The sequence below is a fragment of the Papio anubis genome, chromosome 1 (genome assembly GCF_008728515.1).
Source record: "Papio anubis isolate 15944 chromosome 1, Panubis1.0, whole genome shotgun sequence".
Taxonomy (NCBI): Eukaryota; Metazoa; Chordata; class Mammalia; order Primates; family Cercopithecidae; genus Papio; species Papio anubis.
This window is the reverse complement of record NC_044976.1, coordinates 108,447,198-108,517,282: the sequence shown is the minus strand read 5'-3', so window position 1 is coordinate 108,517,282 and position 70,085 is coordinate 108,447,198. Positions and strand designations below refer to the sequence as shown.

Below are 70,085 nucleotides of genomic sequence, written 5' to 3'. Positions count from 1 at the left end.
ATCAGAAGAAGCTGGAGCCAAAAGCAAGAGGGAGAATATTTAAATCCAGCCAATCACTGATTGGATGATTCTACAAGCAGCATGGACTGTATGGAAAAACTGGCCTGATCAGGGGCTGCCTCAAGCTCCATAGTAGACCATCAGAACTACTTCAGTGGAGTCATTCCTGGTATCAAAACCCAAGTGACTACCTGTTGGACCAGCAGCCTCAAATCCTAGCTGATGGCCATCCCAGGGGTCACCAATATAAGCTTCTGCCCTGAAGTGCCTCCTTCACTGCAAGAATATCACAATGGACTACCTTTTGTACATTAAGTATATTACCTAATAAATGCTCCTAGGACCCACAGACAAGTCACCCCATTACTTTCATTAACAGGGACCTGATTTTGAGGTAAGTGTCTTGGAAGGGACAGGACTCACGGTAAGGTGGGGTGTATAGAGCATCTGGCACCAGAATTGGAGGTGGCAAGGGCTGGCAAGAATGTTACATAGGGTCTTTGCCCTGCAGAGAACTACAGAGAGAGAAGAGAGCCAGCTATCAGCCCTGCCTCTCCTTTGGCCTCTCCAAAATACTGCCTCCCTTTGTCTCCCACCCAGCAGAAGCCTGGACCCCAGAATCAGTAACTGCTGGCCTGAAGTTATCTCTGGAATTTGCAATTGGCCTGGACACTAGGTACTCAAAGGAGGCCTGAGAGGCAGTGGGCAGGGGTCAGATGATGGGAAGGCCTGGCTGAAGTGAGGCTGAGGGCCAGTCCCACAGCCCAAGCTCTGGGGGCACCACGTTCCTGGCAGGTGCCCATCAATGCCAGTCTCTGTTGGGAGTGGTACACCTGCAGTGATGTCCCAGAGGCCAGGAAGCAGGGTGGAAGAGTCATGGGGGGTAGCCCTGGCCTCCCTCCCTGCCTCCTGGTAGCCCAGTTGGGAAGGAAGAAGAGACCTCCAACCAGGATGGGGTTGCAGGAAAACAGAAATGAGCACCCAGCCTCTGGGTCCTGACTAAGTTTATGTGCCAGGCATTGGGTCCTCAGCACTGGGACTCTCCAGCCCCTTGGCTGGGCAAAGGCAGATGTCACGGCCAGACTGGATTCTTTACCAGACAGGAAGAAACAGCCCTAAAATGGGATTTGGTAGGAATCACACAGGTTAACAGATAGGGTCTTCTGTCCAAGCTGCTTCAGGGTCTCAGAGAGGTCAAGGCAGGAATCTCCGGAGCTATCCAAAACCACAGTGCACCCCCTCAAGCTCCCACTTACAACCGACCGCTCCCCTACTTCTCTACAAGGGGTGGCATCTGAGTCCGGAATGATCGAGACTTACATTTAGGGAGAAATTTCTGATATAAGGCTGGGGATGTTGCTTCCTGCAAACCAGAATAGGTGACTGGATGGTCCTGCCATAGCCTAGACTGGGGACTCACAGGTTGTAGAGTCGTGGATTGTCAGAGACAACGGTGAGCTGAAAAAGCAACCCCTACCACCCCCATCAAGAAACTGGGGCCCAGAGAGGTGACTTGCTAACTCCATGCCTGCTGGGGAGGGGTTTCCATGCCAGCAGAGCACTGGGGAGAATGCTTTCCAGGAGAGGAGCTGGCCCCCAGCCCAAGGAAGTGAAGCAGGATGGCCGTGGGGAGCCAGGCATGGGGAGTGGTCCCCAAGGCCCCAGCCAAGTTTCTGGGCCCCAGATGAAGAGCGAATCGCTGGTTCTCCCGGGAGGGGAGTAGTCAGTCACCCTGTAAAAGTTTATTTTTATACATGTCTGATCTATTTCACATCCGCTCAGATATTTTGACACATATACAGGAAATGTAACTCTCCCCCATATGGCAGTGTTTGGTTGGCCGGACCTGGGGAAACTCAATAGGGTCACAGAGGAGCAGAGGGGAACTGCAGCATCAAGGAAGAATGCCAGAGGCCTGAGGCCACGATGGGCACCCCTGGCTGGCAGGCTGGAGACGGAGGTCACGGTGAGGCCAGCACAGAAGTCCTCGTGCCTGGGTACAGAGCCCGGGGCCCCAGACTTAGGAGGCCAAGTGTGGCTCTGGTTGCTGCTCCCCAGGAGGGAGGGGAGATCCCCATGAGGATGAAGAAAGTCAGGAAGAGCAGCCAGAGTGGGCCACCAAGGGCATGGGCTGCAGGACAGACAGACACACGCAGGCCTGAGCGGCAAACACTGGGGCGCCTCTGACATCAGCCGGGAGCAGGGATTTTCTCCATGTTCCAGCATCCTGGGAGGAGGAGATCAGGAAACCTACAGCTCAGATGAAATAAAAGGACAGGGAAACAGCTCTGGGCTGGACCGCACCTGGCTGGAACTTTCCCCAGTTACCTAACTTCCTTGAGCCTCAGTTTCCTCATGTACAAATTGGGGTGGATATGACCCAGTAGGAAGGCCAAGAGGATTAAAGGAGAGAATGCACATGCTGCTTCTTGAAGAGGGCTGATAAAGGAGAAGAGGTTGGCAGGTGCCAGCTCTCCCCATCCTGAACTCTAAAACGGGGAGGATACTAGCATCTCCCCGGCAGGGCAGAGGGAGAGTGAAAGGGGGCTGTGTGCAGAAATCCCCCAGCATCACGCCTGGCTCTGGGGACAGCAGTGAACACTGGCACTGAGCTCAGTCTAGGAGAACCCATGGTCTGTAAGTGACACTGTGACAGGCCCAGTAGGGTATAAGCACAGGCTGCTGTGGAACAGCAGGGAGGGGCAGCTTCCTCCCGTGACACTGGACAGGGAGGGTCCTCCTCTCCCAGAAAGAAAGTAAATATGCTGCTCATAACTCCAAGAGGGAGAGTGGGCTGGAATAACACATTGATTGTGTGGAGCTTTTTCCTCTTTTTTTTTGTAACAGAGACAGGGTCTTACTATGTTGTCCAAGCTTATCTCCAATTCCTGGGCTCAAGGGATCCACCAGCCTCAGCCTCCTAAAGTGCTGGGATTACAAGTGTGAGCCACTGTGCCCAGTCTTTTTAAGTTTAAATTCATGGATATCACATTCCTACAAAGTGTCACGAGGAGGCAGGTCGATGGATGGGCATCCCTAACTGACAGAATCAAGATGGGACTGACACTTGGTCACTCCCTGTGATCCCTTGGTGCTAGCACCAGGCACAGGGCATGGGAAAGAGTTGCCATGAAACAGTTGGATTCTCCTAGTCCTGCACCCTTACAACGCATACAGTAGCCTGGCCTCCGCCTGGAGAGCTCTGGCTCTGTCTTGGCGCCTCCTTCCCCCTAGCTGTAGACACTGCTGGCCTAGAATATGTGCTTGCTGCCTTGGTCATCAGTGTGGCCCCAGGGGGCTGGTTCAGGATCTTAAAGCGTCCAGGAGGAGCCTCACAGTCCCTGCTTGGTAAGTGGGGTGTGGTAACCAAGAAGTTACTAAGATATCCCCTTCCTCCCTTCTCCCCTGGAACCCAGACAGTAGCAGCTCCAAAAAGCCCAGGGAGTGAGGTGTATCAGTAGGTAGAGGCTGCACGTGGCCTCACCTTCCCCCATTCCCCAACCCACATCCCTATAAATCCTGGCGACACAACAGGAAGGCCCTTTAACTAGCACATAAAAGTGCTTTGGGCTTTCAAAGACTCTCTCTGTTTACAGGGAGCCCAAGATTTTTATGGGCCATCTCTAGTCCCCTTTCCTCTGACCTGCTGACACATCTTGGTTTCCAGCTGTGGTGTGGGGAACTGTCACAGCCCAAGCCAAGTAGCCATGGGGTGTGGAAGGAGGACGAAAGACCCCTGGAACTTGGGAGGCAAGGATGACCAGTTAGGCTGACGATGCAGCCCCTCTCTGTGGGCCCAGCATATGCTAGGGTCCCTCTGATTTGCCCTCTGTCCTTCTCGTGGGGCAAAAAATAAGTACTCACAAACTTTTATCGTTCGACTGATTTGCAGCCACAGTAGCTGTAGCTCAGCCTTGGAAGGGGCCCAGGAAACACCTCCGAACGGGTGGTGAGGGCCCTGTCCTGAGAGGTACACAGGCCATTCTGGAGGAGGCCAGGCAGGTGAGCTATCAATGCCAGCATTTTTTTTAGCCCTGAAAGATTATGAATTTACAGTTCTATGAACCTACTATAAACCTACTGCCCAAGAGAGATTTTCCCCAGCTGGTCCTCTGATCCTAGCTAGTCCAGGAACCTCTCGCAGGGATCCTGGCTCAAAGTGCAAGGCAGGGGTGGAGGTGGAGGATTGCAGGTGGGCATGAGGCTGTTCCAGGGGATGGGGAAGAAGAAATCTTATGTTCTAGTGGACGGGAAGAAATCCCAGCCCTGCACATTCCCAAGGCAGTCACTGAGGCCCCTCACCAGCAGTCTCCTCTCTTTGGGCCCCTTCCCATCTTTCTCCCACTACCCCCTCCCCTCTTTATCCTCGTATCTAGTTTGCTTTCTTCTCCTTCCCTCCCTCCTTGCTGGCAGTTTTTCCTGTCCCTCCTCACTCTTCCCTTTTCATATTCTGTAGTCTCATTCCTCTTATCCTCCAAATCACTCTATTTCTTTAAATTTTTCTTTTTCTCCTTTTCCCTTTTACCTGCGTTAACTATCTCTTCCCTTCTCTCTTGGACAAAAATGTCTCTTAAGGTTCCAGTTAGCAATGTAATCACACAACTTAAGATCCAATCAACACGTGCCATGCACAGTGTCAGGCACACTCATGTTTGTTATTATATTTTCAGAGGGCACTTTTAGTATAGTCTGCAGTACGATGCCAGATACTATTCTTACTGTCCACGCTGTAGGTCCATACTTCTCCACAATGATCCTATGAGGTAAGTACTAATACCACACCCATTTTACAGATGGTGAAACTGAGGTGCAAAGAGATTAAAGAATTTGCCCACAGTCACACAGCTAGTGTCTTAGAACAAGATTCAAACCCAGTCACATGCTGAGCCTCCAGCCTGTATGCACCATCGCATACCCTCTCCTCCAACTCAGAGGCCTGTGAGCCCTGCCTACAGGATATGAAGGTGTCCATGGCACATATCCAGGTCTGTGTGTCCTGAGGAACCCTAAGGCAAAGTGTTGAGGAGGGATGTCATGGGAAGGGGTCGGCTGAGACAAGAGGATCCTGTCTTTTTCCCAGACAAGAGAGAATAAAGGCCTCTATTGGGAGCCCCTACCCCTGCTGGCTGTTCCCGGAAAGGCCTGTTGCCCCTGCCGCTGGGAAAGCCCTGGAGAACTTCTGACCCTTCTGCTCCCCTCACCGGGGAGCAGCAGCTGAGTCCCGCCCAGGGAAGGGCCCATCTACCTCTGCCCACCAGCACCCCACTTGGACCATGGTCTCCCCAACACTGCGTACTTCCTGGCAGATACCTGGCCCTGCCTCTCCCCTCTGGCATAGTGAGGAATGTGCTTCTGTCATCCTATCCTCCCTCTCCGACCCTAGCCCAGCACAGAATTGGATTAAGAACAAAAATACGAGCTGTGTTTGTTTTAATCAGCTTCAAGACATGGGGGCTTTTAGAGGAAAGGAGAACAGGCCGGAGCTGGCCCCAGGGCAGGCAGGCTGGGCGGTGATGCCATCCTGGGGTCAGGAGCACGCAGAGCAGTAAGTGCATCTGCAGGTCAAATCCTGGGCAGATAAGGCTGGGGGAGAGGACCTGGGGCCAAGGGCAGAGGGAGGATAAAAAGAATGGGGAGGAGGGAGGGAAGACACGGGTTTTCCTGAGAGTCAGAGGGACCAGGGCTGCCCACAATCCCTGTCCTGGAGTGAGGCAGGAGGGGAGGTGACAATGGAAAGCCATGGGATACCCCAGGGACCTAGAGGAGCCAATGGAGAGTAATTTTCCAGAGGAGGAGCTACCTCCTGGCCTTTGGAATGAGGGATGATGGGAAGGAGGTGGGGGGGGGGGTCAACAATGGTCTCCACCACCCAGTGGCAGCTGAGCAATGGCATCTGGACTCAAGCTCTGTGCCTAGATGTTCTGGCACCAAGAGGACACAGCTGAGTAAGCTGAACATGCAGAATCCAGTGGAAAGCGGAAGGTGTCAAGGCCAGGTTGAGGGAACAAAGGCCTGGTAGGGCAAGAGGCTTGCAGAAAAACTACATTCCTGGGCAGATCTCAAGCTGGATGAAGACCTGGAGGCTGTGGGGTGTGGAGAAGCGCTCTGAAGTGGGAGCCAAGAACCTGGGCCCCAGCATCAACTGTATCTGCCTCTAGCAGCGGGTCTCTGTCACTGTTCCTCTCTAGGCCTTGGTCTCTTTACCCGTAAAACAGAGCAGTGGGGTGCAAGCTAAGTGCTGTGGGATACTGGGACATTTAGTCACTTCTTAAAAAGTCCCCATGGCCATACAACTGTACGTTTGCTACATTCGTGGCTAACCTAACATTAGCTCAGTGAGGCAAGGAAAGGGACCCAGAGAGGTTCAGGGACTGGTCCAAGGTCACACAGCCGGTGTGAAAAGCAGCTGGTACAAATGCCCATATCCAGCCAGTGCCCCAACCCCAGGGTGGAACGGCCTTGGGTTAGTGTGCAGGTCAAAGGATCTGGATAGAAACAATGATGTCATACAATTGAGGGCAGAGCTCCTAGAGGCCCTTCCCGGAGCCCTCCATTCCCTTACCAGATAGGAGGAGGAGGGCCTGTATTGGCTCTATCCATGCCCCAACCTGACTCTTATGCTCTGCACAGCCCTTTCCCAGAGGGAACTGTGTGGCGATGGCTGGGGGACCCACCTTAGACCAGAGCATGGGCTCCTTGGGACAGATCTGGGTCTAATTCAGGCCCACAGAAGTGTTTTGGCCCATGATAATGCTTGTACCAGTCTGAGGTGAAGCAGAAAAATAAGTAGTGAATCCTCTGTACAGCTACATTTTATACGTTTTAGTTTAAAATTTTGAAATGATATCATTCCTTCTCTTTTTGGTTGTTGTTGTTTTTGGTTTTTTGTTTTTTTGAGATGGAGTCTCGCTCTGTCGCCCAGGCTGGAGTGCAGTGGTGCGATCTCAGCTCACTGCAACCTCTGCCTCCCAGGTTCAAGTGATTCTCCTGCCTCAGCCTCCCGAGTTGCTGGGATTACAGGTGCCCACCACCACGCCCGGCTAATTTTTGTATGTTTAGTAGAGAAGGGGGTTTCACTGTGTTGGCCAGGGTGGCCTCAAGACAGGATCCCACCACCTAAACTGGAGTGTAGTGGCACAATCACAGCTCACTGCAGCCTTGACCGCCTGGGCTCAGGTGATTCTTCCACAACTACATTGTTTTATTTGAAGACATTCTCACCTAGCATGAGGCACAGTCCAGAGTGCTGCGTGATATAAGTACTTAATAAATGTCAGGACCAGGCTGATGGAATAAAGGCCTGGCGGGGCAAGAGGCTGGGAGAAGAATGACTTTCTCGGGCAACATCATACCTGGGGTCAGCAAGGCCTTGGATTGGGAGCTCTAGAATCTGGAACCTCAAGTGGGCAGGCCTGAGCAAATTACTTTATGTTTAGCCTCAGTTTCCTCTTCTGCAAAAGGAGGAGACAGGACTATAAGGTGACCTCTGAGATGAATCCCAGCAGCAGCATTCCACAGCTGAGCTCATGGAAAACAGGTACCGGACCAGTCTCATGCACTGAGCACAGAGCTGTGCCCCAGGCAGAAGGCTTCTGATGAAGGGAGGCAGGGGATACACTCACTCAGGCAGCCTATGCAAAAGAAGTTCTAATAGCAACAACAACAAAGGGCCTGCCAACCAAGAGAAAAGAGCTAATCTGACATCAGCCAGGACTTGGGACCAGACCCCTTGCCCACTGTCCCAAGCCTCTGGATGCATCTCCTAGCCCCTCCTGGCCGAGACCAGTCTCATTTCTCAGAGTGTCTCCTACAATCATGAGTCATCTCCCCTTTCTGCTTCCACTGTAGGTAAGTCAATCCAATCCAATGCAGCAAACCTTGACTTAGCCCCTACTCTGTGCGAAGGGTGGGGGACACATTCAATATCTAGGAAAAGACTGAATATATTAGGGATACAAAATGTACATTTTGAATCTATGTATTCAATGTATCTATTGCATCCAAACTTGTTAAGAGGCAATTAGACTAAATAAAATATCTCATTTGGGTTATGCTGTTATGTGTACCATTGACAAATCTCCCAAGCTCACATTATTACAGGGTGAATGTTTGGCCCTAAAGCCAGCATTTTCTTCATTACAGCCTTTCTCTCACTCTATTATAAGTTTTCCAGTCTGATTCCCCCACTACATTATGGGTCCTCCAAGAACAGAGATTCTGTCCGTATTTAGCACAGCTCTGGGTACAGAGAGCACCCAGATGCAAAGGGAAAGGAAGCAGGGTACAGATCACACATGAGTGTGATCAGCTTCTATGCTCGAGGACCAGTTCTTAGAAAGTAGCCCTGCTGACCTTAAGGGGGATGGAGAGGAGAGAGGAGACCCAGGCCTCCCCCAGGAGAAGGTGGGTGCCCTGCACACATCTAGCAACTAAGCAAAACCAAAGGCAGAAGATGTGAACTGCGGGTCATCAAAGGAGTCTGAGATGATGACATTTCCCTGAATGCTGGTGCTAGATTAGAATGGGGAGGGGAGGGGAGGGGATGGGGTAAGGCCCTTCTGACTCCACCCCAAAGCAGCATCCTTACATCACTATGGAAAGGGAAGGATGAGCTTGCCCAGAGCAGGACACTGCCCACCCAGGCACTGTCTCCCAGGTGTGGGTGATTCTTTCCAGCCTTGGTCCAGTTATGAGACAGGAAAGAGGTGTCTCTGCCAGGGTCCTTGGGTGCAAGAGGAGTGGGCACAGTGGTCTCCACTAAGTGTGGAAGGGGCAGGGGTTCATGGGGTGGGGGCGGTGGCCGTCCTCCCTGCCCCCTCGAGCTGCTCAGATCTGCACATTCTCAGCCTCATTCCCCAGACACTGAAGGACGCTCGCTGCTGACACCATGGCATTGGGTTTCCCCTGGGCTGGCTCAGGCTCCTGTCACCAGGCCTGGCAGGAAATTGTTGCTGACACCTGGGGAAAGGCCCCAGGAGTAGGGAGGCCAGGGATTGGGAAGTCTGAGCCTGTGAAGTTCTAAGCAAGTGCTAGGTTGGGCTGGAGCAGGGGAGATAGCTATAGGTCTGAGAGGGATTCTCGCCATGCAGGCTGGGTCCCTGAGTCTCTCCATCCTTGTCCTGTCCCTCCTGGGATCGCCCCAGGAGGCTGGGGAACCTTGGAGCTTGTGACCAGCTTGGCCACATGGGGTGAGATGGGCATTGAGGGGAAGGGGCAGCATCATCTGAGGGCCCAGGACTCCTCCACATCCCCAACCCCAAAGTTGTACAAACTTGCTTCTCAGCCTCCTTTAGGGCAAAGCCAGGGCTGTCCCACACTTGCTGGGCCATGTGCACACTCAAAGGTCCCCCAGCAGCTTTAACCTACGGAGCATGGTGTCTTTCCCTGGCCTGTCTCTATGTCCTGGCAGCCTGCTCCATGTCCTCAGCCTGGGTCTGTACTCCAGCCTTTTCTCTCTCACTTCCCCGCTGTCTCTCTTCTGTGCTGTATTTGTCACAATAAAAACATGCCTTGGCTCCCAGGCACCTCTGAGCATTTCAAAGATTTGGAAAGAAACTACAGAGGGGGCTGGGGGTAAATGGCAGATGGTGGGGAGGGATCCTCAGACTGGGAATTCAGGTCACCCAACTGTTACCACCCGCTCCCTGTTCTACACTAGGAAGTGTGTGTGTGCGCGCACGCGCATGCATGTGCACGCATATGTGTGTATGCACGCTAGTGTGTGTGTGTGCACGCACATGGACAGAATGACCGGGGACACAGAGCACTCTGGGGCTTTCAAGTGCAATACTTGTAAGTGGCTGAGCCCAACCCGCTTGCAAAGAAACATCTGTGGATTTCTCTTCCTTCTGAACTACACCCATCCCCCCAGTTGAAAGCCCTCATTCCTAGGCTGTGACATCCCCATAGCTTTGAATCTGGACTGTCCCAAGCAGGAAGACAAGGAAGGTCAGAGGTAGAGGTAGGTCTAGTGGAATGTGGGGAGGGGCCACCGGATGGAGATGGAGTGAGGAAGAGTGATGCGCATCTGAGTGAGAATGGGCTGGTGACAGTGGGAGTCCACCCAGGGACCCCCAGAAAGAAAGGACAGTTCCTGGTACAAGGCTGGCAGGCTGGAGCATCTAACCTCACCATCCCGCAATTTGGTGCCTCCTCCTTAGACAAAAAAAGCTCAATCTCCAGGAACTCCAAGGGCAGCGATGCACCATCTACCACAGGTGGTCAACCCATCAGCAGGTGTTCTAAACACCTGCCACGGGCCCAGCTCTGTGACAAACATGCAGGATTGTCCCCAAACAGCCCACATCTCCCTCAATCTAGGAGACTAAGGACGGTGCTGCTGCGGTAGGCAGGGTGGGGGTGAGGGCTCTAAACTGCTGCTTCCCAAATTTGGTATTAACAGATTGTTGTTGTTGTTGTTGAGACAGGATTTCATTCTGTCACCCAGGCTAGAGTGCAGTGGTGATCAGAGCTCACTGCAGCCTTAAACTTCTGGGCTCAAGCGATCTTTCCATCTCAGCTTCCTAAGTAGCTGGGACTATAGGCAGGTGTCACTACACTCATTTAAAAAAAAAAAAAAAAGCCGGGCGCGGTGGCTCAAGCCTGTAATCCCAGCACTTTGGGAGGCCGAGGCGGGCAGATCACGAGGTCAGGAGATCGAGACCGTCCTGACTAACACGGTGAAACCTCGTCTCTATTAAAAATACAAAAAATTAGCTGGGCGAGGTGGCGGGCACCTGTAGTCCCAGCTACTCGGAGGCTGAGGCAGGAGAATGGCATGAACCCGGGAGGCAGAGCTTGCAGTGAGCTGAGATCGTGCCACTGCACTCCAGCCTGGGCGATAAAGCGAGACTCCGTCTCAAAAAAAAAAAAAAGAAATTGTTGAGACAGTTGCAATACTATGTTGACCAGGCTGGGTTTGAACTCCTAAGCTCAAGTGACCTGCCTGCCTCAGCCTCACAAAGTGCTGGGATTACAGGCATGAGCCACTGCGCCCAGTCCAGTCCATGAAATACTTTAATTTTCTTCTCATTGAATCAAGCAAGAGCATTAAAGAACAAACAAAAGCAAGGTATTTCAGCACTTTTTAAGAAAACAAACAGGATTAGATAAAAGACAGTCTTTCCCAATATCAATCAACAGTGACAGGGGTTAGACTAGGAGTTACTCTCAAGGCAACTGACTGAAGCAATAGCAGGCGGCCTGGGGCACACTGGCCAAGTTCTGGCTCCAGGTCTGGGAGGCAGATACACAGATGTAACACACGCAGATATTTGCTGAACTGCGCACCTGGGATCACTGCACCTTGCTTGCATAAGATGCATCTCAATGAAAAAGTAAACAGAAGCAGAAGTCAGACATTAAGCTCACGGACTCAGGAGCCATATGTCATGGATGCAAATTCTAGCTCTACCTCTTAGTATTTGTGCAACTTTGAATAAGTTACTTAACCTCTCTATGCCTCAGTTTCATCTCCAAAATGAGGATAATAATCATACTTACTTCAAAGAGCTCTTGTGAGGAGTAAATGAGTTAACACATGTGAAAACCATCAAATAACATTTGGCAAGAAGTAGTTACTCAGTAAATGGTTCACCATTATTATTCATATTCCAACCAAGTGTAGCTGATGGGCAGGAACCATGTGAGGATCAGGGGAGAGTGGTCCAGGCAGAGAGAACAGCAGGGCAAAGTCCCTGAGGTGGGATGGAGTGTCAGAGCTGCAGAAAGAAGCCAGCCTGGCTGGCTCATCCTGACTGGCATGTGCTGAGCCAGGACAGAGGTTGTGAGGTCAGGAAGGAAAGGCAGGCAAGAGTCAAAGCATGGAAGGAGACTGGATTTTGCTCTGAGTGTCACAAGAAGCCACTGGAGGATTTTGAGCCAAGTGGTGATAGAATCACATTTAAGTCTTCAAAAGATCACTCTGGCTTTGGTGTGTGGCAAATGGGGAGGAGCAGGGAAACCAGCTGGGAGGAATTTGGGGTAGTCCAGGCAAGAGATGGTGGGGGCACGGACTGGATCAGGAGGGCAGCAGAGGTCTCTGGATTCTGGATATTCTGGGAAGGTGGAGCCAACAGGACATATGATTGAATTAGATCTGGAGTGTGGGGACAAAATAAAAGGACATGTAAGCCTTTTGGGCCTGAGCATCTGGAAACTGGCAGTGCCTTTAACTGAGAAGGGACCTGAGGGAGCAAAAATCAAAGTTGCTGCTTTGTTTGAACAGGTTAAGTTTGAGATGCCCACTAGGCCTGCCAATGGGGAGGACCAATGGACAGCGGGACACTCAAATCTAGAAGGCAGGGGAGTATGTGGAACTGAGAAAATCATTTAACAACTGTCCACAGAGGAAGCGTTGCTTGAATTCTCTGCATGTTCTCATGCTTGGGATTGTCGCACAGTCATTTGGGAAGATTCTCTGTAGCTCCACTGAGGAATGTGGAAACAATCCTTCTGGGGTTGCCTCATTAAATATGGAATATTCTGAGCAATATCAGTACCCCCCATCTCCAGCAACTCCATTCGTTTTCCCTCTGTGGGCTGGCGAATGTGGCTGCAGTGGAGCAGATGTCTGATGGCAGGGTGCTCTGGGGAAAGGACAGTCAGGAACGAGCTGAGAGGGACGCTTTAGGTCAGTGGCCAGGGAAATATTCCTCCTGGAGAGGCCCATGGAACCCCTCAGTAACCCTGGGCAGAACTTGAGATAATCTTAGCTGGCACCCTCAACACAGAGTGAGAAAGTCATTCTTCTCCCGTCCTCTTTCCTGTCTGATTATAATGCGCCCTTTAAATGATAGCTACATCTGGTCACCAAAAATACGGCACATGGGTAGGGAGGAGGCTCAAACAATCCTCCCACCTCAGCCTCCTGAGTGGCTGGGACTACAGGAACACACCACCATGCCTGGCTATGTTTTGTATTTTTTGTAGAGACGGGGTCTCACTTTGTTTCCCAGGCTGGTCTCGAACTCCTGGGCTCAAGCTGTCTGCCTGTGTTGGCCTCCCAGTGCTGGGATAACAGACAGAGCTCATATTTTTGTTTTAGCATCTTTTAGAGCTATGTTTTTCAGACTTTAGTGACTTGAGTAGAACCTTCACGATTTTTGCCACATCTGAGTGCCACTTGTATCATTAACATTTTTCTTTAACTCATTGTACATACACACACACACACACACACATATATATGCTCTGAGCCTCATATTCATATACAAATCTCATAATCACCCAAGCCACCCTAAGACCAAGGATGGGCACATCCCCCTTCCCTTCACGGCCCCCTGCAGGCCACAGGTGGATAACTTCCCCTCTTCCAGGCCGCTTTGGGATTTGCTGTGCAGGGATTTTACCAAAGGGAGAAGTTCTCTGATAAACAGTTCTTACCATCTCAAGGCCACAAAATTGATGTTGTTACCAATGGTATCCCCCTAAATGCTGCAAATGCATGAAATGACTTCTGAATCAGCAAAGATTACTGATTATTCTTTTAAAGAATAACTGCAACTGATCACACTTCTGATGGGAGCAGAAGTTCTGGACAGCAGTGTTCCCAGATGGTGCATTCTGCAAAAATGAGCGGGTTTTGGCACGTTTCAGTGCCTGGCCTAGGGCCGACCCTGAGGGGTCTCTGAGTCTTAGGTGGTCCACACACACAGAACTGCCTGCCAGAGTCAGATGAGTGCACCCGTGTGGGGTCCACAGACACAAGCAGAGACCAAAGCTCCGGAGGAATGAGGTCAGGAGATAATCAGATGTGACTCCTGCGGCCTCTCCAGGACCCTGTAGAAGCCCCCACAGCCCTTCTCAGGAGACCTTTTGGCCCAGCAATGTTATCCCAAAAGTAGGAAGTGTGGGTTCTGGGTTCTCAGCACCTCCAGCTGCAGCTGGGCCGAGGAAGGCACAGCTGTCCTGCCTGAGGCTGTGTCTCTTGTGAAGGAGAAACATCCGGCCAATTCCATCAAGAATGTCAGTCAAAATCCCAGGGAGGGATCAGTCAGTTCAGCCCTCCTATCCAGCCAGCTCTTGTGCCCTGGGAGCAGGCCCTTGGACTGTCCTCAGCCAGGACAGGAGAGGCCCATCTCTCAAGGGCTATGGCCTTGCTGCCCCTCATGCCACACTCCTCTGCCACCTAAAGCCTCGGGCTGGTGGCCTGCAAGTGAGCAGGGGTTGATGCAGTGGTGCACAGGCCCCCGCAGGATATGACCCAGGATGTGAGGACCCGCAGGCTGGAGGAGAGATATGCAGAGGTGAAAGGGCAAACCTGTTTCCAGTCTCCTTATCAGGAGTAGCCGAGTGAAAGGGAAGTGGCAGCCCCGGAGGTCAGGCCGGGGAGGTTGTGGCTGGGGCAAGGCTAGGCTAGGTCTCCTGAGAGGAGACCCGTTGGGCAGGGAAGAGAGAGAAAGGGGTGTGGAGGAAGGGCCAGGGAGGGAAAGGGCTGGGAGCAATGACTGTATGCTCATTCCCAAGGGGAGGAGCAGCAGGGTAACCAGCCACCCAGGCTTGCCCCAGACTGAGGGGCTTCCCAGGACTTGGAACTTCCCATTAAACACTGGGATGGTTGGTCACCCAGGGAGCAGCCCTGGCTCGGGGACTGTCAGAACCCAGCCACCTGCACCCCCTCCAGAGTCCCAGGCTCACCCACCACCTTGTCTCAATGCCTTCTTCTCCCCCTTGGTTATTCATTCCACAAACATTAACAAAATGCCTACTGTGTGTCCGGCCTGCTGCCAGGCTCTGGGAATTCAGCAGTGAAAGGACAGGCATGCCCTCTGTGATCCACAGCTTGGAGATTATCCATCCTTCAAAGCCACATGGGACCCTTACTCCCCTGCTACCTGCCTCACCAGCCCATCCCCTGGGGCGTGTTTCTAGGGAGCCCTCCCTCAACAGTCTTAGGTGGTTCACACACACAACTGTCTGCCAGAGTCAGATGGGAGCACCCGTGGGGGGTCCACAGACACATGTGGGGACGGTATCTAAATCACTGTCCCGCCTGCCATGGTGCCTCGCATAGGGCCCTGTGCAGGGAGGTGCTTAATACATGTCTTTTGGTTGAGGAGCTAAGGTGTTGAGGGCAAGCTGGAGATGGGGGTCCCTCGGTCACCTGTCAATGCTCGCAGCCCCCCACCACCACTGCCAGCACCCACACATATGCACAGGGCACGCCTCATTGTCAAGCAGCATTCTCCCTGCCCCAGCACGGTGGGGCTGACCTGTCCTCTCCTCAGCTGGGGAAAGTAGACAGGCCCGTGGGCAGACCCAAGTCTAGCGTGGAGGTGGGGGTCTCTAGGATGGAGGAGTGAGACAGGAGCTGGCTTGTCTTCCCTGAGCTGAGAGGCCTTGGCCTTGGGCTCCAGCATCCTGTTCCCTCAGAGGTCGCACATGAAGGGAAGCCACAAGAGTTAGTGTGCCCCATGTGTGCCTGGGGGCTTCTTGCGGAGGCAGAGCCAAGCCCAGGCTCCTTTGGCCTCTGTCCTTGCCAGTGGAGAAGCCAGTGGGGACCCTGGGCAGATGCTAAGTAGGTGAAACACACAGAGACTTGCTGTGGGGGCAAGGAAGTGGAGCAGTGCTGGAAGAGACTAGGGGTTCCAGCTACAACTCCAAGACTCCTCTCCCCAGTTAAGGAGTAGGGGATTGTATCATTGAAGCCACTGAGGGACCATCAGCTTTTTGCAGGTGGGGGCCACAGGGCAGTGCTTACAGTAAGCTCTCCACACTTTATGTGGAAAACAAGCCTGGCCCTCAGACAGCAGAGCCCCATGCTTCTGTCCTGCACCCTGGTGGCGTTTTATCATATTGCAACTCATGGGATATTACAGAAGAGGGAGTGTGAGCTCAGCCCAGTGGACGTCCGACCGTCTTTGGAGTCTGGTTTTGAGATATCATTAGGATGGGACTCCTGAGTGTTCTGGGAATAGCTGGAACCCAGCCACTCCGAACCAGCTGGGGCATGGGAGAAAAGAGCAGGACTCAGGAAGACCATGCCAGAGAAAAGGGCAGCATGCGATCTGGTATACTCTCTATCCACAGGCCACAGACACACAGGGAAGGCACAGAACACACCCTGGGACAGGGTAGGGGGAATGTGGGGTGGGGATGGGGGTTAAATGGAAACTTGTGTCCAGAACTGGATTGTGGCCTAGTCATAGTCTTTGGTTACTGACAGGCTCTTGTGCTTTCGTTTAGCTAATTATTCACTTAGGTAGTTTTCATAGTGCACAGGCGCCCGTGAACCAGGGATTATTCACTTAGTTTTCATAATGCACAGGCGCCCGTGGACCAGGGCTTTTCCTTCTTTTGCTCTCTCTGCCACAAAACCATGCTTTTCTTCCAAATGAAGCTCCTCATGGAAACCCAGTATATGAAAAATGAAAAAGTGAAACTGGTCTGGCTGAAGTGGAGGTGGGGCCTGCCCGCCGCCTACCTGGCCTCCTAGTCCACTGCCCCAGCAGCCCTGACTAGCCCCTGGCAGATCTGTGGAATATGACTGACACCATCAGGGGCCAGGAGGGCAGGAACCTATTTCCTCCATTCCTATGCCCCAGTGACCAACACATGCCCAGTTTGGTTCCTCATTTCAACAAATGCTGGGTGAAATGTACTGAATGAGATGAACTTGTTCCAAATACCACTCAGGTCAGATTTGGGGAGGGGGCACTAAAAAGTGTCTCTGCCTCAGGATATCCTCCCCATCAGCCTACTGCAGTGTCTAACATTCCCCATCACCATGCAGCCTAACCCTGCATGTCCTTCAGGACCCAGAGCAAACACTACTTCCTCTACACAGCTTTCTCAGATGTCTCCAGCCAGACTCATCTCATTGCCCTTGAACGCTGTAGCCACTTGTTTACCTCTCTCTCCTGCATCCTTCACACTCACTCAGGCTTCTGCCTAAGTTCCTGACATACATGTCTCATTTCCCCAGTGGTGTGGATGCTGCACGGCTCCAGGGTGGGAGATGTTTGACTGACTTTGGCATCCATCTCAGTGCCTTCCCACGGTAACGTTCCATAAATGTTTGAGGAAGAAAGAAAGGTCTTCTGATGCTCCTTAGGACGCTGTGTCTCCAGGAGAGCAGCTGGAACCAATTTGACCTACTATGACATTAGCATGAAGTAGTTTATATACAGCAAACTGTCACCAAGCAGAGAGAATGGAAGGGGATCCAGGAAAAGGAAGAGTTGGTGAAAAGAGACATCTAGGGCCCCAGTGGTACCACAGCTGCATGCACAGGATGGGTCTCTGGCCCTGTGAAAGAGTCAAAGTGTGGCTGAGAAAGAGCTGGCAGTAGGGGTGGCGGGAGAGACAAACGCTAGAGGAGGGTCTCATCCTGCAGTACTTGAGCTTGCTGCCCACGCCTGCTTCCCGTGCCTGGCAGGCTGGGACAGAAGGAACTGGTTCCCTTTTTCTCCCCCAGAACATCTGGGGCTGCAACAAACATAACGATCTGGTAGAGAAAATTGTTATAGAAATATGTAACTGTGAGACGTTATCAAAGGCGTTTTTAAAGTCCCCTTCCAACCCCCAGCCGGGTGGAGGGGACTGGAAATTGGAAAACTGGGAGACGATTACAGGACCATCAAAGTGGCCGAAATTCAATACAATCTTCAGGTTTAAGTATGGCTAGCAGACCCCTGCCCCAGCCCAGAAGGCTGCAAACTCACTGTTTAAAAACCAAATCAACAGCATCATCAGATCCAGGTCTGGAGCAAACAAACGGCGCCCACAAAGGCTTCCCCGGATTTTCCTCGCACTGGGGAAACCTGAGAAGCAAGGCCCTGGGGAGGTGCCTGGTCTTGGGGAGGCTCCCAGCTTCTAAGGCTTCTATCCTTTCCTCCCTCCCCCTAGTCTGGGCTGGGGTTCTTTCTCTCTTCATCTGTCTTGATGCATTTCTTCTCCCACATCTTTTTGTACCTTCTCTTTCTCCATTTGTCTCTTCTCCTGTCCTCTTTCTTTTTCTAACAGTATTCCATCTTTCTGTCCTTTTTCTGTGTACTGTTTCCCTCTCAGAATCTTATTTTGTGAATTTCCATCCTTTTTGTGTATTTTAGCATTGTATCTGTCTTTATATTTTGTATTCTTTCTCTGTCAGCAATAACCTCTTTTCCTTGGCCTCTTTTCTGCTTGTGAATTTCCTGCAATTTCAGACTGTGGAAGTGGTGAAACTCCTCTTCAGCTGATTTATTTACCAATAGGAGTCCTGGGTATTTTTCCCAGGTGTCCACCCATCTAGGGACCCTTCTCCCAAGGTCCATCACCAAGAACTGTCCATTGCCTCGTTATAACTGTGCCAGCACATGCAGGCACAGAAAATAGACACAGCTCTGCAGGCATGGAAATTTGTCAGGAAGGGTGGAATTCTACAGGACATAAAACTGATAAGACGCAGAAAAAGTCCACAATTTACAATTCTTTTTTTATGTGGGATGAAAGATAATATAATTTTGCTACTAAAAAAATTCTCCATGTTAATCCTCAAGATGTGAGGTTTTATCTCCACTCACATTTCTTATGGCCATAACCTTGAAGGCTCTGTTAGACTGCAGGTTTACAATTTAGAGAGCCCACTCGCACATCTCACTGGAAACCCAGAGGAGTTTCATTCCGTGCTGCAAAAGTTGTCGGTGATCACGCGGGGTTAGAAGAAATCTCCATTTCGAGTCATTCGCCTTGAAGAATCATTTTGAGAAAAGAAAGGGAACCAGCACGTATGTTTCATCAGAATGGACTCGAGAAAACGAAAGCACACGCAGGCCCCGCGCCGCACGAGCCCTAGGAGGGCGCGGGAACCCGACGGAATGCGGAACGTCGCTGCTCTTGCAGCTCCCTACGGCTGGCGGCTGCGACCATCGTGGGCCGGGAGTTGTGCCGGCGGGTTCCGGGGGGCCCCCACGGCATCCGTCGTCTTGTCCCGCCGCCCATCGGACAGTCTGTCTGTCTTTCGTGGCCCCGCGCGCCCGCGCTCCCGGCTTGTGCGTATCTTTTGCTTGCTGCCTCCGGCTCGGCTCCCGGCAGGCCTGGTCGCGCGACGGGCACCCAGCGGTTTGCTATCAATTATCCAGGCCCCAAGTTCAAAGGCACTGCGTGCATTTCCCTTGCGTGCGCCCGGGTCCAACTCAGGCCGCAGGCTGCGGTGCTCCAGCCTTTGGACCCGGCTGGAGAGAAGAGCGCGGTGAGCGGCCGTGAGCTGGACTCCTGGGGCTCCACGAGCCCCGAGGCCCCCCAGCGATCCGGGAAGAAACCAAACGCCTGTTCCCTTTGATCTGGTTTTATAGAGACTTGAGGTTGACATTAAACTTCGCATGCTTACCAGCTATTTTGATCTTTTATTCGCATTTTGGGAAGGAGTCACCAGCGCGGCGAACAATCCCTGCGGGCTGGCGAGGGTGCGCAGAGGGACTCGGGCACGGGGATCAGCGCCCGGCCACGCGAGGGTGCGGGGGCCACGCAGGACGCACCCCCTTCCCCACATCCACACTCAAGTCCCGCTCGCCCCACATACCTCTTTCTGCTTCCCCTACACGGGCCCCGGACCTCTCCGCAAAGAGTGCGCGGGAGGCCGGTGCAAGGTCGCAGCGTGACGGGGAGACTAGGGAGCCCGGAGGCACAGGGTGCGAAGCGGAGAGGAGCTGGCAGCCGCCGCCGCCACAGCCGCCGCTTCTGGGCCTCCCCTCCGCAGTCCCCGCACCCACGCCGAGACTCAATTACTTTCAGGTGTGGACCACTTAATAAAATAAATCTTCCGGGGCAGGAGGCAAGTTTTTAGGGGCCAAACTCAAAGCAGCCGGTTTCTAATGAATAAAGAGGGGCTTCCCTAAAATAGACGGTTTTGGCGGAGGGGAACCTAGGTTGGGGAACGGGGAGTGTCTCTTCCTGAGGTGATACTGTCACTGGCTGGGTGGGGAGGCCCGGAGAGACTTTCTTTCTGTCGCTTTCCGACTCTCCTTGTCTCTGTCTCCAGCCATCTCTGTTCTGGAGTACATCAGAATGGAATCAACCGTTTTTGCATCGAATCACCATTAAACCAGCCAGATCCTCTCCAAGCGGAGACCCAGTGAAACTGAAAGCTCTGTCTTTCCCTCACCTCTTTCTCTTTGTTTCTCCTTTTCCTCCATCATCCATTGCCCAATATTCTCTTCATCTGAGGTTTCCAAACCCGGCTTTGCAGTACTCCAGGGAGCCTCTAATTTTCTCTGGGGCTTTGGGAAATGCTCAAAATGATATAAACTTTAATTGACTTTAATTATTTAACTGCAAGTTATAGACCCCTGATTGGGCAGGGGAAGTAGAGAGGATGTTGGTGAATCAAACAAACTATCCCAGGGTGTCACAGCTCCCTGGAGGTGAGGAATGCTGGCTTCAGCATTTCGGGGCTCAGGAAAAGAAAACCAAGTTCCCAGGAGAGTGGGGATCTAATTTATTAAGGTTTGGAGTCAAGGAAGGCTCTCACTGACAAGAGGGACTGGCGACTCTGTCCTACCCTGGGCTTTCTCCCACACCCCCTTGCTAACCATCTCCATTCCAGTTTTTGGAGGATGAAGGGAGTGGGTTTCTTCCTTCCCACCACATATAAAAATCCTTCAGTAAGGTCCAGTTACACTGGACAAAGCAAACTGCTTCCCTCCCCGTTTGCTAGAAAATTCAGACCACAACACAACTTTTGTATGAATTTCTCAGGAATCAGAACTGATGTAAACACAGTCTATTATGGTTCTGCTCTTTTTTAGAAGAGTTACTCACCCCAAAGTCTCAGAGGGCTCCTCATGCCTCCTCACACAGCCAGGTCTAGGAAGCTGGTGGAGGGCAACTCACTCTGATGCAGCATCTGACAAGGGCCCACATGTTTCCTGTGCAGAAAACAAATCTGCCCCATTAAAGCGTTAATCTGTTGGGGAAAAGACTGATGCAATATTGGAAACATGCTGGGCCCACTGTGAGAGCCGGAAGAAGAGGCAGATCTTCCCAGGAAGGCAGCAAAGGCCAGTGGGCGAAACTATTCCTGCCACATCCACCCTCACTTGGCCTGATAAATTAAGGGAGGGATTATTGACCAAAACATCTGCACAGAGCAAGACTATGGTGCTAGTGATGTCATTACAGGGAGAGCATCTGGGGACAGATAGGAGAAGATGGTGCCACTGTCTTGGGGAGCAGCCAGGGAAGCATGACTTGCCCACCTGAGCTTGGGGCCAGACTGGAAAGGGACCGTGTAGCTACCAAGTCCACTAAAGAGCCTGAACTTTAATGGAAAATAATTCCACAGTTTGGGTCCCAGCGACACTACTGATCTAAGTAGCTGATTAACAAATGGAAAATATATAAACCACACAACAATTGCCTCTAAGAAAAAATGTATTAAAATCCCCCCAAGTTATTTGCAAAATAAATAGCTGAGACCATATGGGTGAAGGGGAAAGCGGCTGTATCCTAACTAGCTGTGTGCTCTTGGCAAAAGTTCCCTTCTAGGCCTCTGTTCCCTCATTTCTAAGTGAAGATGGCAAACTAGATCAGGGGCTCTCAAACTTTAGAGTACATTAAGATCACCTGGAAGCAACTTGTGACAACAAGGATTGTTGGGCCCCACCCCAGGGGTTCCTGATTTAGTAGCTCTGGGGTAGGGCCCAACAATTCGCTTTTTTTTTTTGAGAAGGAGTCTCGCTCTGTCACCCAGGCTGGTGTGCAGTGGCAAGATTTCTGCTCACTGCAACCTCCACCTCTTAGGTTCAAGCGATTCTCCTGCCTCAGCTTCCTGAGTAGCTGGGATTACAGGTGCCTGCCACCATGCCTGGCTCATTTTTATACTTTTAGTAGAGACGGGGTTTCAACATGTTGCCCAGGCTGGTCTATGAACTCCTGACCCCAAGTGATCCACCCACCTTGGCCTTCCAAAGTGCTGAGGTTACAGGTGTGAGCCACCTCACCTGGCCACAATTTGCCTTCCTAACAAGTTCCTAGCTGTTGCTTCTGCTGCTGGCCTGAGGCCTATACTTTGAGAACCTTTGGACTCGATGATGTTTAAGCTCCCATCCAGAACTAACATTTTGTTCTATCCCATGCTCCTCTATTTCCCCTACACCCCCTGGAGTGTTTAGAGCCAAATATGAGAGGGCCAATGTTTTTACACCCAAGCTTGTGCCCCCTATCATCAATGCAGAATAAATCTTTCAGCTGGCCCACAGAGACTGGTCACCCTGCCCACTGAGGGATTCTTGACCTCTCAGGGCAGATATTCCAATTTGACCTCCTCCTTCAGCTGGCTGACTACAGCGCCCAAATCCTCCAACAGTGGCTAATGCTGGTTTTCTTTTATGCTAAGCATAGCTGGGGCCTAATCCTAGCTAAATCCCAGGCAGGCCTGGTGTGTAAAGGGCTGCCTTCAGAAGGGTTGGCAACAGCCCAGGGTACATTTCCAGGCCCCTCAACATGGCCTAGTATCTGCCAAACACTTGCCCCAACACACACAAACACACATGTGCACACACACGTTCGCATGCACACACATGCACACAAACTTCCCCACATACAGAGCACCCAGTCGTCAAGAAAACTAGTTTTACTTTGATGTACCTCTTGCCGCACATTTGTTTCAGCTCCTCTCCTGCAGCCACAGTTTTATTTATCTTCTTGGCATGGGTTCTTAGGATACTTCCATTCAGACAACAGCAAAACCACTCAGCTCCACTGTTTTATGAAGTTTATCAAACAGCAAAATATCCAGCATCTTTGTCCAATAAATCTGGTGTGAATGTGCCCACAGAGCTGCTTTTCAACCCAGACGTCCCAGGGACTGTGTGTGGTTACAAATAACCTCCCCTGTGAGGACCCTGCACGATCCAGGGCTTGCCTTCTTCTTACTGCAAGGGGCCCCCAAAGCAGATGTAGGGCTTCAAGTCATCTCCCAAATAGGGAGACACAGACACAGATACTCCACGCATGTACATGCTCTGTTTGCACCCCACTAACAGAGCCCCCCTCTCCCACAGCAGGCTCGCCTCCCTCTACACCTCCACTCAACTGGCCTGGCATAGGGCTGTCCCAAAGACAGGAGCCACTTCTAAAATCATCAATGGGCGAAGCCAGTGGCTCACACCTGGGTGGCGGATCACTGGAGGTCAGGAGTTCAAGACCAGCCTGGGCAACATAGTGAAACCCTGTCTCTACTAAAAATACAAAAATTAGGCCGGGCGCGGTGGCTCAAGCCTGTAATCCCAGCACTTTGGGAGGCTGAGACGGGTGGATCACAAGGTCAGGAGATCGAGACCGTCCTGGTGAACACGGTGAAACCCTGTTTCTACTAAAAAAAATACAAAAAACTAGCCAGGGCGAGGTGGCGGTCACCTGTAGTCCCAGCCACTCGGGAGGCTGAGGCAGGAAAATGGCGTGAACCCGGGAGGCGGAGCTTGCAGTGAGCTGAGATCGCGCCACTGCGCTCCAGCCTGGGCGACAGAGCGAGACTCCGTCTCAAAAAAAAAAAAAAAAAAAAAATACAAAAATTAGCCAGGTGTGGTGGCACACATCTGTAATCCCAGCTACTTGGGAGGCTGAGGCATGAGAATTGCTTGAACCTGGGAGGCAGAGGCTGCAGTGAGCTGAGATTGTACCACTGCACTCTGGCCTGGGTAACAGAGCAAGACTCTGTTTTGAAATAGAATAGAATAGAATAGAATAGAATAGAATAGAATAGAATAGAATAGAATAGAATAATTATCACTGCTTCAATCCTAAAGTTTGGGACCTACGTGGAGAGAGCCACCGCCCCACCCCGTTAAAGCGTCCACGTGTTTCATAGCCTCCACAGGAAGAGTCAAGCAGCCACAGGCCTGGTCTTTCCCTCACTCCTCATCTCCCTTTTCTTCGTGCCAACATCCTGCTTGCTTCCCAGCAATCATCTCAATCCCAGGGGTGGGCTCTCTCTCTCTAACCCCATTTGGGGCCTCTCAGCCTAGGATGGGGGTGGCTCATGCTCTCTGAGGGACAGGAGAGCCAGCAGCCTGGCCCACTCTCATTTAGTACTTAGTATGCCCAGTGCTGTCCCAATCACAGGATTCCTGAGGCTGGAAAGTCTACTCTGAGCCCTCTACCCTCTGCTCCTTTAAAGAGATCCCCAAAGTCCAGAGAGTAGCCTGGGGCTTTGTAGATGCCCTGAGTTTTCAGTTCACAATACTGGATGAAGAACTTCTTCCTGCATAGAAATCTGGCTGAGAGGTTCATGATGTCTGCTGGAGACATGCTATCCCTTCCACTGATGCCAGTGTGGGGCCTCTGTGGCCCCTATTCTCTGGGCTGCTGGTCACCCACACGAATGCCCCCATCCCACCCGGATCTGGCAATAAGTCTGGTCATTACTTCCCTCTAATACCTCTTCCCTCCAGGCATCCCTCTCCATTCTCTCGACCACATATCTGTGCAGGCCTTTGTCACCACACATCTGAACCAATCCCTTACCTGCTGAGTGTTTCTCCTTCTCTGCCACACCTTGGGCAAGTTACTTACCCTCTCTGTGCCTCACTTTTCTCATCTGTAAAATGGAGAAAATGGTACCTCCCTCCTAAGGAGTTTAAAATTAAATAAAATAATGTACTTAAAGGGCCTGGCCCCTGGTAAGTGTTCATCAAATATAAATTATCATTTACTGTCATTATTCTGGTCAAGCTACCAAAATTATCTTCCCAAAGCACAGCTCTCATTCTCCTGCTACATAACAACAGCAGCAGTAATAACACTCACACTTATCGAACACTTACTACAGGTCAGGCCCTGCCCCATGTGCTTTTCAACACTCTTCAATGGCTCCTCCTTGCCCAAAAGAAAGTTGGCTGCATTTTCTGCACCTGCCACATTTTCGTCTCACCCTGTCTGTCTGTCTCTGCTGCTGTCATCTCTGCTACTCCTTCACAGAACCCCCAGCTAGAGGCACCAAGCTCCCTGTGCTGACGCCCCAGGCCACTTCCCAGGGTCAGCACCGGCCTGCCTCTCCATCTGTCCCCACTGTCCTGGCCCTTGGCGTTTTCTCAGGCTGCAGCTCGCAGACCTCTGAGGATTCTTTGCGAGGGGGAATGGCCCTTTCCCTTGGTCCCAAAGGTCATATAGCTGGGACTCCAGCGATTGGTACTAACATGCTCATGACCACACAATGGTTTCCTTCTCTACCTGAAAGTGACCTGGGAGTACTCTAGCCCCTTCCTGCTCACATTTGCCCCTCAGCAAGGGCAGGCCGTCTCATGCTTATTAAATGTCTTGTATTTATGGGTAATTGTTCATAGATCCAAATCTTGCTTCCCCAGGAGAAAAAAAAATGTAGTAAGAAGGATCCACCTAGGCTGTGGAATGGAGGCACCTTTTTAGCCCCTTCATTCTGCTGAGCACAGTCTCTGCCCCACTGAATGCTCAGATCTCCTGAATGGCAGGAGGAAAGGCAGGCACAGTCCTTGTCCATCTGAGATGGCTCAAGGCAGCATGGGACTCTGGCAAAGGTGCAAGTCTACTAGGCCACCTGCCTGAGGTCCCTCCTGGTTCAGTCATTTAGGAGGAGTATGACACTTTGGACAGTTTGCTTAATTTCCTGAGTTCTGTATCCTCATCTGTAAAATTGAAATAATAATAGCTACCTCCTAACATAATTATATGAAATTTTAAAATGAGAGTGACCAGTTCAGACCTAACTTATGGTGGGCTCTCAACAACATCTCCCTTCCCTGTCATTCAGTTCAAGGTCTAAGGCCAGGGTTCCCTTTGGTAAGCTAACAGCAGAGCAAATACGGAATCCTAACGCACTTCTCATAGCTCTCCTCTGAAAAGCACAGAGAAAAGGTAAGTAGGTTTTCCTTCCTCTTCCCAGATGAACTGAAAGACCTGAAGCACCCCTGAGGTCAGCTCTCAGTACTGAGGGAGCCCTCCAGGAGTTTGCCTGCTATGACAGCCGAACAGCCACAGCGTAGAGAAAGCCAGGACACACCTTGGTCCAATTCCAGGGTCTCTCCAGTCTTTCTCAGGATAGGCAACATGACTGTCATTGCCCAGTAATTATTTGTGACAGTTGTGAACCTTTGACTCCTCTTAACCCATCAAGATAGCCACTCCTGACCCAATAATTAGCATTAGAACCTTGCCTTTGAAGTCAGGCCACTTGGATTTGAATCCCAGCAGCACTTATCCGTGGTGGGATACGGGGGAGTTTCTGAACCAGTAGTCGGCCTCCAGGATGACCTTCAAGGGGCCTCACCTTGTATAATCCTCTCTCTCGTGCTAAAGTAGAGCCGGCCAGTGTGACCAGCAGACTATGGCAGCAGTACTGGTGAGTGAGTCAAGGCCAGGCCATAAACAGCACTGCAGCTTCCACTTTGCTCTCTTGGGCCATCTGCTGTGGGGGAAGCCAGCTACCAGGTGGTGGGGACACTCAGTCAGCCCTGGGGAGAGACTCACGTGGAGAAGGATGAAGGCCTCCAGTCAACAGCCTACACCAACTTGCCAACCATGTGAGCAAGCCACCTTGGAAACAGGTCCTCCAAGCCCAGTCAAGCCTGCAGAATCCTGTAGCCCAGCCAAGATTTAACTTGCCGTCCTAAGAGACCTCAAGCCAGAACCACTCAGCCAAGCTGCTCCTGAATCTCTGACCCACAGTCACTGCCTATTGTTGTTTTAATCACTGTGTTTTGGGTGATTTGTTATGCAGCATTAGACAACTAACACGCAGTCCAATCTCAGTTTCTTCATCTGTAAAATGAGAATATGAACACCAACTTTATAACACTGTAAAGATTAGATGAGATGGTGTTTTCCTGGCACATGGTAAGTGTTCTGTAAATAGTAGATTTTATCATTATTACCTACCCTCTACCTCTCCTTCCCTGGAGACTCCAGAGGAGTCTGGAAGCTGGGCAGAGGCCCTTCTACCCTCTTATCTTGTTTTTCTTTCAGTTCCTTGTAAAGTTCAGGCCCAATCTCCCTCCTCTCTCTTCCTCCAGTGTAGGAGCAGACCCTGGGCTGGGGTAGATGCTTCTGTGTGACATGGTGAGGAGCTCCTTCCAGAACTCTGGAGTGGGTTTCACTCACATTTTTCAGGGTGTTCAGTGGTGTGTGTTTGCATTTCCTTTGAAAGGCTCCAAATGTGATAATTACATACTTATTAGCTCTGTAAAATAACAAATCTGGAATCTGCACTCTGGAACCAATGGATTTCCTGGTGAAATGAGTTCAAGGGGTGCCCTAGCCAGCATTCCCTGTAAGAGTCAAAATATGGCTACAAAAGGCCTCACAGACTGCACCGCCCTGCCCACGTCACTCATCTCTGCCCTATCCATTCAATTCTCCACCTCGTGACTCCCAGCAAACAAACGTGCTTTCTGTTGTTCTTCCTGGAGGTGTTCTTGTTTTTGTATTTTCTTAATGTATCCTGCCGGTGTGGGTCCTGGGTCCCCCCTTTAGAGTAGGGGTGCTTCCCTGGGCCTGGGGCTTCCTCCGTATCTCCCACTAGTGACTCGGTACTTCAAGCTGTGCTTGGCAGACACTGCAGACCCAATGCCTATAGTGCCATTCTCCCCACCCCGGAGTTTAGTCTCTAGATTCTTGTGGACTTTGTCTCTCTTTTCCCACCCCAACCTCTCTTCTTTCTCCAGGCTCCAGGAATATTCAACAAATTGAGTTCCCTGAGCTTGGCTTCCTCGCTTTCACTCTTGGGCCATTGTCTCTGGAATGCCCTCTCTCTCTGCCCCTTAGTACTCCTCCACCCAGGCACCCCCCACTCAACTTTCCAGATTCCCAGATTCAAACTTAAAGCATTCCATGACCAGCTGCCTCCAGCCCAAAGCTGGGACAGCTGCCCTTCTCCTAGCTCCCAGGCCCCCTGTGCTCTCCCACCCTCAGCACAGTCACACTCCATGGCGTAAATGCCTGTTGCTTTGTGTCTTTCTTCTGCTATCTGGAAAAGCCCTGGGAGTAAGTGGTGCTCTCTCAGGATCTGGTCTCACTGTGTGCCCCACTATCTGGCACATGGCAGGCAGTCAATAAATGCTTGGTGAATAAAGGAATGCATAAAAATTAATCAAACTGTTAAAATTGCCAAAAAGTCTAACCTAAAACAGAAGGGTCTGTTTTATATCAAGAAATAGTTCATCAAAAACTCCTCTACAAAACTGGGCGTGCTGGCTCATACCTGTTATCCCAGCACTTTGGAAGGCTGAGGCAGGTGGATCACCTGAGGTCAGGAGTTCGTGACCAGCCTGGACAACATGGTGAAACCCTGTCTTTACTAAAAATACAAAATCAGCAGGATGTGGTAATGCATGCCTGTAATCCCAGCTACTCAGGAGGCTGAGGCAGGATAACTGCTTAAACCCAGGAGGCAGAGGTTACAGTGACCTAAGGTTGCGCCACTGCACTCCAGCCTGGGCAACAGAGCGAGACTCCATCTCAAAAAACAAAAAAAAACTCTTTTACAGAATGACTTCTCTATGGTCCATGCCAGCACTTGCCACAGAATCTATTCACCTTCACACAAAGGCAACAGGTCAAACTCAGGTCTACTACAGAAGAGACACAGCTCCACCTCTCTGGCCCCTCCCTCCATTACAACCCAATCTCAGTGAGCTGGGCAGAGAGAATGAGCAGAAAACCATAGGTTCAGTGGTGAATTCAGGCTCAAGAAACATGTGTATCATTCCTATCACATTCATTCCCACAAAGCTGGAGTACAGACCCATTTCTTCCCATTTTCGCATAAGAACCTGTAGCACAGAGAGGTTAAGTGTCTTTCCCAAAGAATCAGATCACATCGATGAAAGAGAAAAAACTTCCCAGAAATTTTACTCCAAAGCAGACTTCAGCCTGGGTTGTTAGAATCACAGCCAAGGAGTCTGGGTGTCTACAACACAAAGTTTTTTTCTTTTCTTTTCCTTTCCGTCCCCTCCCCTCCCTTCCCCTCTCCTCTCTTCTCCTCCTCTCCTCTCCGGTCTCGCTCTCCCTCTCGCTCTCTCACTCTCTCTCATCATGAGTGAGGAGGAAGCACCAGATCCACAGGTTTATTTACCATTCCTCAGCCTGACCTTCCAGGAAGAATATCACTAATGAGAAACAATCTTCTTGGGTTCCCAAACCCAGAATTTTTATATGAATCAATTTAGGATTTCAGTATCTAAACAGGACAAACATAATACCAACTGTCTTTCCTTTGAAGGAAAAAAAATGCAACTGAGTTTTCCCTGTCTAAAAGAAGTTTTGTATATGTCAAGCAAATCTCAGATCTGAGGTTACCTTTTTTCTCATCGTGCCGATCCCTTCTGGAAATCCACTGGGGGGGAAAGGAGCGCATTGTCCTTCCTGTGGTGCAGGCTGAGGGAAGTAGAGAATGAAAGGGAATGTGGTGCCGTGGCTGATGTTTCTCTAAATGAAGAATTGACCTTACAGTTGAGGCCCAGAGCCAGAAACTCTTCTCACAAGACCAGATTCTACTCTAATTCACATCCAAATGATGATTTTCTTCAATGTGGATGAGACACTTCCATTCCAGCAAAGTGTAAGCACTGTGAAGGCAGGGATCACATGTCGTGTGTGCCACTGTATCCTGGTACCAGCAAATGGGGATCACATGGTAGGCTCTCCTATTAAATGAATGAATTAAACATTCAGCCAGTGTAAAACAGCTAGTAAGTATCATTTCCATTTAAAAGGTAGCTCTTCTCAGCAGATGGAGAGGGGTTTTGTTCAGTTTTTTCATTATAGGGCCTGGAATTATCTGGATCTTGCCATCCACTCATCTCTTACTCCACGGACAATTTTTCAGTGACAAATGCTGTTATAATTCAATTGGTTATTAAACAGCATGAATGGTGAACTCACAAATTATCTTGAAATTCTGCCCCACATCTGGTTGTGTTGGTCATAAACCTCTCAAGTGTTAAGCACTCTGTTTCATTTGGTCTCAGCTTAGCAGAAACCACCCTCCACCTACTGTACCAGCGGCCGAAGCTAGGCATGTGAGTCTCGACAGATGTCATCTGCTGATCGTGAAAGCAGCAGTGCAGTGTCCTCAGGCCACTCTGGCCTCAGCCTTCCTTTCCGGGAGGAGTCCCAGCTTTCTTCTTGGGAAAATGAGGGTGCACAGTGGAAGATTTCAGCTTCGTTAACTAAAGAAGGACTGAGGAGTCATGCGGAGTGGGGGACCGTGGATCTGAGTATAAATTCTGGTTCTGGCACAAACTGGCACAAAAGAGCCAAGAAACCCCATTTGTGCCTGAACAAATGGCTCCCTCCTGGCCTCAGGCTCTTTCTCTAGAAAACAGGGTACCTATTTCATTGAGCTGTGAGGATTAAATAAACCAATCTTAGACAGGCATGGTGGCACATGCCTGTAATCCCAGCTATTTGGAAGGCTGAGGCAGGAGAATCGCTTGAACCTGGGAGGCGGAAGTTGCAGTGAGCTGCGATCATGGCCACTGTGCTCCAGCCTGGGCAACTGAGGCTCCATCTAAAAAAATAAAATAAAATAAAATAGAAATTAATAAAACAATGTATGTAGAATACATGAGCTAGCACCCAGCACACTGTAGATATATGTGTTAGCTGTTGTTTTTACCTATAATATGAGGGCTTTTGTGGCACTCCATGATCTCCCAGCCTCCCTAAGAAGGAAAATTTATTAACTCTGAGATTGCTGTTTTTGAGTTGCTATGCACCTGCTCCATCAAACTCTTTCCAGACCACACAGAGATAGATAAAAGTTTGCATAAATGGCTTAAAAGACAGTGGAAGTCTCCTCCTAGTGTGCTGATTTGTGTGGTTTCGGAAGAAAACTCTCCCAGGAGGGGCAACTCCACTTACCCACAAAACTCCCATGTAGTCTAGGGTTTTCTCTCTCTTCAGTTTAATTGGTAACACCATCCCAGCATGGAAATTGGCTCTGTTCAGAGAGTGGGAGCATGTCAAGAGAAACTTCTGGGCTTGAAAGTGGATGCAGGTCCTTGCATCTCTCTGCTCAGCTCCAGCCTTAGGCCCATTCAGTCTGAAGTCAGAAGCTTTCTACCTAATCAGTGATGGAACCCACTGGAGATGGTAATCATCCACCATCTGTTAAATTAATACAGTGCATCAAAACACGAATGTGTTGCAAATATCCTACTTCCATGTGTGGCCCACCTTTATGATGAGGAAACTGAGGCTCAGCAAGGTTGTCATGGGAGGCAAAGACTCAGCCTTTGATTCAGGCTGCCTTGTTTAAATTGTTGGTGACATTTTCCTGGGTGATATTTGCATCCTCCACAGTAAACTGCTTGATAATTCTGTTGAATAGAATAGGTATCCTGAATTGACTTCCTCCTAGAAAGTCAACAATATCCAATTTCACAGGTACAGGCAAGAGAGAGAGAGAGAGAGAGAGAGAGAGAAAGATATCCAATCAACAACTATTTAAAAACCTTATTAATGGGCAAAGGTGATCGATTGAAATTGGTTGCCCAGAGCTGGATCCACTAGATCCTGGAGAAAGGATCCCTCTGGTGAGGCCAGAAGGGAAGCTTAATTTCAAGTCAAACCTCTCTCTTGACTAGAAATACCAGCCCCAGGTGCTCCCATCTCTCTGGCCAGTCTGCATTCCGTGATTAGGGGCCCTAATGGCCATAATGCCTCCAATGTGGTGTTGAAACCAATAAGGCTTCAGAGAAGTTATGGTATGTTTAATAACGGCTTAATGACTCCTTGTGAGATGCAAGGCTTCTGGTTCCTGTTTGGTCTTGATTTACAGCCCAACTCTGGCTGAGGAGCCAAGAAACCCCTTCTAAGCCCCCAGCGGAAGAGGGAGGTGTTCACACCAGGACTCTTGGATTCCTTTAAAAATTGAGAATTCAAATGAAATACAAATGATGTTGACTCTCCACCTCTCTTGCTAGTCTCGGGGGCATTGAAAATAAAAACAGTTTAACCCAGCCCTACAGGCTCCTCAATCCATGGGAAGCGAGCAGGGTCCTCAGCTCCTTGGGTGTTTCTCCCCAGATCTTAGGTAGGGTGGTGGTTATTTCTCTTTTCCAAAATTCTAAGCTACTGCTCTAATCCTGTTTCCTTTTGGCTGGGGAGGCTCAACTCTTAGAATATGCAGTTCTACTCTCACCCCTTCTGAATCGTCAGGCCTGAGGGAGCACAGCCCTGAGGTCTGAGCTGCAGACAGTCTCTCCAGTGGATCCCCAGACACTTGGGTCATCTGCCCATTGAAAGGCATTCACTCCAAGCTGCTGCCAGAGGAGACACCAGCCCTTCTGCTCATCCTCCACCTGTTCCAAAGGCTGCCCCGGCAGGACACTGTTCAGTCCTGAGCTGCCGGTGGGAGTCTCCTGTCTGCTCTGGCCCTGCCTCTACTTCTGAAACACACCTCAAATACATAGAAAGACCCAGAGTTGGCTTGGCCCGACCTCCACAGTCAGATGAGGACACTCATGATTGGCTCAAGGACCCATAGCTAATGAACGATAGTGTCCAGGCCCAAGCTCCCCAGCACCCCCATTCCCAGCTTAGATCTGCTTCCACACAACACTCCCAATAGCTCCTTTCACTGTGAGAAACAAGAGATCTCTAAGGGAGGTGTTTTTTTGCTGAGGCAACATTTTGTCCAGCTCCCAGTGGAGACCCAGGTAAAATTGCAGCCTAAGGCCTGCCTGCCTGCCTGCCCAGGCCCTCATCCCAGGCTGATGTCCGGAGTCCAGGCCTAAAAGTGTTTGGGGGGAATGCCCACACGGCCTCACCCCTCTAGGGGCAAGAGCCTCTAGGCTGGATATCAGGACCACGGGTGTGCTCTGAGCAAAAGACTCACCTGGATGGGTAGACAAAGGGATTCCGCCCTAGAGAGGAGGCTGCTTCATCCTCTCCAGAGCTGCCTGGGACTGGGCTCTGGGTGAATGGGGGTAGGGGGTTCCCGGGCTCCGAGGGGTTAACCCGCACCGGGCCACACGTGACGTGGATGGTTCCAGCATTAAGTCAGAGGCGCGGCCCCCTCGCCTGCCCCCCGCCCCCCGCGGCGCGCGCCGCTCCCGGGGGCTCCGCGCCCCCGCGCCCAGGTCCCTCCCCCTTGGCGGGCGCTCACAGGCCGCGCGGGCAACGCGAGCCCCGGAGGCCTGTGTGCCCTGAGCCGGCATGGACCCCGAGCACTGCGCGCCTTTCCGCGTGGGGCCTGCACCCGGCCCCTATGTGGCCTCGGGGGACGAGCCTCCGGGCCCGCAGGGAACCCCAGCCGCTGCGCCTCACCTGCACCCCGCGCCGCCCCGCGGCCCGCGGCTGACCCGCTTTCCGGCCTGCGGGACCCTGGAGCCCTACCTCCCAGAGCCGGCCAAGCCGCCCGCCAAGTACCTGCAGGACCTTGGGCTCGGCCCGGCGCTCAACGGCGGCCACTTCTACGAGGGCTCCGCGGAAGGTAACGCGCGGCGAGGGGCGTAGCGCGCAGCCCGACCCTCTCTCCTTCTTCCTTACCCGGGCCCACCCGGGCCTTCCTGCTTATCTCTCCCGCTCGCCTATTTCTCAACTTTTTGCCTCTCTCGCCTTTCGCCACGGCTCCCACGGAAGCCGAGTTGGCGCTGGCCCGGGTCAGGCAAAGGCCAGGGCGGGGCGGGAGGCTGAACCACCGTTCCTCGGCGGCGGGAATGGGAGGCGGGAGGTCGAGGGAAGGTGCAGTGGCGACGGCCCGGGGTCCAGTCGGGGCCCGAAAGCAGCCGGACCTGGGAAGGAGAGAGCATGCTTTGCCGAAGTTGGACTGGAACTGCCACCTACCCCGAAGCCCAGACCGGGCAGAGGGCTGTGGAGCCACACTGAGACCTGACGAAGAAGCGCGGCTTTTGTGTCTGGCGCCCTTTGAGGGCCCTGAGGCTGGGCCTCGACCTAGAGTGGCCAAATCGGGGTAGGCTGGGGACTGCGGCCTGGCCTTGGCCCGCCTCTCCTCCCCGGGCCTATTCTTCACAGGAAGGGTGCTGCCTGTGCGGCAGACTGGCACAGTTTGGCCGCGACTGGTCGTGCAATGCCAGAGCTGTCCTCAAGACGGAATAACTATTCTTATTTCGCATACTAAGCTGGCCTCCCTGCCGTTATGCACGATGATAGCCGCCCTTCTGGCAGTCTTGGCTTCCCTGCACTGGATCATCACCGCTGGGCAGTCAGGAGCAGCTCTGGGCAACCTAACCCCCAGGCGCCGCGGGCTCCCGGGCCGGTGTCCTGTGCTAAGGCCGGCCGAACTGCGCGCCGGCACCCGAGAATGCGCCTGAAGGCAGGGGCCTGGCAGGCTGATGGGCAGCTCTGCCACCGTCCGCCGCACCCTGTGACCTGTAAGGCGTCTCGACGCCCAAACCGCACCTACCTTATCTGCGCTGCCATATCCCGCAGCCTAGGCCCAGAGCTGGATCCTCCAAGATCCGCCTCAACCCCCTGCCGCCGCCCGGCTGGCGCCTCGCGGGCCTCCACGGGGTGGCCGGGCATCTCCAGCTTTCGCCCAGCCGGGGCGGTGGGAATGTGTCGGGGAGGGCGGGGAGGTATGTGGGGGTCAACGGAGGAAATGAAGGAGTCCGCGGAGTTTCGTGTCTGTGCCCTTTGAAAGAGGCTCTCCTGATAAAAACCACAGTTGGGACTTAATGAGAAGCAGTTGGCCTGGCTCCTCTGATCCCAGCCAGACTGCAGCGGCCGCGCAGCGCGGTGAGCACCGCCAGGAACAGGTACCCGGCCTGGCTCAGCGCTCCGTGTCGGGCAGGAGCCACCCCCACCGGGTCCGCGTCCCTGTTAGGCGCCCCGCACCCGGCACCGACCGCTCGGGCTCCCGTACCACACCGGTGCCGCGCGAACTGCAGAGAGCGCTGGTGGGGAACGAGCGGCCGGGAGGAACCCAGCACCCTGGGATCCGACGGCAAGGGTGTCCTTGACAACGAAATACCGAGAAAGAAAATCAAAGAAAGCGAACAACAACCAAGAAAAGGGGAAGAGAAATTGAACAAAACAACGGAGAGCGCGGCGGGAACGAGAGGGTAAATGGCAGTGGGCGAGCTGGGATGAACTGAAATGAATAAATGAGGAACGAACGAAGAAAAAAAGCAGGAGCAAGATCGAACGAAACGGATAACTAGAGAAGGGTAAAAGGACAAAGAGGGAGGGAGCAGACCAAACAAAACGGAGCATGTTTAAAGCGTGGAATATATCAAAATGAGAACAAGGGGGATAAGAAAATTAACGATTTCAGTTGAGCGGAGGACAGGCCAGACGAAAGGTAGGTAGGCAGGCAGGTGCGAGCAGAGCCTGGTAGAGATCCCGGCGGCCGCTCGCCTGTGGCGCTCCGGCCGGTGTTGGACGGGTGGCCAGCGTCCCTGCGGCAGAGCGGACCTCCGCGCAGCGCGGCGCGGTGGAGCCTGGCTGCTTGGGGACAATCAGCCCCCAGGGCCGCGCAGCCTACTCTGTGGGAAGTGGCGGACGAAGAGGGAACCCGCCTTATTTCCCCGTTTTTAAAATAACCGGCTCGGAGTGTTTCCAGTCCATACGAGTGAGCGTGCAGCTGCGTCCCATCTGCGGCGCGATGTTTCACGAGGCTGGGCGGTTGCGCGCCCCAGAGCCTGGCGCACCTCGCCCCTCTCCCGCCTGCCGCCCGCCGCCCGCCGCCCGCCGCCCGCGCAGCCCCAGGCCGCCCTTTGCTGAGAACGCCCAGCCCTGCTCTGAACCCAGGCTGCGTACTGGCGCTGCCAGCCACTCTCGCGCCCTCCGCGCTTGGCTAGTCTGTCCCGGAGTTTGGCTCTGACGTCGAAACACGCCCTCGGCAAGCGACTCCTACTAGAGTTTTGCCCGCTGCCGCTGAGGCCCTCAGCCGGATGACCCGGCCGACCGCCGTCGTCGAGGAGGGAGTCCCAAGTTCTTAGACCCGGGCTGAGGCTTCTGGGCCAAGGCTGAGAACCCCCAAGAAGGGAACCGAGGCCTCACCGGGGTCCTGCCCCTGGCTTTTATGTCCACGCTGGCTTTGAGTCTTCGGGGGGAGCTGCAGGAGCCTGGGCCTCAGTGAGCTCTGCAGGTCGCGTAGCGACCCCACAGTGGCCGGAGGAAACAGTGTGGCGTGGAACAAGGCTGCGGCGAAATGTGAAAGCTGAGGCTGGTCCCGCTGCCTCAATGGATGCCTTCCGTGGGGACAGTGGAGCACTCAGGCCTGCTGCGGCCCTGCTTCCTGTCTGCACAGTGGCTTAGAAGCAGCTGCTGGTAGGGGCTCTGGCACTCCTCCGGGTGAGGGGTGCTCAGGGTGCGGCAGGCCTGAGAGCTGGGTCAGGGACAGAGAGCTCCTTTACTACGTTAAAATGCTCCTGGCTTTCACGCCCAACAGCTGCTGCTGTGGTCCTGCGGGTATGCAGGCAGAAGACACCCCAGCGCTCAGTCTCAGGCTGTCTCCAACATGTAGTACCCCACCTTAACCACCCAGTGTCTGGATCAGGTGCAGTGACTCCTCTGCACAGCCCATACACACCTCATATGTGCCCCATCCTCAGCAGAGCAGCCCTCTCTCCTTTACAAGCTTAGGTTCAAGCTGCTGGCTGCTATTCCTGGCCTGTCTTTCCTGGCTTCCGCCTTCCATTTATCCCAGTTCTATCCCTTTCCTCTTCTGGGCCTTGCTCCTCAGGAGGCTCCTCTGTATTCTCTGAGGAGTGTCCCTCTCTTCCAAAGTAGGGGGATGCCACCCTCCCTCTTTTGTCCTCCAGGTAGATGAAGGAGATTTCAGGGCAATGACAATGAGGGAGAGAGCAGTTCTGTGGTCCCCTGAGAGGGCTGTAGACTGGGAAGGCGTGGGAGTTGGGTAAAGGTCAGCAGGCTTGGCCTCTTCCTTGGGGAAGCTGTTCTGAGAAGTCCTACTGCACTTTCATCCCTTGTCCCTGGCAGCTTGGTGGCTCAAGGTCAGGAACACAAGTCCCAGGGCCCCAGATCTGGTCACTTCCTCTGGGCAGGTCCTATTGAGACCCAAGAGGCAGAAGAGCAAGCCCCAGGGCTTTGGAGGGCCTCTGCTGGGATGTCAGTACTATTGAACCCCAGCCCTGACCCTCAGCCCTGAGCTACCCTCACCCCTTTTCTGCCTGGAGTCCAGCACAGCCTCCCTACGAACCCAAGACACCAAGACTCTTCCTTCTCAGCCTGAACATTTCCATGGCCTGCTGTGTGTTTGTGTGTGGTGGTGGTGGCGGCGGCCGGGATGGGGGGCAGATTTCCCATTCCAGTGTCCCTAGTCTTCCTGATCATTTTCAAATATTTTGTTCAACTTCTGTGAGTCTTCCTTCCTAAGCTTCTGTCAAATGGAACTGCCCCTAAACCGGAAATGTGCTGGCCGAAGAATGGAAGTCAGGGGACTGGAACACCTGAGTTGTGAAGGATGGGCTACCTGTGTACAGGCTGGGCATGGTCTAAGGCTAGGTAGCCCTGCCTGACTCTCCCAGTCCTCCAGGACCTCCAGGACACACACTGGAGCTTATTTCATGGCCTGGGTAGTCCTGGAAAGTAACTGACCACCTTCCAGCTGAGGGGGACCCTGCCTGATTTGTCCTTCGCAGTGCAGACAGGGACTCATCAGACCCAGATCCTGAGAGGCCCATTCCTCCAGTCCCATCCTCCCCCAACCACAGCTGTGATCCCGACACCAAGTCCTGGGAAGAAACTGCCTCTTGTGCCAGCTAGCTGGGTCTCCTCAGGGCCAGGCCTCCACTGGAGATGGGCCCAGAGCCAGGCAAGAGGCTGTGTGAGTCAGTGGGGCGTCTTTGTGGCGTCTCAGCTGCCATCCCAGTGGACTGTTGAGGAGGGATTTCATGGGGACGCTACTAGGGGTCCTCGCCAGAGGGAGAGGGCGTGGGCAATCAGGGTGACCTATTTTTCACCATGCTTTGTCGGTCGATCCGCCGTGGTGAGGCTCCGCCAAGTTTCTGGAGTGAGGGTTAGCACGTCAGAGTGGGGCTGCTGGAAACTGTTCCAGTCTGCAATCAAGTACTTCCCTGCCTGTTAAACACAGGCAATGCGGGAGCAGTCAGAAACTCCTGAGGAAGGAGGGGGTGGGCAATGATGGGAATGATGGGGACAGGGGGCCATGCCCTGTTGTGACACTGGTCCCCAACTCTCCTTCTTTGAGCACAGCCTATCTCAGCTCTGCTTCTCTATAGAAGGAGCTTAAGTCCTTGCCCAGACACCACAATTTTAGGAGGAATGGAGAGAGGCAATCCCTCTGGAAGCTTCTTTGTCCCATCTTGCCCTTCTTACACCAGAGCTGGGGAATTTGATATTGACCTGAGACTGGGGGTTCAGAGAATAAAGTTCAGCCAGACCAGCCAAAGGTGGTCTGAGCACCCACGTCCACTGCCTGCCTGGCTCTGGGAGCAGTGGTGTGGGCATAAGGGCCTGGGAACCAAGGCCTGCAGAGTTAGGAACAAGGAAGCACTTTCTGGCAGGAGCGGGAGATGTCAACCATCCCATCCTCACCCCGCCCTCTGCCCCCATGCTTGGCCTTCCCAGGGTGGTGGTCCTGCTGCGGCGCCAGTCCTCTCCCGTCCCTATGGAACGCACTACCACAGAGCACTTCCCCGAAATGAACCCCACTCTGGCCCCAGCAGATCCGCCCAGACCACAGAGCACATAGTTCCCCAGGGCCCCCTCCCCAGCTGGAGGCTCAGCAGGCAGGCCTCTAAATGCCAGGCTCCCATGGAGGGTGGCCGCCTGGGAGGACGGGAAGGCAAAAGAAGGGGGAGGCGGAGACTGAGGCGTCAATGTTCTTCCCCCTCCCTCCATTCCAACCCACAAAAGCCCCTGGTTCAGTTGCCATCCTCCTTTTTGTGTTCTCCATTGCAGCTGAGGAGAAGGCCTCCAAAGCTGCCAGCTTCCCCCAGCTGCCCTTGGACTGCCGAGGGGGCCCCAGAGACGGGCCCTCTAACTTGCAAGGCTCCCCAGGCCCCTGCCTGGCCAGCCTGCGTCTTCCTCTTTCCCCGGGACTCCCTGACTCCATGGAGTTGGCCAAGAACAAGAGCAAGAAGCGCCGTAACCGCACGACCTTCAGCACATTCCAGCTGGAGGAGCTGGAGAAGGTCTTCCAGAAAACCCACTATCCTGATGTGTACGCCCGGGAGCAGCTGGCTTTGCGCACAGACCTGACCGAGGCCCGGGTACAGGTGAGGGCGCTACGGGGATGGGGCTTTCTGGCTGCCTCTACCACACAGTGACCAGACCCTGGAAGGGCTGGGAGAGGTGGGCACTGGTGCCTCCCAGAGCTACCTTTCCCAGGGGCCTGCCTCAGCCTTCCCCTCCTGGCTCACCCTCACGTCCAGCTCTGCTGCAGCCACAGGCTCTTCTGGCCCAAACTGAGGCTTATGCTTGGGTGTAAGGGCGATGGCCTCTGGGAGCCATCACCTGTGTGGGAGTCCTAACTCTGCCACTTACTGGAGGTGATTTGGGGTATGTTAATGAATCTCTCAGTCTGTTTCCCAGTTCAGGAAAAGGGAATGATGGGACTGGCTGCGTAGGGACTACCTTGAGGATCACAGGGATGGCCACATTTTGGAAGCGGTGAAGTGCTGAATACACATCAGGGCTGCTCCTGAGGTGGCTGCCTAGAATGGGAGGTCTCAGCCTCCTGTCGGGAGGTCTCAGGGTGAGTGATTCTCAAAGTCGTCAGGAGCCACCGACTTTGGGTCCCTGCCAGCGCTCAGACCCTGGCTGGGAAAGGCTGACTGGGAGCCCTTCCCCACCCTAACAAACTCCCCCATGGAGACTAGGCACCAGGGCTTCCCAGAGGGGCTGTGGCCAGTTTTACATGAGGGGAGCCCAGCCTGTGGGTAGGTAAATGCTGAGAAGGGAGGAAGGCAAGGGAAGCCCACATCCAAGCATGTTGGAAGTGTCAAAGCACATGAAGGTGGCAGGCAGGCTGGGGATGGGGAAGGAGTTTCAATAAGAGTCTGGCCCAAGAGGAAGATGGCCATTCACTGGCTTGCATTGAACCGGCTCAGTCATAGCAGGCTTCCCGATGCCAAGCAGGAGGCACTGGGAGGGGTGGGTTGGAGTTCTGGGGAAAGGTGAGGAGGTGACCTCTTAGGCGGAGGAGTCTCTCTCCCACCATGGAGGAGACTTAGCAGGAACAAAGCTCATGCTATCTTACCCTGCATGGGGCCCTTCCAGATACTCTTTGTGAAGGCACTAGGGCAGGAGACAGTCCTGGCAGGATATGGGGACTGGCAAGCCAGTCTGTAAAGAGGCCAGGCGCTGTCATCTAACAGAGAAGGCCCTACAGCTGCATCCAACAAGATGAGAGAGACTTGGGCTATTTCCCCTTCTCTGCTGAGTCCTCCTGCCTCCCTGCTCCTCCCAGGTGGCAGCCAAAACAGACTTCCAAGACTGTCCCCCAAGACCCCCAGGGGCTGAGGTCATCAGGGCAAAAGGCCCAGCATTCAAGGCAACCCCACATGATATAAACCATGGGAATGGACCATGGAGTTACCTCAGCAGGCCTCCGGGGTGTGGTCTAACCAGCTCTTCCCGAAGCAAGTGTTTGTGGGAGGTGGAGAGCACTTCCTCTGCTCCTCACCTAGGCCTTTTCAACCTGAGAGGGTGCAGGAGTAGCCACAAGGCCCTCAGCCCTAGTCTAGAAGCTCCCTGAAGGACGGAGACCCTAGAGTAGGAATGTTTTCTCTGGCAGGAGCATGAAACCCACCCATACACCCTGCCCCATGGAAAGGAAGAATGAGACTACACACCAGACAATGCAGAGGGCAGCTCCAGAGCCCAGGGGAGGCCTACAGTGGGATCCCCAGGGGAGAATGGGTGGTGACAGAAAAGTAAGTCCCAATAGCCAGATTCACTGGCTCCAGGCTCCCTCATCCTCCCATAGGGGAGGGAGAGCAGAGAAAGGAAATCCAGGCAGCTGGGCAGGTGGGGGTGGCCTTTTGCTGACCTTGCTGCAGGCCTGCTCTGTTATCTTGGCAACCTGGGAGCTAGGAGGATGGGGTATGCACAGCCCCTTCACTGTTGGTGCCTTACCTGCCTGCATGAGTAGGAATGACCACAGGGGCAGGGAGCCTGAGAGGCTGGGGTGGGATTTCTCATCCCAGCTGGGGTAGACGGATTACTGACACACACACACACACACAGCTTCTGTTGTGACTCCCAGCTAGAGATCCCTGGAAAGCAGGGGTTGTTTTTGTTTGGCTGGTTTTATTTTGACATTGTTAAATTTAGCTTAGAGCCTGACACATGAATGTTGATTAAATGATAGAAATATAAAACATATATACCAATACACTTAAATGTAACAGTCACAGCACATATACCAAACAACAAATTCATCATAGATATGTGCACAGATGTGCACAACACACAGATGTGCCACCCCCATCTGCCAAGGGCTCACAAATAAATGGGAGAAACAGATTCCAAAACAGATCATGGTAATGGAATGGGGTGAGTACAAAGAAAGGTCCAGGGTATTTTGGAAGTCCTGTGGAGGATGCCCAGCATGGATGTATATGTTGAGGGGATGAGTAGTCCGGGAAGAGAAAACCTAAGCAAAAGATGGAAGGAGCAAGATAGCAGTGTGTTTTGGAAGAGCTGGGTGGGAGCTTGGGAGGCAACCAGGAAGAATCTGATGTGTTTGCCTGGCAGGACATGAGGCTGTGCAGAGAGGCAGGGGCCTTATTAAGAAGCTATGCTCTGGACCAAGGTCTCCGGGGAATCACTGAGGGTTTAAACAGGACCATGACCTGAACAGAAATGTCTAAGATTCCTTGGATGCTATGAGGTGGGTAGCTTGGAAAAGGAGATGAGGCAGGGAGACTAGAAACCCAAAACATGTGCACAGTATACCCAGGAAGTACCTAGGGCCCCTGGGGCGCACAGACGCCCCCACAACACCCTTACTAGACACCAGGCTGGAGGACCAGAGTGACTCGACCTAGAGAGTGGTAGCTGAAGGCCCATGGGGCCAATTAACCCGCTTTGGGTTTGGGCCTCTCCCAGGCTTCCTCCCAGGCTTCCCTGGCCTGGATAACAGTGTGGATTAACAGTTGAGATCCTCCATCCTGGAGCCTGCTCCCCATCCCACAAGAGGACACAACCATCAACTATCCCTAGCAGGCTCCTCTCCTCAAGGCTGCCCTATCACCCCCACCAACCTGCCCCCAGGTCTGGTTCCAGAACCGCAGAGCCAAGTGGCGGAAGCGCGAGCGTTATGGGAAGATGCAGGAGGGGCGGAACCCCTTCACCGCTGCCTATGACATCTCTGTGCTGCCCCGCACTGACAGCCACCCTCAGGTAAGACCCCAGCCCTACCTGAGCCAGGGCTTGGCCGGGTCACCAAAAAGAATATGAGCTCTGGCCTGAAGAGACCTGGAGAGCGTCAGGGTTCTGTATGACGGTGGGTATACCACTTCACTTCTTCCTCTGCAAACCGGGGCTCTTGCCTGTCTCCTCAATGACGCATGCGGAACACAAAGGAATCACAGAAGAAAATTTCATTTTGAGAACAGTGGCAGGAGCCTCCTGAGATGCCACTGCCAGTGTTGGGGGTGGGAGGGGGTAGATCTGAGCCAAGTGGAGGTTTCCTGGAAAGTTTCTGGGACCCCAAGGACAAAGAGAAAGCCCCTGGGTAAGGAAGTCAGCTCCTGAGGCTGCCGGCTCATGGGCCTTCTTTCCCTCTCTTTTCAGCTGCAGAACTCCCTGTGGGCCAGTCCAGGATCCGGGAGCCCTGGGGGCCCCTGCCTTGTGTCTCCAGAGGGCATCCCCTCCCCATGCATGTCTCCATATTCCCACCCCCATGGGAGTGTGACTGGCTTCATGGGGGTGCCAGCCTCCTCTGTGGCTCACCCTGGCATCTACTCCATCCACGGCTTTCCCCCCACCCTGGGGGGCCACAGCTTTGAGCCCTCCTCAGAGGGCGACTATAAGTCTCCAAGCCTCGTCTCACTCAGGGTAAAGCCCAAGGAGCCACCTGGCCTTCTGAACTGGACCACGTGATCGGTAGCATGGACCTGCAGAATGAGCTGCCCACCTCCTTTTCCATTCCCAGCCGCTCCCAGCCCACCCCTGCCTGGACACCAGGGAGGGAGGACCTCTGCCTCCAAGCCCCAGATGGTTCTGGAGGCCTGTGGGAACAGCTGGCACTGTCAGCCCCAAGCAGGGAACACGTTACAGGGTCTTTTCTCTTAGAATAAGGTGGGGCTGCCTTGGAGAAGGGGCTTCAAAGCAGCCAGGACTCTTCCTACCACCGAGTCCCCTCACCTGAACTCTGGGCTGGAGGCAGGGAGACACTGCCCTGCTGCCTCCAGACTTTGTCCAAGTCTGTTGTCATCTCTCCAGCTAAGACAGCTTACTTGGCTTATCGTTCAGGGAACCCAGGAAAATGGGAGGAGAACGCAGAGTGGACTAGGGGAGCTCTTCATGATGAGATGGAAACCAAAATGGAGTCTCCCATGATGGGGTAGAGTCAGCCCTGCTTCCCCTCCCCACCAGCAGGGGGCGCGCTGGCATCTGACACTAAGGAGGGCGTGAACGCCAAGGTCAGCATAGACTAAGGCACACTGGCTCCTCAGCTCCAGCCACCTTCACTCCTGCCCTGTGCCTGCACTCCCAGCATGCCATGCAGTCATCTTCCCCTCTAAGGGGGCAGAAATTCCACCAGAAATCATCACATATTTGGAATCTCTTCCATGGGCCCAGCCCAGAGCTATGCCATGGAAATGATACTGGATGTTGGTCAGAATAAAATAGATTTCCACAGACTGAGATCCTGATCCCCATTTTTGTAAAGACACGCTTTAAAAAAAGAAAGAAAGAAAAGGGAAAGAGAGAGAGAGAGAAAAAAAAAATGCTGCTCAGCATTCTAATAAAGGTGGTGGTGTTTTTTATACCAGGTGACTGTCTATCCCCAGGGCTGGACACTGGTTGCTTTGGGGCTGGTCTGTGTCCAGGATGCAGGCTGGGCCAGGACCCCTGAGGGGCCAGCAAGGAAGGGGAAGGTGGTCCTGCAGCAGAGCCCTCAAGGCCGATGCATGCCAGGCCGGGCCCTGTCACCTGCCTAGGGTCTCTGTGGCTTTGGCTGTGCTGGGAGGCAGGGAGAAAAGCTCAGTTCTAGGACTGGGTGCATGTGGCAGGGAAAACTGAGGGTGGGAAGGGTAGCAAAAAAGCTGAAATAACTTTGTGGCTAAACTGACAACGGACGGGAGGTAGAATGGAAGAAAGGGGTGCCCACTGAGGTTCTGTGCTCCCCATGGGCTGGGACCCCAGGGTGGTGGGAGTGGAGTGGCTTCCTTCCAGATGCCCCAGGAACATGTCTGAGCTGTGGCGCAGAGACAAAAGCCAGAACTCTTTCTTGTAGTTTCAGAGTATTACCCATTCTATCCTTCATCCCCACTTTCTGCCTTATCTCCGAAGCCTGGAAGGCAGGAAAAAGGTCTGGCCCTCCCACCCTCCCAGTAAACACAACCACATTGCTCAGAATTCAGCCTCTGCCAGCAGCCCAGCCACCCCCACCCCACGCCTCATCTTTCAGGCACAGAGAAACCCAAGCCCACAAAGACACATCAGGGCTGAGCTGATTCCAGAGGAGGGGGTGAGTCCCCCACCAGATCAGATTTCCCAGCCAAGACAGTCGCATGTATCCCCAGAGGAGTCTGTCTTCCCTCCCTTCCTTCCCCTTCCCTCTATACAAGGGTCTGACTTTTGGTGATTTCTTTCCTCTCGGTCCTGACGCTGGCTCTGAGGTCCACAGGTGTGAGCCCTGTATCCGGGAGGGGATCCAGCAGAAAGAGGAGAGTCAGGGTAGGAAGGAGAGACATCCCTGGCTGCCACTGATGAACAGAATCTCTTTCACCTGGCCAGGCAGTAATGAAATTGGGGCTCAAGCCCACCATTCTGACTTCAGGGCTCACACCGCTGTATGAGAAGTTTCTTCATCCAAGGAGTGATCAGCAAAGTTTTGGACCTTCTTCCCCATAAAGTCAGACGTAGAAAGAGTAGTTTGTTCTACATACATTTTGAGTACCAACTCAGCCTGGCAATGTGCTGGGTGCCAGAGATAGAGCGATGGTTGTGGAAAAATATCATTTTTTTCTGTCTCAAGAGGGCTTAGAAAGACGAAAGGAGGGAAGAGGAAAGGATCTGTGATAAACCCAAACAAAGAAACCAAAAGTGGGAGACAGGAGAAAAAATAAAGGTGAGCCAGAGGTCAATGAAGCAAGAGTGGGAGAAGCTGGCAGAGGCTGGCAGAGGCCAGGGGGGGACCCATGGTGGGATGGGGGGCTCTTAGGGGAGGGTACAGGGAGGCCAGAGACTGGCTACTGGCTCTCATCCAGGGGCATCTGCCCACAGCTCATATTTTTCTGTCCAGTGACAGCTAAATGAAGAGAAAGCTAACTTTACAACCGCCCACTTCACACATAATGAATATGAATGGGCATCCCGGAGCCTGTTCCGTGGGATTGTCTGTGAGGTGACAGGTCCTCCTACTGACTGGGCCATCCCAGCCAGCCTGTCCCCTGGCTGGGGCATGCAGCCCTTCCACCTGCTTCTCATTAGCTGTGTCCCTCCTCCTCCCACACACCCCTAAGACACAGCCCCCATCTCCAGATACCCCTGTCCCCAGCCTCACTCCAGAGGTAACCTCAGACCTCCGCCCAGGCCAGTGGTTCCTTAAGGCCAAGCCTGTGCTCTGGCCACTCCTTCTGTGAAGGGAAAGGGGAAATGGCCCCTCCTGAAATCCCAGCTCCTTTTGCTGAGGCTCTTGTCTCCCCCAGAGAAGATGCCAGAGCCCTAAATCTTGGTCCTGGCAGGAACACGGACACCAGGTCAGGACTAGAGGGCCACAGCCAGGGGGCCCATCAGTCCAGTCTGCCCACCTCAGTCAGCAGCTGGAAATGCTTCTCCTACGAGGCATTCAATCCTCCTTCCCCACCTCTCCCATTTACACTTCAACCTGAATTACAATCCCAAAGTGCAGACCCTCTGCAGCTCCAGACAGGAAGAGTCTAGCATGGCCAGCAACTGGGAAGACCCTAACATTTCCTTTATCCAGCAGAGGAAAGACATACCTTGCCCCTGCCCCAGTCTCCTCCTCAGGCTCATCCCAGCCATTTTCACCTGGAAGGTGGTGAGCATCAAGCGTTAGCTGTCAGAGCCCTTGATACTGATGCTGGAGCCCCCTTCCTTCCCACTCAGCGACTGCCGGCTCCTCCAGCAATCTCTCCTCCAATAGTAAGAGGCTGGGACCAGTGGGACCTGAGGTAAGCCCTTCAGACGTCTGTTACCTATCATGCTGTTGCTTTTACTTGCTCTTATGACTGTGTCTCCATCAACTGTGAGCTCGAGAGAAGTGAGAGAGTGTGGTATCCTAGTCACCTGGATATCCAGGGCATCAACCACAGGGCCTGGCCCCAACAGGCCTTCAAGGTGTGATGGCAGGTTGCTGGACGAGAAGCTGACTCTTCTGAGACGCCTCTGGATTCAGAGCAGCGAGCTAGGTCCAGGGGCTTTAAGGAGGCCTAAGACATGGTTCTGGTCCTTGAAGGGGATTTCTGTCTTCTAGGGACACAGGAAATGGGTGCAAATTCATAGAACATTAGAGTTGGAGGGGCCATTGCCAAGACTAAGAACTGCTACCATTTATTGTCATCCCTTGTCAGCCAGACCTGTAGGTTCATTTCCATGATCTTACTCAGTCCATGCAATAGGGCTATTATTAAACCAATTTTTACAGATGAGCCAGCTGAGACTTGGAACTTGACTAGCTCAAGGTCTCTCAGTGAATAAATGTCAGAGCCCGAACTGAAAGTCAGGGCTGTCTCACTTCCAAAGGGTGCTCCTGAGGCTGACTGTGCTAAGTGCCGAATGAATGTAACAGCTATTCTCCTCTGAGAAGTCAGCTCATCCAGGACAGACAAGAAGCCAGCTTTCTAGGAAATGAGCCTAACAGGTCTGGATAGGGCAGCCAACACAAGAGTCCTCCTGGGACCCAGAAGAGAAAGAAATTTAGGCTCAGGCTGAAAAGAAAAAAGACAGCAGCAACAGCCAAGTTACCCTGAGGAGGGCACATTCAGGGAACACCAGAGGCTAGCCCAAGGCTAAGCTTGGGTGGTCCAGTTAGGACCTAAAGCAATGGACATTTACCATGAATCTTTCATGCCAGGGATGATGCTAGAGCAAACAGAAGTATTGGCTGTGGTGAATAAATGAGCAAATGAATGCACTGGTGGTACGTACTGGTGGTAAGTGCTGGGGTATGACAATGACTAATAGCAAAGGGTGTGAGGAAGTGAAAAAAATGCATGTGCTGACAGAGGCCTGGATTTGAATCCTGGCTCTTGCCTTTATATGACTTTGGGCAAGTTCTTTATCCTTTCTGTGCCACAGTTTTCTCCTGTGCAAAATAGGGATTAAAATGGCATGTATCTTTCAAGATATTACAAGGAATATGTAAGATATTATACATCAAGTGGTTAGAATGCTGGCTGGCACATAGTAAGTACTCAGTATTTACTGGCTTTGTAGAAAATAAGGCTTTGAGAAGCATCTAATATTGTGCCTGGTACCTACTTGGCAACCCATAAGTGGTAACTCTTATGATTAATAAGGGACAGTTCCTATCCTTACAGTGATACTGCCTCAGGGTAGTCTGTCTCTCAGTGGATTGAAGAGTGGACCCTGAGTCTGCTTAGCAATAAACAATATTTTATGTAATTCAATCATTTACAAAGGGTCTTCATGTACTCTGCCCACTTCATGACCCAGATGAGATTTAAAAAGCCACAAAAACTGGGTGGCTCCAAAAGACATTTCTGTACAAAGTCCTGAGTTCAAATGGCCAACCTGCCACTAACATGCTCTGTGGCTGTGAGAAGCCCCTTCCTCTCCCGGGGCTGGCTCCTGGGCCTACAGCTGAAGGGATTCACCTGCCCAGGCTTCACGGCCCTTGCAGTTTTGATAGTCCTGCATTCTGTTTTGCAGGTCAGAGGAGAGACAGGCCTTGACCATGCAGGTTCAGTGACTCAGGCTTCATGGGACAGTACCAATGTGAAAAATCCATCTCTCCCTAATTGAAATCTCAAGATACATATTTCCTACCAGTCCTGGCAAGAAATAGCAGAAAATAAACTGTGTCAATTCCCTTGCCCTGTACAAGTTACTTTGGGGCAAAGGGCCCATCAGTCACAGATGCGACTTCCCATCTCACAGACTGTGTGACCACCAGGAGTACACTGCTGCCTTCCACCCCTGCTGTCCCTAACCATGCTGGCACATCAAAAGGCCTGTCTGAGGCTCAGCAGGTCCCAGGTCAGGCAGGCACTGAACACAAGACCCAACGAAGGGAAGATTCTCCCTAGAACATGTTTCCTTTACAAGTCAAGACCCCTTCAAGACTTAAGAACCTATAAAATAACTGCCTACAGGTAAAATAAGAGCTTCCAGGAATTCTAAAAAGGGAACACTCCTTTTACCAGCATCAAAACGGTAATATCTTCTCAGGCAGACGCAACCAGGGGTCTGGAGGCCAGAGTGTAGGTCCCAGGTGTCCACTGACACCCACTTCAAAGATTTTCCTTGCTTTTTTCTCAGCCACAGGGGGCTCCTGGCAACATTGTTTCCCACCATGAACCTGACTCCTGATAGTCTGCTTCCTACACTCTGAGTACTGAAGTTTCTGCTCAGTCCCAACCACCTGCCCCAGGGAGGACCTAGAGCAGCTGACCCCCTTGCTTTGACCTAGCCCCTCCCTCTCTAGCACTGACACTGGTTTGGCTGAGGCCAGCTCAGTGATGTGATCCAGAGAAACCTGGGGCTCCTACTGAAATTACAGCAAACCCAGGGGTGCAGGACAATGTCTCAGTAAAGTAACCTTGATAGTGCCCTGGAGTTGGGTGAGAGTAATCCCAGATTACTGTGGGGTTAATTTACACTGGATAAATGCCAACTCCCTCTTCTCTTCCCCCAGGATGGGAAAGGCAGGCAGCTTGGCAAGACAAGCAGTGACCAGCAATGCTAGCAGAAAAAAAACACTTTCTAGACCTGGAGGAGACATGTAGAGGCCATATTTCCCGTAGACAAGCCAACGGGAATGATTTTTGCTTATTTTTAATGTAAACAGAATACACAAACACATTAAAAACCCCAACATGACACAGGATAATACACACAGAATTATATATAGGTATTTACAGGCCCTCCAGAGCCAAAAGGAAAAATGGCCCCTCTGGTTAAGGGAAGCTTCTCTTCCTACCTTGTCCCTGTCCAAAATCAAAGTGTTGAGGCAGCTGCAGGAGCCTCTGCAATTCCTTCTGCATATAACATAGCAGGAGGCTGGAATAACAACAGAAACCCCCCACCCCCACCCCAGAGCACAACCAAGACACCGTTGTATTTTTTTTTGGCCCTGGCCCTAATCCTAAACTCTCCTCCTTTGCAAGCTGACAAAGCAAGGATTTGTGTGTCTCAGGAGGCATCAGCATGACCCCTGAAATTTAGATGTGCTGTGGAGGGGTTCCCATCCCATTCCAGCTTTCCCAGCCTTGGGCTGATTGTGAAATGAGCCAAAACCAACCATGTCCAAGAGAGGAGTGTGGGAGAAATAAAGGAAGAATGGATCCCAGGCAGAGATGACTGCTTCTGAGCTGGACCCTGGGAACCATTAGGAGGTAAAGCTGGGCTCATCCAAGCCCAGGACAGACTGCAGAAGACACAGTGGGGCTGTGCTGCCACCTGGTGGGGAATGGGAGCACTGCAGCCATGAACTAGGACAGTCCTGCAGGTACCTTGAGATCCTCCTCTCTCTGTTTCAGTCCCCTAACCAACAGCCTTACTGCAGCAGCTCTTCCCAGGAAATGGGCTTGGAGAAGACCTCCCTTTCTAACCAGAGGTCATAGTTCATCTGAAAGTCCTCAGGGAGGTCCACCCGTTGGCCCAGGACACTCTGCAGGCAGTTGTCCACTGGCAGGAAGTCGGGGTTGCTGTGGGCCCGGTCATAGCGCCGGGCGTTGAAGCGTTCAATGTTGGCACGGAGGGCACACTCCTCTGCCTGGAAATCCCAAGGCCGGGCATCAAGATCTGAGACAAAGCAGGAAGAACACAGTTAGGAGCCACGCCCTGTAGCAGCTCCCCATGGACTCACTGCAGCTCAGGGGCCTGGCCAGGAATATGGAGTGTCAACTAGGAGCAGGATACCTCCGAGCTCTAGGAATTCCTTCCTAGATCCAAAGGAGAGTCAAGTACAAGCAGAAAAGACAGAAGTACCGACAAAGAGGCTTATACTGTAGAGATTATGTAGACCCAGAGAGGGAGAGCCATGTGTACAACACATTTCTCTCAAAGTGGCAACCTCCCTAGCTCTCTGGGGTCAGAGGGAGGAACCTGGAAATCCTCTCATTTGCTCATTCTCTCTCAACTCCCTGACCAGGTACCGTGTGCCACCGTGGGCTTGCACACATTCACAAGGCACTGAGAGTACAGACACAGTCATTTAGCCATGGTGGTATACTCCAGAAACGCAACAATGTGGCAACACACCCACACAGAGCAGCCCAGGCGGGCAGGGGAGACCCTGCAGGTGGAGGAAGAGCGTCTGTGGAGGCCCTAGCAGTGGGAACCACACAGCTATGTTAGGGGACTAAGCACTCCTCGTGCCTGGAGCTCTGGGTATGATGAAGGCTGGACTGACAGCAGGTAACGAGGTTGAAAAGGAAGCTGGGTCAGATTACAGAGGAGAAGAATGAAAAAGGACAAGGGAGCCTCATGCTTGAGTCTGAATCTAATTCTAACGGAAACAGGAAGCTAATGAAGGATTTTACTCAGGGAGGTAACAGCACAGAAGCTGCATGTTGAAAAGATTCACTAGGGTGCCGGGCGCGGTGGCTCATGCCTGTAATCCCAACACTTTGGGAGGCCAAGGCAGGTGGATCCCTTGAACCCAGGAGTTCAAGAACCACCTGAGAAGGATAGGCACAGTGGCTCACGCCTGTGATCCCAGCACTTTGGGAGGCCGAGGCGGGTGGATCACTTGAGGCCAGGAACTCGAGACCAGCCTGGCTGACATGGTGAAACCCCATCTCTACAAAAAATATAAAAATTAGCTGGACATGGTGGAGTCCAGCTGTAGTCCCAGCTAGTTGGGAGGCTGAGGGGGGAGAATTGCTTAAACTCGGGGGGCGGAGGTTGCAGTGAGCTGAGACCGTGCCAGTGCAAACCAGCCTGGGTGACAGAATCTCTGTCTCAAAAAAAAAAAGAAACAAAAAAACACCCTAGGAAACATGATGAAACCCTGTCTCTACAAAAAAGATACAATTAGGTGGGCACAGTGGAATGTGCCTGTGGTCCAGCTACTCGGGAGACTAAGGAGGCAGATGTTATGATGAGCCGAGACCACACTCCAGCCTGGGCCAACAGAGCCCCATCTTTGAAACAGGCCCCATCTTTGAAAAAAATTAAAGTAAAAAAGGATCACTAGGGAAATCTGAGACACTGATGGAGGGGAAGGAACTAGAGGCAGGGAAGCCAGTCAAGAGCTGTAAAAGTTTAGGTGGCCAAAATGGGGATGAAAAGAGGGGACATAGTGTTATGACAATTTCTAGAAAAGGAATGACTTGGAGGTACAGGGAGAGATGGGGATGATCGCAGATGCCAAGCCTGGGTAGCTTCTCAAAGTCCTTCCTAGAGTACCCATCCTGATGCTACAAAAGCAGAAGCTGGGCTCCTTCCTGTTCCTTGGTGGGAAGCTCAGGGCAGAGAAGCACCTGAGCACCACGGGCAGGGAGTGGAAGATGTCACCTTTCCCGACACACTCCCACCCAAATGTGACTGAGTGCAGAGCCTCACCATTGCCGTAGGCCCAGTCGTCATTGAGCCGATGCCGCACCTTCTGGTAGATGGCAGACATGGTCTTCATGTTGCTCTTTCGCCACTGCCGCCCCAAGTATTTGGTCTGTACCTTGAGCAGCTTCAGCACGTAGAGCTGCATCATGGCTTGTTTCACCTTTAGGGCCCGCTTCAAGATGGGGGCTGACTTGAACACCACCAGCATCTGGGAAGGGAAACAAGCAAGCAGCCCAAGCTGAAGACAGAAATAAATGCATACAGCCCTGGTCACGCTGCTGCTTAACCCTTTGGAAGTTAAGGTGACAAACCTTCCCAGTTTCCCTTGGACTGAAGCGTTTCCTAATACATTGGACTTCAAATGCTAAAACCAGTAGAGTTCCAGGCAAACCAGGATGGCTGGTCACCCTAACTAAGGGTCACTTTGGAATCTGAAGAAAGCTATGGATTCTTTCCAGAAACATTCCTGTGTACATGTACACATAGTTATCAGAGGATTCAAGGACCTCCCCACCCCAAAGGTATCCTCAGACCCAGAGTTAAGGAAGATCCTCAGAACCCTGGTTATGTAACCAATCAAGATTAAGATGACATGGAAAAAGCTCTTCTATAAGTGTAGATTTGTTTTAGTGCATGACTGGGCCTCTTTCAGCTTCCAGTTCAACTCATCAAAGTCATCAAGGAACTGGGAACTGGCCCATAAAATGCAAGGATATGGCTACAGCAAAGTTAAGTGAGAAGGCACAGTGAGCCCCACCCTAGGGACTCCCTGCTCCCAGCACTCTTCTTTGAGCTCCAAGTTCCAAGCCTGCTGAACGCACTGACTCACTTACCATTGTCCTTGAATGCTTCCACTTTGTCAGCTTGTTCAAGATCCGAAGCAGATTGATACAAGAAAAGAGGTTCCTCCAGCAAAACTGGTTACTGTCACCTGCTTCCTGCAGGGTAAACCCAGGAACAATCAGCCCTCACGGCTGCAGTGTGTGCAGCAGTTTCCAAAAGTCCCTCACACATGATCTTAGAAGAGCCGGGTCTTCAGGCCTCTACCAGGAACCCCCTGCTCTCAGAGCAGCCCCAGGACTCCGTCCCAGAAGCTGGCAGGGACTAGGGGAAGAGGGAGGCTCCCCAGACTTTTCCTGAAGGAAACATGAACCGTGATACTGGGAGCTGCGGCCTTGGGCTGCCCCAGGGCTCCTACTGCTGAGTCCAGTGGTGAGGGAGAGAAGCCCTCTACAAGGTGAGCTCTGGATCAGCAGCCCCTGAAGATCACACTCCCTGACAAATCCCTAAATCCAAATCTCTCTGCTCTGCAAGAGCCCTTCTCCTGGCCCTTCTGTACACTTACAGTGCTCTAAAAGCCGGGCACTCCACAGTGACTTCGCCTGTGGGAGACACCTCTATTCCTGTGGTGTTGGGGTAGGCAGGCTCTCTACTCACTAACCCAGGTGCCAAAGGGACAGCCAAGGAGAGCCCAGCCACTCACCAGACTCTCCGCAGTCAGCTCTGGCAGCTCATGCACCACGCAGTGAGGGTAATCCAGGACAGAAATGCTGCAGAGGGGAGAGGATCCAGGTGCCCACCATAAGCAAAGGCCCAGGGCCTAGTGGAGCAGCTGTGCCTGAGCCAGTTCCCAGCCTTCCTCCCTCACTTGTTGGAGCAGAAGTAGGAATCTACCTGGTCTGTCCCAGCCGTTTCCCCAGCTATAAGACGAGGAAATATCTGCTACAAGGGAACTTGTAAGGCACTCCTGTAGCCAGAGGGCCAGCTGGTTGATCTTGTAAGGGGCAGAGACCCTCACAGCTTCCCCCATAGCCATCAATGCGGGGCGGGGGAGGAGATCGCTCAGGGCAACTAATTGATGCCAAGCCTTTCTGGAGACAGGGTCTGGCCAGCGCCCTGTGGTATATCACACTGACGAGCAAGTAATGTCAACTATAGCTGGCACCAGGCCAACAGCAGGGGCTAAGAGTCAGCAGATAGGGCATTACAGGGCACATGGCCGAGCCCCTTACAGAGAGCAAGCAGCCCATGGTCTCCTCAAAAAAAAAAAAAGTACAAAAGGGACAGGGAAGAAAGTACTAGATCCCGGGATGAAAACCGTCCTGCCCAGGTACAGGCCAAGTCACCTGGGGCACGACTAGCTAGACTCAGATTTGACACACTGGGCTCTCCACAGGCAGGGGCCATGTCTCATTTATCTTTGTGTCCTGATGCCTTGCAGAGCGCTGATTCGTAGATGCTGGAAAAACGGAGGCAGTGGGAAATACCAGCTGGGAACTCTGCTGTCTGACCATACCCGCCCCTTCACGGTCCCTGGCCCTCGTCACCTGTTCTTAGCGGTGATGTAGGACATGATGTTTTGATTGAAGAACTTTAGGATCAAAGGAATGCAGTTGGCAAACACCAGGTGCTGGGCCATGTATTCAAACTGAAGCCAACAGGGGAAGAAAAAAAAAAGGCGTGGCCCTTGGGACCTTGCCTTCTTTCCTCCAGGGATGAAAGGCCTTGGCTGGAGGGCCATGTCTTAGAACATTCATGCAGAGTTCAAGCGGGTCAAAGGCCAAGGCCCCCGTTCTTGTGGGCTGAAGGAGCAGCAGTGCCCAAGGCCCCAGCCCACAGGACAGGAGGGAAAGCCCTGCGGGTACCTGGTAGACATGGTTCAACTTAAAGTGCTTGAGCAGCAGCAGCAGGACAGCAGAAATGGCCTTAACAATGACCTCTTTGTGGCGGTTTACATCCACCCCCAGCTTCATGCTCTGCAACACTGTGGTGCTGGAAACATAATTGCCTGGGTAAGCCACCAGCATGTGCAGTACCTCCTTTCTAGGTGCCCACAGAAAAGATGGACTCCTGAGCCTCCCTGGGCAAAGACTCCCACCTCCCCACTCACCCCATGGACATCTCAGAAGTCAGCCCGGGCTCCCCCATCCACCTCCCAAGCAATGTAGCCTGGCACAATTTATTCCTTCCCCATGATGCCCTCAAATACATTCTTAGTCTGCTTCTCTGCCTTTCCTCTAAAAATGAACTTCTTCTCCTTTCCAAGATCTCCCCTAAGCTTCTGCTGCCGTATTAACCTGAGTTCTCCAAAATGTGTTCTGTGGAATACCAGGATATTGGCAAATTTCATGTCATGGAAAAAAGGGTTTTGGAGTCAGATAAATTTAGGAAGCACTGAGTTACATCAGTTTCTTAATTCAGGACTCACTGTACATCTTTATAAAAGGAATTCCTCCTTATAAGAGAAATCCATGAATCAAATATATAGTATGACTCTAGAACCTTTTTTCCAAGGATCATCACATGATGGCCTAGTGTTCTGTGATTCTCCCTCTGGTATTAGCCAATTCCTGCCTCCTCCTTCACCTGGCCATCACTGCCATACTTCAGGGCCACAGCCACCCAGGAGCTGGACTCAGGGCTGGCGGCCCAGGCAGGCAGGAGATCAGGTCAAGGTCCAGGTCCTTCTCAAAGTAGAACATGATCTCAATCTGTACTCTCACATGAAAAACGAGTACAGGGCCCAGCGCAGAAGAGCTCTGAAGAATCTCACTCTATCACCCTGAGCCATTTTCCAGCATTCTGCGTGTCCGCTTACTGGTGAAAAGGGACGTCTCTATACCTGGCACAGGTTCAGCTATTGCTGGCAAGCTGTCTACAAGCTAACCCTCCTTATCCCGGTGTCCCGATCACAGCTGGAGAGGGCGGCTTGGAGAGGGCGGCTTTAGGGAAATGTCCAGGGTGGCCCCATTCATTTTACAGAGGAGGAAATTACTTTCCCCAATTCACTCAGGAGTTCGCTCAGTGGCAGAGTCTACACTAGAATCCAGGCCAACAGGACCAAGCCATCTCCCTAACCAGTGAAACTCTTTAATCTAGTAGTTTCCTTTTTTTTTTGAGTCAAAAATACCTACATTTAACCTGTAGAGAGGCTGGGCCAATAACAACCAACCTGACAAGAGGAAAACGTTTGCCCTTCTCCATCTATCTTCTGCCCCACCTGCTCCATTCACAGAACGATACTCACGGCATCTCCTCAGGCAAGACATCCGCTAGGATGTTGATTGAGTCTGTTTTAGCTTTTGAGGTGGGTGCTGCAGCCAACAGGATCTTCAGGAGGGCAATCTGGGAAGAGTAGACCATTCAGACACAGGTCTGAGAGCCCAGGGCCAAAATTAAGCTCTGAGCAGTTCTTCTGTTGGTCCACAGGTGGCAGGAGGAGGGCAGGGCCCACTCTAAGGCCACTGTAGTGGGAGGGTCCCACTGCAAGCGCCACTCACCATATACTGAGGCAGGCTGGGGAGCAAGCCTTGGTAGAGGGTTTCTGCAGGGACTTGCTCAACTTCTTCTTCTCCCTTTTAACATAATGGGTACAAGCATAAAACCCCAGCCCAGAATACAATCTCCTGAGCCAGCTTGCTAGCTGGCTGGAGGAAAACCTGTAGACAGTGATGTACATAATGATGTTAATGATAACAGCAAACCCTGAACACAATGTGCCAAGCGTTTTACTTGTAATAACTCAGTTCATTCTTATTATAATAACCCTATAAAGGTATTATTATTCCTATTTCACAGACAAGGAAATAAAGCGTAGAGACACCCAGTAACTGGCTTAAGTTGTCATCCACAAAGTGATAGATCCAGGCATAAGAGGCAGGTTCCTGACTCAGTCTGTATTCTTAACTCTGCACTAGACCTGTGTCACCCTCTGCACTGGGAGGTGGACTGGGAGTTCTTTGAGGGCAGGGCCTGGGGCAACCTTGTGGTCTAATCTCAGCACAATGCCTGGGAAGAGCTGGGGATCCTGGTGGCTGAAGAGGACCTCCAACTTACCCCTGAGAGAGGGGAGCGGAGGTACTCCTCCTCCATCTGCGCCTGGACCTCTGCAATCGACGTGTACTTGTGCTGGAGGGAGAGATGGGAAAAGAAGGGCTGGGGAAAACATTCTCTGGCCAAACTCCCTGCACTCTAGCAAAAGCCCCACACATTTGTCTTCAAACAGTCTTCTGAAAGAGGATAAGTCACCACAAAAATCCCTAACTAAAATCCCAAACTCAAACATTTTTCTTTTTCTTTTCTTTTTTTTTTTTTTTTTTTTGAGATAGAGTCTTCCTCTATTGCCCAGACTGGACTGCAGTGGCATGATCTTGGCTCACTGTAACCTCTGCCTCCCAGGTTCAAGCAATTCTCCTGCCCCAGCCTCCCAAATAGCTGGGACTATAGGCGTGCACCACCATGCCCGCCTAATTTTTGTATTTTTAGTAGAGATGGGGTTTTGCCATGTTGGTGAGGCTGGTCTTGAACTCCTGACCTTAGGTGATCCACCCACCTCGGCCTCTCAAAGTGCTGGGATTGTAGAATTCAGCCACCATGCCTGGCCCCAAAATATTTTTCTAAATGGGCCTCTTCCTCTTGCAACTAGAGTAGGAAGCCCACAGTAGATAAAAAAAAGTAAATTAAAGGAGGGAAACAGGCTTTCAGATAGCTACAGTGACAGGAGAAAAACTGAAAGCAAAATCAAATACTCAAAATGCCTAGCTGCAGAGAGACCACTTAGTACTACCAATTCCAAAAATATATTTCAAAACATATCAACAGTTTCACTCCAGACAGCTGTTAGGGGAGATGCCTCTTCCCCACTCCTTTTTTTTTTTTTTTTTTTTGAGACAGAGTCTTGCTCTGTTGCCCAGGCTGAGGTGCAGTGGCTGGATCTCGGCCCACTGCAAGCTCTGCCTCCCGGGTTTATGCCATTCTCCTGCCTCAGCCTCCCATGTAGCTGGGACTACAGGTGCCTGCCACCTTGCCCGGCTAGTTTTTTTGTATTTTTTAGTAGAGACGGGGTTTCACCGTGTTAGCCAGGATGGTCTCGATCTCCTGACCTCGTGATCTGCCGTCTCGGCCTCCCAAAGTGCTGGGATTACAGGCTTGAGCCACCACGCTCAACCTTCTTCCCCACTCTTAATGTTCTCTCCTATGTGGAGGGACAGAGGTTTGCCAAACACCCCTCATCTCTCTCTGCCCCATCCAGACACTCACTGCTCCCTTCTCTGATCAGAGAGTATGGGAGGGGACACAGGGCAGCCTTGGCTCCACCCTTCTCTTTTCCCTTTAGAACCTGTCTGCCTGCTGAGAGTCTGTGCTCTCTTCTCCTGCCCGCACTGCCTGGGACTGGTAGGTATCTCTGCCTAATTCTGGAACAATGTATTAGGACACTACTGCTACGTTCTTAAGCCTCATTCTCCACGGCTCTATGAGCTATAAAGTTGGCATTACAATCTCCATCTGCCTACTCCTCTATTTCAACTGCCTGAGAACGTGGGCAAGGAAAAGGAGGGTTATTTATTGAGCTCTGTAGAATTCCAACAACTGTCAAGTAATATAATCCTTTTTTTTTTTTTAAAGAATCCAGGTCTCACTCTGTGGCCCAGGCTAGAGTGCAGGAGCATGATCATAGCTCACTGTAGCCTTGATCTCCTGTGCTCAAACTGTCCTCCTGCATCAGCCTCTTCAGTAGCTGGGACTACAGGCGTATGCCTTGGTGCCCAGTGGTCAGGTAATACAATCTTTAAAGACTTTCCAGTCAGTCCCAAACAAAAGCTCAGCTAAAACAAGTAAAACTTATAATAAAACAAGCAAAACTTATGAAAGACTGTTTGCAAAGTTATTCCAAAGTCCACCCTGGCCTCTACCCCAGGTTCTTGCAGGCAGACAACAGTCTTAAAAGGCTTCTCCCTACAGGCTGGTTTCACTTTACTCACTTCGGACCAAACAAGCCAAATGCTCACCCAAAGCCACTCACCTGTTTCAGAGTCTTGATGCTTTCGTGGATCGGCCTGGGCAGCCCCACCACTGTGTTCGTGTCACTGGAGAATAAAGAAGGCCCTGTGTTGAGCCTCGACATTAATTCACCTGGGATCCCAAACACCAAAGGCTGGGAGAGCTAACAGCAAAATGAACTTGGCTTCTACTCACCTGCCTAGTGTGTAACCTATAAATTTGCTGCGGCTGGACTCGAGGAACATCTCAATATCTTTCTCTCTGCCACATCCCCCAAAAAAAGAGAGAGAAAAAGGTTTTTAGCAAATGCTATTTCAAAGTGTTACAGTTAACAAAAACATAGAGCATCCAGAAACTGTGAAGCCAGGAGAAGAAAAAGTCTCCCACAACTGTTTTTCTCTTTCAAAAAAGGGAAAAAATAGAAATTTTCAGAGTATTTTAATGTTTCTTATAATTTTGCTGGATCAATAACCTGGAAATATATTACATGTTAACTAGTTTATTCATAAAATTAAAGAGATACATTAAACTTAAAAACATACTTTATTCACATAGTATGAACAAGTTTGTCAACAGACTTTCTTAAATACTAAAACTTTGTTAAACAATTAAAGCTACAGGCTACTGATTTTTCATGTAGGTCACATTTTCCTATCCCAAACAATCAGCATACCTTGCATTTTCTGATGATCTGTTTTGCATTCCCTTCACAGATCACTGAAAACTGAGGCTTTACCTGGATCAAGAAAGTGACTTCTATATCCTCTCACATGTTCATCTATTTCTTAAGTTGCTGCCTATCAAACAGACACCATTTATATATCTCCAGGTACCTTTCCATCCATCAATGTACCCACATATATCTCAAACATTTTCATTATGGCTCTAAAGAAACTCTTAATCTATCATTTTTCCCTTAAAAATCATATACAACCCCGGGAGGGGTGGGGACATGTTTGCTTAAATGCTTTTGTTTTTATTTGTTTCCTATCCCCCTTCACTAGCACATCTAACCAAGAGCTAACTCCAATTACTGACTCAGTAGCCACATGGGGGCCATGTTGTGTGAGACCAGCAAGGCTAGCCTCCCTGAGACCCTCAGGACAGCACCAGGCGCTTTAAGAGAGCCTCATCCCAGAGCCACTGTCAGCCTGCCCTGCAGAGGACCACACACGGTGATGCAGGCCAGGCGGCAGGCCTGAGGGTGTGAGGGCTCTGGCCTCAGGAGCTATGAGTGCTCTGGAGGTCTGAGACTCACCTGACCTTGGGAGCCCAGGGGAGCCCTTTGGGGCAGGTCAGCCTGTCAGTCTGTGGGTGCTGTAGTGGGGGAGGCATCACTTCATCTCGTTCCAGGGGGAACGTCTCCCCCTCCAGACTGTTGTCATCATCATTCTCCTCTTCCTCTTCTCGAGAGTCATCAGCCTTGTAGGGATCCCGCTCGTTGAAGGCATCTAGGTTGTCCTGCTTTATCAGAGCCTGAAACCAGGGAAGTGAGATGAGACAAGAGCCAATTGAGGATGCAGACTAGGGAAGTGCGGCTGGAGGAGACACAGTGCACAGGGGTGTCAGGTAGAGGCAGGAACAGTGGAAAAACCAGAGGGGGAGTCAAGACGGGGGCCAAACCATCAAGTACTTCTTGCTCCAGTCCCTCAAAAGCACCACGTGCTGAGCACCCACCATAAACTGGACCAGAGCTGGGGACAAAGTGTCCTTGCCGTGGAGGCATGATTCTGACTGGTTGATCAGAGATCATTTCCAGCAGCCCTGCTCCTCCAAGGACTGTGCTGCTGCAAGCATACACCTTGAGGGCCCTCAGGAGTCACAGGGACCTCTGTCATCCTCACCTTGTGCTCTCGGCGGCCCCGTTTCTGCTGCTGCTCAATCAAGTCTGAAGCAGATGCTGGTGGAGAGGCTGCCCTCATGTTGCGAATCACTTTGATGCTGTCCTCAGGAAGTGGGGGGAGGCCCAGGATGCTGCGCTTCTCAGCCTTCATGCTCTGCAGCTCCTCAAAGCCGCCCAGCGTGCACTGCATCACAGACAGGGAAGCAGAGCCAGAGTCAACGTGTCCACAGGGCTGGTCCCTGACCATTGTGTTGGGCTCAGAAGCACCCATCACATCATGACCCACGTCTTTATAGAGACCCAGGCAACCTCGGAACAATGGACTGAAGCCACTCCCGAGGAGAATTCCGCGACATCCGCAAGGGAAAGGAGAAAAAGGAACAAGGAAAGAGTAGAGATGCAGGCTGACTGACCCTAGTGCAGATACACTAACTCTGCACCTATGACATACTCTTCATTTAAAAAGCAAAGAGCCTAACCCTGCAAGTTCCTAGAAAAGTTGGTGAGACTCATGTTTCACGAGTTGTACATGCGAGTCTTTCCAAGTCAAACTGGAAATACAGTTGGTTGCTCAAATTTAAAAGAAAAAAAAAGCTTCATCTAAACATCTCCCAAGAAACAGAAACCCCAGCACCATGCAGCAATTTTAGATTGCTTAGTTTTGCTGTTTCTGAGCAGTTCAGCTTTCCTCTCTGGCCTTAGCAAGGCTTTGTGAAGAACAGGATGTGTGGCCAAGATAAAAATGCGTCAATGACTCAAGAAATCCTACACTTACTGAGCCCTGGCTCCAGAGCTGACCCATTCTGAAAGGAAGGATGAGCCCCAGTGTAACAGAGGCCCAACTCACCTCCACTGCCTCCCCCATGCCACTCCTCCTGGGAAGGCCTCCTGGCATGGCCTGGCTGCTAACAATGCTCCAAAGCCCAGTGTGCTGGACGGCCCACGCTGGCACCCAGTCCCTCCCTACCTAGACACAGAGTCAGGTTGACACCATACCCTGAAGAAAATGGAGGCTGGCTCAGGGCTCATGCTTGCCCCTTCAAGTGACATCCTACCAGGGCCCCAATTACACCAGCTTTAACTTTGCCTTAAATCCCTTTACAAACTCCAGGTCCAGAGCTGCTTGCTGAGAGGCAGCTTGTCTGGGGGAGAGCTGTTCTATGACAGAAAACATCTTCCAGGAGTCAGGGAGCCAACAGTCTGACTCAAGGCCTATGTCCTCATTGGCTGCAATAGGACAATAGTGGCACTTACTTTGTCATCTCCTTTTAGCGCTTTTTAAATAATTTTTTTTTTACCAAAGCAGTTTTATAGTCACATAATTCAATATTCAAAAGGATATTCAAGGAACAGTCTCCTTACTGCCCATCCCCTAGCACCTGAGTTCTCCTCCAAGGAGGTGCTCACCAATACTGTCTTCCAGAGCAGCAAGAGAACTTTCTTCATGGGGAAGTGAGGGGCGTGACCACTGCAAAATTTGGTCACCATCCCAAACAGCATGATGGCAAACGGCTCACTGTTGTACAGCGGGGAGCCTGGAGGTGACACAAAGGTATCAGGACCCTCCCAAAGCCTTCTGCCTCAGCTTCCAGGCAGGGCCTCTAGAGAGGATCTCCAGGGTCCTACCCAGTTCGGCTCTGAAGGTCTGCCGCATGGTCCTCCACTCAGCCTTGTCACCCTCACACTCCTGGTGAACGGTCTCCACTATCAGGTACATGATGTTGAGCAGGACCCTGAGGACAAGAGCCAGCTCACAATGAAGTAGGACAGTGGGGGGGGTCAAAGGAGCATCCTAGTGTCTAACAAAGTGCTTACACAAAGCAGGGGCTTAATATTAATAAATGGTAGCTGAATAAATGAATATGAACAAGAATGGCCAAAAGCATTTACCGCCCTAAGCTTCCTGAAAAGAAAAGCACCAGAGATGGTAGTGAGCTATAGGGTCAAAGCAGAACGGGGTCACAGCGAGAACAAAAACAGGGTTTTTGATAAGCAAGTGGAAAGCAGGAGCTGAGAGGTGACACCCAGGGATCCTAACACCTAGGAGGGAACACTACAACCACCTAGTCTAAAAACTTCCAAATTCATAAAAAGAGCCAGATTTCAACCTTCAAAAACTGAAGGGTGATCTTGGTGTTCAGCAGTTGCTGTGAGCTCCTGGGCAGCTATGAAACATTAGGAAGCTGTCAGGTCTAACCCAGTGAAGATGAGGATCAAGCTGTGTACACAAGGCGGCGGGAGCCCTGGGAACATTATCAAGTGTTTCACCCAAATACAAAACACCCACAGCTGGGTCCTGAGTAACAGTGTGAGTAGGAGGCCCACACTTAGCTGTGGCTCTAAGTCACCTGACCCTGGATTGCCTTTGGGAGTCTCAACCCAGAGCCCCACCTAGGATGAGCCCTCAGCAGTTCCTACTAAGCATTCACAGTGAGCCCATCAAACGTGCAGATGACGTGTACAGAAGCACACACAGCAAGGACACCCACAGCCAGCCTCCCACACCCTGCTCTGATCTCATCTCTGACTAACGCTCGGAAGCCCAGGCTTCCTGCTCGCCTCACCTGAGGTCTGTGCTGTCAGCCAGGGAGATGGCGGGCTTCCTCACAGCACTGCTGCAGGCGGCACTGTTGCTGCAGGAGATTTTGAGAGTCAGCATCTTCCTCCAAGAAGGAAGATAAGTGATGTCCCTGACAAGTACTGACCAATGGGGACACAAAATCCTGTGATACATGCTTGGACTGCACAAGAAGCCACAGGATACGATGGCTAAGAACCCAGGCCATGGCTGGGCACGGTGGCTCACGCCTGTAATCCCAACACCATTTGGGAAGCCGAGACGGGTGGATCACCTGAGGTCAAGAGTTTGAGACCAGCCTGGCCAACATGGCGAAACCCCGTCTCTACTAAAAATACAAAAATTAGCCGGGTGTGGTGGCGGGCACCTGTAATCCCAGCTACTCAGGAGGCCGAGGCCGGAGAATTGCTTGAATTGCTTGAAGCCAGGAGGTGGAGGTTGCAGTGAGCCAAGTTCGCGCCATTGCACTCCAGCCTGGGCAACAGAACAAGACTCTCAAAAAAAAAAACCAAAAAACAAAAAACAAAAGACAAACAAGCAAAAAAAACCCAGTCATGCACTGGACTGCCACAGTTTGAATCCTGGCTCTAACTGTGCCTTAGTTTCCTCATCTGTAAAATGGGGATGATAGCAGTACCTATATCCTTAACATGAATTAGCACCTGTAATATCCTGAGAACAATGCCCGGGACACATAGGCACTCAGTGAGTGGTCTTAGCTATTATCATTGATGGCGTTATCCTTAGATGAGCAGCAGCTGACCTGTCCACTGGACAAAGGTGACACAGGCAAGGCCAGGCACTGGTTGAGCCCATGTGTCAGTCTTGTGCCTGGCCTCCTGCCAAGCAGGGAACTGCAGGGTGAACACAGCAGAGTCTACAGGTTCAAAAGAGAGCTTAAAGTGAGGAGTCTCCTTCTGAGGAGCAGCCCCGCAAAGCCGGGGTAGGGCCTACACTGTCTGGTGTAAAAATTCTGGCATCAGGGAGCTGCAGGGACCTGTCATTAGTCTCCATTAATCTTCAAGGTGTAAGTGACCAACTCCATTATTCAACCCAGGTGGTCAGAACACAGCCTGGGACCAGACTTTCTGCCCCATGTGGCCCATTTAACCCTCTCAAAGCCAGTTAGTTCTGCAAGCTGTGTCCCCCTTCCCACCCCAGCCTCCCCTTCCCTACTCAGCCTCTCAAAAATGCTCACTCTATTTCCATGTTCAGAAGCTCCACCAGAGCATTGAACGTGCCCACCTCCAGGAGGAGAAAGATGTTGTAGCGCATCCAGGACTGCACCTCTGCCTCCGAGCTGCACTCCCCAAACGTGCCTGCAACACAGGGTTCAATTCAGTTCACTTAGCCCCTCCCTGCATCTGAGTGGGCAGAGGTGCTAGGGAATCCTGGGGAGGTCCACTCAATACCTTGAGCAACATAGAGAATTGCTCGAGCCACCTTAAGTCTCTTCTCCCTGGCAGTGACTTCCAAGCCATCCAGGAGCCTCATGGCATGGGTCCGGTGCTGGTTGGTGTCCAGCTCAGTCCACTTCTTGTCTGTCACTGCAGGGCAAGAAACCAGTTACACCTGAGCCTAGAAAAATATTCACAATGGCATGGACCCATGTTAACTCACCAATTTCAGGACTGCCATAGGACCAGAAAAACAAGTTACCCCCTATGTAAGTGGTAAGATCATACTGCTGCCCTATGAATTTGATTTCCAAACTGAAACGCTGGTATTTTGGGCGCAATTTTAATCACATGAATTTTTTTTCTCCCCCAATCTGCACATTCTGAAAAGCCCCCACGGATGTGCCACAAGCCCACTCTACATGTATCTGGCTTTGAACCATCAGGGTTCAGCAGGCTTCTCAGGCCGTTCAAGGATGACTCAGGTCATTCAGATGCCTAAAGGAAACCTGCAGCTCTCATCATGCAGGGCAAAGGAAGCAAGAAGTGGGGGAAATCATCTCACCATGGATCCGGAAGTCCTCCTCAAAGCATTTTCGATTCATCAGGAATTCTGGCCCTTCCGTGTAGCTGTAAAGCTCTGTTGGAACAAAGTCTCATCACCATTGGTTCCATGTCTGCATTGCACACCAAGTCTCACATGTGCAGAGAAGGCAAGGCATTTGCTTCCGCTCTCAACTCTGGCCCTGAGTCATAATGACTCCTGGAATAAGCTCTCTAATTATGAAGGGGATCTTAGTTCTCTAATGTGCACAATAGAGAGAACCAGAGTGCCAGAATGCCATCTGGACACTTCTTGTCCGATGTGCATCCATCCCACCATGCCATGCCAGGGCTGACGGCCACCTGGGATGCGCCTCTCAAGTGGCTGCTACCTCTTGAGCAGGACATGTATTACAGAGGCTGGAGAAGCAGCTTACACCGACCTCGCATTACACGAGAGTGGCAGTGGCAGCAGCAGATGGGCACAGATGCAGGCATCCCTCATGACCCATTGCTGGAGGAGAGACCACTATCAGGGTCACAGTGGATAGCCAAGGAACATCACTGTCTCACAATGGGACTGGGCTCTAGTCAGCTTCATAAAAGTAAAGGACAACACAAAGTTATAAGATACACAAGGCTTGAATCAAATAACTAACATGTCATATATATACATATATACATACACATATACATATACACACATACATATATACACACATATACACACATATATACGTATACATATATGCACTATATTTACATATATACACATATACACACACACACATATATCTATCTGATAGAACTAACTAGGGAAAGCAATGAAGCCCTAAATGATATTCATTCTTAATTTTCTTAAAGACCAATAAGGAAAAAACTACCCCCAAATAACACAAAGGTCCCTGCCTTACCCGAGAGCTCTGCAGCCCACTTGTCTGTGTCAGCATACTCAAACTCCAGGTCTGGTGACTCCGAATAGCCCTGCTGACAAGAGGAGAGAGCTTTAGGAAAAAGGATCATGCTGTTTGTCAAAGAAACACATGCTTCGAGATGCTGTTGTTACAGGACACCAGTGCCTCCACTTTTCTGATGTTTTTTCACATTTTGTTTCCTAAAACCTCTCAGAGTATCCTATACCTTTCCTTCAGAGCACTTATCATAACTTATCATTATAGGATGAGTTTAGTGTCTGCCTTTCCACAAGACTGCAAGTTCCCTGAGAACAAGAACATCATCCATTTAGCTTACCAATGATTTCACAAGGTCCAGCATAGTACTTGGCATGAATAAGTGAATGAATGAATGGTTTATACTCACATATTTGTTAAATGAACAAATACAAGGTTTCTATGTATTTTGTGCAATAAATGACCATTCCATGTGATGCTAAGATTCCAGAAGTCTTAACTTCTTTCTGGCTAGTGAGCTGTCAACAGCTCAGGACAAAAATGAGTATTGAAACCCTCAGCTTTCCCCGCCTTTGTCTCAAATTTCAGTGAGAACTGACAAAGAAGGCCACTGCCAAACAGATCAACTTCCCTCCCACATATAAGAGAGAACGTGACAAAGACAATCTTTTTCCTGTTGGAAATAGGTGATTACTGAGAACACACCATCTTGGAAGGCTTCTACTGGGAAGAGAGAAGTGAGAAACAAATAGGTAAAGTCCTTAGGTTTAATTACAATCTACCTGGGAAGACAAAGACCAGCCACAAAATGACATACCCACAAATGGCCAGACGAGGTGGCTCACGCCTGTAATTCTAGCACTTTGGGAGGCCGAGGTGGGCGGGTCATTTGAGGTCAGGAGTTTGAAACCAGCCTGGCCAACATGGTAAAACCTCATCTCTAATAAAAACATAAAAATTTGCCAGGCATGGTGGGGCGTGCCTGTAGTCCCAGCTACTGGGGAGGCTAACGCAGGATAATCGCTTGAGCCCCAGAGGTACAGGTTGCAGTGAGCCAAGATCACGCCACTACACTCCAGCTTGGGAGACAGAGGGAGATTCTGTCTCAAAACAAAACAAAGCAAAACAAAAAACATACCCACAAACAAGAACTCCACATTGTGTTCAGAGACAACACAGTGTACACTTTGACAAGTTATTGAGCTTCAGTTTCTTCACTCATTGAATGGCAATGATGAAAATCTACTCTGAAGATTTTTAAGGACTAATCAAAATTATGTAGTACACAGTGGGCTCTCATCAAATGTCAGTCTCCCTCTCCTCCAGGCATTCACTGATCAGGCTCCCAAACTACCGATTTCAGCTATGACTAAAGAAAGATCACGGCATCAGCCTCTCTTTTTTTTTTTTTTTTTTTTTGAGACGGAGTCTCCCTCTGTCGCCCAAGCTGAAGTGCAATGGCCGGATCTCAGCTCACTGCAAGCTGCGCCTCCCGGGTTTACACCATTCTCCTGCCTTAGCCTCCTGAGTAACTGGGACTACAGGCGCCCGCCACCACGCCCGGCTAGTTTTTTGTATTTTTTTAGTAGAGACGGGGTTTCACTGTGTTAGCCAGGATGGTCTCGATCTCCTGACCTCGTGATCCGCCCGTCTCGGCCTCCCAAAGTGCTGGGATTACAGGCTTGAGCCACCGCGCCCGGCAGCCTCTCTAAAGAAATGGATTTAGATAGGTCTCTGCTTAAATGTGTCTATTTGACTGGTCTTTCATGTAATGAGTCTATGTGGAAATTTTTTTTTTTTTTGAGAAGGGGAGAGTTTCAGTCTTGTCACCTAGGCTGGAGTGCAATGGTGTAATCTCGGCTCACTGCAAACCTCCGCCTCCCAGGTTCAAGCAATTCTCCTGTCTCAGGCTCCTGAGTAGCTGGGATTACAGGCACCAGCCACCACGCCTGGCTAATTTTTGTACTTTTAGTAGAGATGGGGTTTCACCACATTGGCCAGGCTGGTCTGGAACTCCTGACCTCAGGTGATCCGCCCGCCTCGGCCTCCCCAAGTGCTGGGATTACAGGCCTGAGCCACTGGACCCGTCCGCTATGTGGAAATTAAAAGGTAAAAAGAGAAATTAAAATTCGTCAAAGGGTATTTGACCATTCATAGCTACTCAGACAAATTTTAAACCATTCTTCAAAATAACTCCACTCATGATGAAGGTAGGTTCACCCCCCTCCACTTTTGTAACCTTCCACACTTGAAAAACTGAGTAGTTACCACTGATGTCCATCATCCCACCATGCAAGGGCTCCTAAAAGGTCGTGTCATTGTTTTTTCAAAGAATTCACTCCAAGCTCAAATTACGTCTACTTCGGGCTTGCCAATTGTTGACATGTTTTCTCAGGGGTTTAGGCTTGCTAACAAAAAATAAAAGCTTCTGAGGAACTGATTTCACAGGTCTAAAGATAGTATCATCGCTCTTTGGTATGAATTGGTACATTATGCTTGGACAATGAGGAATTCCCTCTCATTAACTTGGCTGATCAGGTTGGCTGCTGATCAATCTAGGAGATGGCATAGTAAGTGCTCTGGGAACCTGCTGATTAAGAAGCCCTAAAATGCCGCGACATGAGTATCTTCATTCATGAATTCTGCAAAGGGAGGTAGTGGGAGGAATTCTTTAACTTGGGGTGAGGTTACTAGTCAGCTCCAGACTATGCCATCTCCAGAACGGCAGGAACGGCTCACTGGCGAGAGGAATGAATGCTGGGTCCTAACGGATGCTTAAAATGTCTATTTCTCATCTTTAACAGTTCAGTAGCAGGCGCACTGGGCACAACACCCACCACAGGCACTGTCAATCCCACGGCCTGATCTGGCTCAGGTCAGAACAGGGCATGTTTCCCCCTCCTACTCTCGGAATCTACGGCAGCGCAATACTCTCAGTGATAATTAGCTCGGTCCGCCTCTAACTGCCTTCTAGATCCTCGCCGGTACCTTTCCTGCCCACAAGCGCCTTCCTCTGTACGCGGCAGGACCCAGGAGCTGGCGCCCGCGTGCCAGGGGCAGAGGCCCGAGATGATTAGGTTGGGGGCGCGGCCGCCCAGCGCCCTGGAGTGCACCCAGACCCCCGACTCCTTAGCCCCGAGCTGGGGCGAAGGAGGATTCCCCAGGGGCTGGGGCCTCGAGGCCACGCCCACAGCCGGGGCCCAGAGGAGCAAACCAGCAGTTGCCGGCTCCGGGAAGCTCTCCCGGGCGGCGGAGCTCTAGCAAGGACCCCAGCTACATGCCCTCGACCCCAGGAGCTGCGAGCCTCGCTTCCTGCTCCTTTCGCTGTATACTGACAGTTCTCGGCCGGGCTCTACCGAGCCCTCTGGGAAGCCCAACCTGGTCCCGACAGTGGCTTCGGGCCCGGGACCCCCGACGCCGCCCGCCCGGGTGCGAGCCTCGCCCCCCGAAGCTCCTGACCTCCGAGTCTTTGCGCTGGTTGCGGTTGAACTCCCGGGCTTTGCCCCCAGGAAGGAGGCCCGCGCCGGCCCGCGGTGCCCCGGGTGGTGGCTGTGCGGTTGCCGGCGGCGGAGGTGGCGGAGGCTGTGGCTGCTTGTTGTTCACGATCAGTGGGCCCGGACCGCCGGCTGCCGGCTCCATCTTGGCTGCTCCACACCCCCAGGTTGACTCGGGGACAACCGCCGTGATGCAAGTCTCGCGTGATTTTCTCGAGGAAATGTCCCTGGCCGCCATATTAAGTGTGGCGGCCAGTGTCAGAAGCCATCTTGGTTGACCAACACCTCCAGATATTCTGTCTGCAGCCCTTCCGTTGTTGATCTTTTTAGTTTTCCTCCTAACTTTCAGTTTCAGTTTAGAAGTAATTTTATCTGTGAGGCTTCCCTGAGCTGCTTCAAGTTTAGTTACCCCTCCTTCCTCTAAATCGCTTTGCACTTATCACTGATAGCCTTGTTCAAGGCTTAGGCGGAATTTTGTAATGAACAAAATGGATAGGATCCTAGTCTTCACAGAGTTGCAGTTTTGACAAGTGCTAATCATTCAACAAACATTTGATAAATGTCTCCTGTGCACCAAGCAGTGGGATAAAATGATGAACAAGTGTCTGCAGTCATGGTACATAACAGTGCTTGGTGAGTCAGACAAACAATAGACAAATATAGAGAAATAAATGCTAAAAAGTGTTAAAGGAAAATTTGTTCACGGCACTAATTAAAGATGGTAAGGCAGACTTTGTGTAAGAGAGC

At 51.7% G+C, this 70,085-nt stretch overlaps 2 protein-coding genes across 2 annotated transcripts; one reads left to right on the top strand and one right to left on the bottom strand.

The window, feature by feature from the left end:
* The first annotated feature begins 33,100 nt into the window (after positions 1-33,100).
* ALX3 (ALX homeobox 3) lies at positions 33,101-43,842 on the top strand. The gene is made up of 4 exons (XM_003892352.4): positions 33,101-33,388; positions 38,806-39,122; positions 42,124-42,252; positions 42,646-43,842. The coding sequence occupies exons 1-4, from the start codon at positions 33,112-33,114 to the stop codon at positions 42,952-42,954; spliced, it is 1,032 nt and encodes a 343-aa protein (XP_003892401.1). The 5' UTR covers positions 33,101-33,111; the 3' UTR covers positions 42,955-43,842.
* A 5,168-nt stretch (positions 43,843-49,010) lies between these two features.
* On the bottom strand, positions 49,011-69,678 carry STRIP1 (striatin interacting protein 1). Its single transcript, XM_031651816.1, has 21 exons — positions 69,304-69,678; positions 65,848-65,917; positions 64,956-65,030; positions 64,406-64,540; positions 64,192-64,312; positions 62,980-63,048; positions 62,042-62,148; positions 61,823-61,950; positions 60,417-60,599; positions 59,831-60,048; positions 58,768-58,833; positions 58,595-58,658; positions 56,629-56,700; positions 56,073-56,147; positions 55,820-55,917; positions 54,438-54,564; positions 54,120-54,220; positions 53,276-53,342; positions 52,626-52,730; positions 51,796-52,000; positions 49,011-50,031 (listed from the first exon to the last, which is right to left on the bottom strand). Exons 1-21 carry the CDS (start codon positions 69,574-69,576, stop codon positions 49,784-49,786), a joined length of 2,607 nt encoding a protein of 868 aa, XP_031507676.1. The 5' UTR covers positions 69,577-69,678; the 3' UTR covers positions 49,011-49,783.
* Between the last annotated feature and the right edge of the window lie 407 nt (positions 69,679-70,085).

Bases quoted from the DNA above. Each gene is read 5' to 3' on its own strand.
- ALX3 (XM_003892352.4), top strand. From the start codon at position 33,112: ATGGACCCCGAGCACTGCGCGCCTTTCCGCGTGGGGCCTGCACCCGGC. The intron at 33,389-38,805 runs GTAACGCGCGGC...TCTCCATTGCAG, and splicing joins CTACGAGGGCTCCGCGGAAG to CTGAGGAGAAGGCCTCCAAA. The intron at 42,253-42,645 runs GTAAGACCCCAG...CTCTCTTTTCAG, and splicing joins GCACTGACAGCCACCCTCAG to CTGCAGAACTCCCTGTGGGC.
- STRIP1 (XM_031651816.1), bottom strand. From the start codon at position 69,576: ATGGCGGCCAGGGACATTTCCTCGAGAAAATCACGCGAGACTTGCATC. The intron at 52,731-53,275 runs GTGAGTGGCTGG...TTTACCCTGCAG, and splicing joins AGCTGACTGCGGAGAGTCTG to GAAGCAGGTGACAGTAACCA. The intron at 52,001-52,625 runs GTAAGTGAGTCA...TTCCCTTCCCAG, and splicing joins GGAAGCATTCAAGGACAATG to ATGCTGGTGGTGTTCAAGTC.